Genomic DNA, 61506 nt, shown 5'->3' on the forward strand with positions numbered 1-61506 from the left:
CCTGTCCCCTCACCTCTTTCATTTCATTTCTCCATTCTGCCTGCTATCCTTTATTTCCGCTGCCCCAGCTCAGGTGCTTCGGTATCGATGGCAGGTGCCGGGCTAGCAAAAATCTTTGCCTTCCTTTTTATTGTTATTTTAATAAATCCATTTACTACTATTGCTACTACTACTACTACTACTACTACTACTACTACTACTACTACTAGTAGTAGTAGTAGTAGTAGTCAGAACACGCGCGAAGCTCCAGACGCACTAATTTACGTTTTGACAAAGTGCGCCGTCTCACGTTCGCCAGCTTACCGCACGCACCGGAGACAAAAACACAATATCAACGCGGAAAACTAGCCCCCCCCCCCCCCCCCCCCCCCCCCCCCCCCCCACACACCTCCTCGACATAATCCGAACACGATCGATCTTCCCGTACAGAAACGACGCGTGCCTGCCACAGCCGGCAGCTATGGTTCTCTTCGCGGGTCTTAGTGCAGAAAACGCTGTCAGCTTTGTCAGAGAGTGCGTCGCGGCGCGACATCTAGTGCCATTACTGCGCCGCAAGCCTCCTACAGGCACCGCCCCTCTCCACGTGGGCAGCCATCGCGCCTAATCATCGTCTACCGACGGCCTCACTAACGAACTTCCCTCGCGCCCAGGAAAAGTACGAAGCCGAACTTCGGAAGGGATTAGTCCGTCCCGCTTATTAACGGTTGCACGAGGCGGCTCGACTGCACGCGCAAACACTTGACGGGTATACCGCCCACGTTACGCCGTGCAACAATATATTTCATTGCAGCGGAGATCTCGTGTAATAAATGAAGCGAGTTTGTGGCCCTTGCGTCGGTGACCAGGCGGGAGCAGTGCAGATCATGAGGATAAAAAGGAAAATGCGCTTTGTTTGCCATTAAATAGTGCTATAAACACAATAACTCTGGCATTACCGGTCATTAAGTAAGAGTGAAGAAGGCTGACTCACCAAGTAAAGCGCGTTAATTATGTTTTGTGTAGCGATCTATACTGCAAGATCATATTGCGCTCTTACAATATATAACCAACACTCAACATTTGTTGCCTACAAAGTATAGAACCTCCAAGAAAAGGCGCCTCGATCATCCGGCCGGGTTTCCTTTATAAATCGCAGTTTAGTGTCAAAACGTAACGAGAGTGACAAAACCTCATCATTTGCCCACTACGCTTGCAAGGGAACGGTTCCGCACTGCCACCGCCGCCAAAAATTTGCGCCGCGAGTAATGCTGGACGGCGCCATTGTACAGGATTTGCTCGCTTTGTTCGCCGAGGCCATTGTTGCCATGAGCGATTGCTCCAAATAGGCGACAAGCCGAAGAACAATGCGCCGGTCCCCATTGTGCCCTTTGTTACTTCCTCGCCTTGCCTTCGCCTCTCGTTTCTGCCTTGTACACATAGTTACATTCCTTTTATATATATATACACTGAGCCGCTCTGCACTCAACTCGACACACGTCACAGTATTAGTAAATCCTTCTCTATTGCTTCACCGAAACATTAACAGGGAGCTTTTGCACAGCGAGGCGCCCGTAGCAACTGCATGGTTATCGTTGCCCACCTGCTGCCCCGAGGGGTGAGCACCTGCCACTGCGCATGTGCACTGGGTGTGCGGTTGGTAGGTGTTGATAAGTCTCAGCTATGTTCAAACTTGTGCTACGCTCACGAGCCGCTGTCAACACACGAACACAAAAGAAATACTGTCCTGCGCGTCACCATCTGCAGTGACTAGCCAAGTGCAAATGACAGAAGCGGGAATTGTTCGCGGACACTGGGCACGTATCACAATTCGATTCCGTACCATATGGCATATGTTAGCGGGTCAGGTATCGTTAAAGTTCACATTTTTCAAGCCCATGGTTCACGCGTGTGCTGTTCTGTTTTCTGCGAATGCAGCGAACTCAGTCTCGCAGACACTACGCAGAAAGGAAAGTGATCCAAAGCGGCAATCGGCGTTTTCCTCCTCCTCTGCCCCCCCCCCCCCCCCCCCCCCCCCCCCCCCCCCCCCACCCCCCCCCCCCCCCCCCGGAGACCTTATTCGGGCTGCACACTCTAACCGCGAATAACCCTTTCTGGGAGTGAAAATGGAGTAAGCAGTTCGTCAGGCGTACTGCCTTCTAGGGGCGAAGTATGCTGACAAATTCCCGAAGCAGGTTTAGATGACTAAGTATGCGGAATGCTTACTGTTTATTTATTTATTTATTTAAATACCCTAAAGGCCCAAGTGGGCATTACATAGGGGGGGAGGGCATGAAAACAACACAATACAGATTATTGGCACACAGTACTTAACAAATACAAAGAATAACTATATATACAAATTGCAAGTACACATCACTGCAGTCGCTGAAAGATACATAGGTTGAGCGTATGAGACTTAATGCTTCAACAATACTGAAAATATCACGGTGAATTTTCTAGGCCAAGGTGCGATGAAAGTTTTATTTGAAAATGTGATAACTCAGTTTCAGAAACTATGTCAGCCGGTAACGAGTTCCACTCTGCCATAGATAATAGTAAGGGTGATGTTTGATATTTCAGTGTTCGTGCGAAGATGGGTTGCACTTTGTGGGAATGATCAGACCGGGATGAAACATGATGGGCAGGGGCGATGCGATCAGCTGTGAACGGGGAGCCATCGTAGTACAAGGAATGAAAAAACGATAAACGAGAGAACTTGCGTCGAGTGATAAGGTCGGGAATACTGATAGTTTGCTTCAATAATGACACGCTTTCATACGGTGAGTATGAAGAAAGGATGAACCTCACAGCTTTATTTTGCACAGACTCAAGACGGTTAATTAATGAAACACTACTTGGACTCCATATTAAAGATGCATATTCTAAGGCTGACCTTATGAGTGTAGTATACGCGCGAAGCTTTGTCTCGGGGTTGGCAAGATATAGACGACGTTTGATGAGTCCCAGTTTCTTAAATGCTTTGTTTGTGATGTGATTTATGTGGGTGTTCCAGCTTAAATCTGCACTGAGATAAACACCTAAGTACTTAAAACAATCCGTTCTTTCCACTGTATTCTCATTAATTGTGTAGACATTAAAAGGTATATTAGTGCGCGTGGAAAAGGTCATCAACATTGTTTTTTTGATATTAATTTCCATCTGCCATAGCTGGCACCATTCATTTAGGCGCACTAAGTCGGTCTGTAGAATAACTGCATCAAGGGGGGTGACTATCCTTCTATAGACTACGCAGTCGTCAGCGAACAGTCGCACGTTAGATGATATGTTAGATGCTATGTCATTAATGTAAGTTAAAAATAGTAATGGCCCTAAAACGGATCCCTGTGGGACTCCCGATATGACTCGTGAACTGCTCGATGAATACTCTTTAATTTTGACGCTTTGGGAGCGATTACTTAGGAATTCTCCGATCCAACGGGTGATATCGCGGTGCAGTTGTAGGTTGTTAATTTTCTTCATTAGTCTTATGTGGGGAACGCGAATGGCAACAGAGGCACATTCCCACTGCAAAGCATAGCAACTGGATGCAGTTACCAATGAGAGGAGACTTTCAAACGCGGCGCCGAAGCTCTCCAGGGTGGCAAATAGAGGAGATTGAAACCTTGGTGAAATCTTCGTAACTGCTATAACTTCGCACGTTTTGAAGAGGGAATTCGTCTCCGTTGCCAACAGCAAATATTCCGTACTTTCAGTGATGGAAATCTACAACAGGGCTTGGGCGGCATATCCTGCTAATGAATAGAGTTGCTCGCGGAAAGCTTAGTCCCCTTTCACTCATGTCATGTTTAGTGCGTGTGTTTCTACGCCACTCTGGTGCGATGACGCCTGGGGGAAAAAAAAATATTACAACAGACTCCTTTACCGTACCGGAGACGTATTGCGCATACAGCGGTGCCTCGTTAATGTGGACACTTTGGTTCCCGAGCAAAAGTGTCTATAAAAGAGACGTCCGTAATAACGAATTACGAATAAAAACAAAAAAAATATTTCGAAAAATGATTACAGACTCCTAAGCACAGTGGCGGGCATGCAGTGAAGTGGAAACTGGGCAATCTTAGCAGCTCAGGTGCATTATTCTGGTCGCCATTATTTTGAAAATCAAACGGTTTAGGTTGAAGCACGTTTGAAGCGCCTAGTGTTCCATGAGACGGATGATAGTGCCTGTTGATGTGAAGTACCTCCTACCGCGACTGTTCACATCCCAAGAACTCTGTACTCACCCAGCAGACAACTGCTGAATGTGGTTTTGAACGAAGCATACAGATACTTCTTTTTCGCAAACAGTCACCCAATGCGGCAAACGGTAAGGTGCGTGGACATGGCACCTTACCACTGTAAAGCATGAAACCAAGCACACACAGAAAGGAAACTCGTAAGGCATTTGCACCCGCCGCGGTGGCTCAGTGGTTAGGGCGCTCGACTACTGATCCGGAGTTCCCGGGTTCGAACCCGACCGCGGCGGCTGCGTTTTTATGGAGGAAAAACGCTAAGGCGCCCGTGTGCTGTGCGATGTCAGTGCACGTTAAAGATACCCAGGTGGTCGAAATTATTCCGGAGCCCTCCACTACGGCACCTATTCTTCCTTTCTTCTTTCACTCCCTCCTTTATCCCTTCCCTTACGGCGCGGTTCAGGTGTCCAACGATATATGAGACAGATACTGAGCCATTTCCTTTCCCCAAAAACCAATTATTATCATTATTAAGGCATTTGCATTATATTCGCCTGCCTTTCGCTGGTGTTCTGTACTCAAAATACTACAGGCGGAACATCTGGTAGAGGCACTCGAGATTTTGTTCTCATCGCTTTCCTTATTAACGGGACAAAAATACACGGGTCACAATGAGCTCCGTGCATTTTCACCCTGTCGATTGTCCGGACAGCGAGTTTCCATATTAATGAGGAATAGACTGAAAAAGTTCGGTCCCCAGAAAAACTTTCCATAATTCGAGTCGTCCATATTAACGGGGGTCGTATTAACGGGGCACGAGTGCACCGCTTTACCGGGCGCCTCCTGCGCAGCGCGGTGGCATATGGGTGGGGCCAGGCGGCTGCACTGCGCATGCTCAGTTCCCGTGCGTAAAACCGTTATGCGTCTCCGCTAGTACATCTCCGGTGTGCTAAAAACGTCTAACACTGCACCTGCGCATAAAATTAGTCAATGAGAAGGGAATAGAGAACAATAACGACTGAGGGGCAAAACCTTGCTGCATAAAAGTCTCGCCTAAACTCCGCTCTATAAGTTCCTCTGCAGCCGCAAAGCGTTGCTAACAAAAAGTTCGTTTATTCCTTTATTTGTTAAAAAAAACACACCATTACAAATCAAGAACAAGCTTTAGAAGCAAAAAAAGTAGCGGGGGGGGGGGGGGGGGTATTGCCATCAAATGCGCAAGTTTAACAGGCATCGAGGCAGCCAACTGCAGAACAGCTGCGGTTTCATCGCGTGCGCCCCAGCGCTTCCTGCGACACGGAAGCACGGCCCTGACGGCCGGGGGACAGGAGACGACACTGCTCACCTTCAGCGTCCGTGAAACAGAGCTGACAACGCGTGCGGGTCGCCGCGCAAACACACCGAGTGTGCAGGTGCGTCGACGGCTCGGCACAGGCGAGCCGGAGAAAATGACACGCGCCGAGGACGACGCGCAGCTGGGACAACAGCGCGGCTCGATAAACCAATTTGAACATTGACTCACTGTGCTACACTTTTTACGGCCGCACGCCGCTCTCGGAAGGCTTTATGGGCTCTTTTTAAACGCCGCCGTCGCGCAGTGTACGAGTGGCGCTCGGATATAGCGGAAAGAGAGGAAGGCCGTAATACTTCAGCATGACAGTATGCATGGTATCACGCGACACTACGTTGAGCCTCCTGTCTTGCAAACCATTCTGTGCACTCCCATTTCATTTACTGCTTTTCAATTTTAACTCAATTTATTCAATCCTTACGCAGGCCCGAGCAGGGCTGTTGAAGAGCAGAACACAGACAAGATAAAGTGACGTTAATATTGGTAGGTGGCCCTGAGCTCAATTGTTCCAGCTTGTAACTGTGAGCGGAAAATAACGATTTCCAGTGTCTCCGTGCAAGACATGGTGCAGTGAACAAGGGTGATGGTGGCGGGTATATCTCGACGTTACAGCCCAGACGTGTAGATTAAAAGATAAATTGCTAGACGGAGATAATTATTAAGTAAGAAAAGCCTTAGAGTAATTTCTTCTTCTTCGTTAACGGAGTAAAATTGAATACCACTAGTCTTAGTTTTTTCAGAGGAGTGAATTACGGCAAGGAGACATCGCATAGGCGGCGAAAAAAGGATAGCTTTTCATCAAATCAATTCCGAAGGCAGTAGCTCAGTCCTCCACACACACGCGACGCAAGCACAAACGCTGTTTCGAGCGTGCTGAGGCGGGGCAGGGAGTCGCCCAACACGCATGAGTAAAAGACCAAAGCAAGACGGCAAAGACACGCACACCTTAGAACCGAAGAGCGCTTGAGCTTTCCGACACACTGCGTACGCTGTTGTTCACTATACTTTCCCACACAAACTGCTCGGTGGTGTGCACGTCGCTACAAACTGTTCCGCTTATTCAGTAAAGTATTATCGAGTAAGCAAGGTCAGCGCTCCGTACTCAAGCAATAGTGAGTTTTTTTCTCTAAAACACGGAATGCTTTTCAGCTCCCTTTCTCGGTAAATTAAAGCGAACATCGTCCGAACCCGAAGCTAAACATGGTAAATAACCTGACGGCGAACACGAGGGCGAACTTATACGGAATTATCCGAAACTTTCCGTTCAAATGGTGCGCAGCTAAAACCCTTCAGCCCCGAGCGCGATTAGCTCCGCTTCCCGTTGCCCCTTAGACCACTCGGCCATCGCCGCAGTTCGTCGTGCTGCGGGAATAACTAGGGCTGGATCCACGAGACGGGCTGTGCTTTGATTAGACGTATTTAGCATACCGGAGACGTACTATAGCGTAGACGTATACCGGTTAACCGTCCGCATGCGCACAAGTAGTGGTCCCGCCTGGCCGCACCCATGGCACTGCGCGCGCGCAGGAGGGGTCCGGTAAACCGGTATACGTCTACGCTATAGTATGTCTCCGGTATGCTAAATACGTCTAATATCGCCGTTTGTTCTGCACAGCGAATGTTTGCGAAGGCCGCTAAGAAAAAAAAAATGGTTTTGAGCAAAGGAAAGGCTCAGTCGGGCGGGTCACCTTGCACCTAAAACAGTGAAGGTTGCAAGCGGAAAGAAAAATGGTCGTTGGTTTAGTTTCGTTTATGGGGTTTAACGTCCCAAAGCGAGTTCAGGCTACGAGGAACGCTGTAGTGTAGGGCTCCGGATAATTTCGACCACCCGGGGTTCTTTAACGTGCGCCGACACCGCACAGTACACGTGGGCCTCTAGCATTTCGCCTCCATCGAAATGCGACCACCGCGACAGGGGTCGAACCGCGTCTTTCGAGTCAGCCGCCACCGCAGCGGCCGCTAGAAAGAAACGTGTCTGAATACGGAGGCTCCAAGACTCGAGTGCGGCTACCATCATCTATGAGCTGACCTACAAAGCACTACGCCTTTCTGCAATGCATTTCATGCTTACCGCTACTCAAGACGACAGACTGGATTCTTAAAATAGAAGAAACCTAACAAGTGCAATACGTACAGCGGACGCGTGATTAGAGCTGAAACTCTCGTCTGCAGGTTTGGTCATTGGGGGCAATCCGCGGACGAACCGTTCACTTCCTCCCAGCCAAACCCCACACTTCCGGAAGATGTCTGGCCATGTCCCCCTTCCGCGCATCGAGGCGCAGCAGCCAGGGAGAGAGAGAGAGAGAGAGGTCTGCCTGTCGCGTGCTGCCGGCGTGGCCTCCGCTATTACGTGCAGCCCCAAAGAGCGACGGACGGCGTTCTTTAACGTGGAAGGTCAGTAGCCTTGGGGCCACGACGACGGTGACGCCGAAGGCAGGTGGATGGGAAGGGGGGGGGGGCAAGGAGAGAGTGCCCGCTCGCTGCACAAAGGCCACGTTCTCCCGCTCCTTCCTTTCGTCCTAGCGAGCAGCGGCAGACGGGGAAAGGCTGGCCAGCCGCCTGGCTACTTTCTCTCCGAACCGGATTCCCGGCCGCCGCCGAGGCTGACCTGAGGAACGACGTGCAGCCCGACCAACAACGCAAGCGCCGGGGGCTTCATCACGGACGGCGAGGGCCGCGCCAGACGCAGGCGAGAAAGCGAAGAAGACCAAAGAAAAGGCCGCAAAGGAAACGCCGTGAGCGTCGGGATGCGCCGCTGAGCAAACTTTCACTTTTCCTTCGCTTTTTGCCTTTGCTCGCGAGCTCCTCGGACGTTAAAACCCGCGGCAAATTCGAAGAAATTTGAATACGTCATTGACTTTATACCCCCCCCCCCCCCCCCCTTGTTGTCCCGACGCGATAAGGACAAGGTGAAAAGACCGCGAAATGTCAACAGCGAGGCCGCCCTCGGATAACTCAGGCCGCATCTTTCGGAAACAGGGCGAGCACTCGTCGCGCCTGTTTCTCCGAGCTTCGAAGTGCCGACGCCGCCGCACCTGCCGGGTGAAAAATGCGAGGCCCATTCTTCGGCTGACAAGGCGTGCATTCGACTTGAAAATGAAAAGTGGTTTTTGGGGGAAAGGAAATGGCGCAGTACCTTGTCTCGCATCTCGGCGGACACCTGAACCGCGCCGTAAGGAAAGGGATAGAGGAGGGACTGAGAGGAAGAAGGGAAGAAAGAGGTGCCGTAGTGGAAGGCTCCGGTATAATTTCGATCACCTGGGGATCTTTATCGCGGCGCAGCACACGGGCGCCTTTGTATCTCGCCTCCATCGAAGCGCGCGCCACCGCAGTCGGGTTCGAACCCGGGTGCTGTTCCCGTTTTCCTGAGAAAGGCAGCACTGCAGCCTTCCACGCAGGAGAAGAGCATTAAAATAAAGTGAAAAAAAAAAATGACGAGAGCAAGCGCAACGACTCTTCACTTTAGTGCGACCTACTTCAGTGAATGCTGTAAGAAAGTCATCGATGTCCGGGTCAGAAGGCGCATATTCTGAAAGCAACCTACACGGTCTATAATTATTCAGAACGGAAGACAACACGATTATGGACGTAATTAACGCATGGGAACACTGGCAACTTTTAACTCCTGCCAGGGGCAACAGCACTACAAACAACTGAACGAGTTGAAGCTCACGGGAAAGTAAGGAACACTGAAATGGTGAGAATACCCTCTCTCCCGAGCAATGACGCGAAATCAAAGCGCTATCCATTCTTAATACGAAGCACCAAAATTGCACTGGCCGCAATGCGATGACAAATGCACTGACCACTCAAGTGAGAGGAGCACTATACTATATGAGACCAGAAAGTGTCTTCCAGAACGGATGTCCGTTTTGGACAGCAATACACACCGCAGTTCAGTGCTTCCTGTAAGCCAACGAAACGTTAGGGTATGTGACTACAAATAGGTTTGAAGGCCCGATGAAGGTCAACAAATTAATGCGGACGTTCTCTGAAGGGAATGAAAGAGAAAAAAAGTAATTATAAGACCTAACCAATTTCAAGAAATCCCATTTTTCAGCGAAGGGCACTCGTTCCATCTGCTCGTAACGTTCCAGATCACGCATCAAGCAGTCACTCGGACTTTCGGATTCTGTTCAAACTTTCAGAATATTTATAGCCTCTGAGTGCATCTACCATCCACGCGTACTTAGGCAATTGTAGCATGAGAAGATGGCTAAAAGAAGGAAATATCATTTTGCCGGTTCGCTGCCAGGGCATGAAAGCATGTGTTACTGTATAATGGCGCTGCAGTCGAGGTATATCATACATGCGGTCGATGCAATTACAAGAAAAATTAAGAAAGAAACAGTATTTCACCTCTTTCCAGTTTCCACTCAAGCCACCGTCAGCATGTCAACGAAGCGTTCTCGCTCCAAGACACCGGATGTTAAGTTTCTTCGCTTATTTTTTACCTCTGGATAATGCCGCCAAGAAAAAAAAAACTTTTCAGAATGAACAAGTGGCAAAAAATACAACAAAATAAACTATAAAAGATATTTTAAAGAATTTTAAGACCACAATAATGAAGTCGTTGACACGGTTCTTGGTCAGCCCTTTCCGCTTTCAATCACTTCCCTACACGCACGCAAATAACGTCCCGGGACGTCCAATGTTTTCCCACGGCGGCCAATTGAGTGCACCACCGAGAAAACACTAAATAAGAATCACAGCCGGCACCTTTCAACGCGCTGCTAATTGGTATTCCATGACGAAACAACGCGAAGCACTACGTCTAAGAAACGATAACAGCGAGATTAACCTTTGGTCTGCGGTAGTCTCTTCTGCCATGTAGTGTCGCAACGCGACACCGGTCTTCCAGCAAGGGGAGACAGGAAGGGTTTACGTGGCCAGTGGAATTCCCGCAGAGACACCCACTGCTTTCCAGTAGAGGCTCTATTCACAGCCTCTCGCTATGTTGTCACAAAGCGCTGTGGGTGACAGTTCGACCTTTTATAAACAAAAAAGCAAGACTCCGGGTGTCCTCCGTCGTATGCAAGCCCCTCTCGCTTACATGGATGTCTTACTACTTTGTTATTCGTAACATGGTCTAACTATAAAAGAATGACACTCGAGAATAACATTGAGGTCTGAGGTAGAGGTCTGAGGTTGAAGTCTGAGGTAGAAGTCTGAGGTAGAAGTCTGAGGTAGAAGTCTGAGGTAGAAGTCTGAGGTAGAAGTCTGAGGTAGAAGTTTGAGCTAGAAGTTTGAGCTAGAAGTTTGAGCTAGAAGTCTGAGCTAGAAGTCTGAGGTAGAAGTCTGAGGTAGAAGTCTGAGGTAGAGGTCTGAGGTAGAGGTCTGAGGTAGAGGTCTAAGGTTGAAGTCTCAGGTTGAAGTCTCAGGTTGAAGTCTCAGGTTGAAGTCTCAGGTGAACAGGTAAGCACGGGTAAACTATTTCAGCAAACGCTACAAAAACGCATAACGTTCAGCGTTCGCATGAATGAAAAGCGAAAGCGAAAGATACCGAATGCACAGCGCTGAACGTGTCTTGTTCGTTGCCTTTCTGCATCCCACGAAGTAGAGACTGCCTTGCCAAGTGACTTCTGGATAGCAGCAAGAATTATCAGGGCGGCGACGCAGCGCTCAGCTGAGAAAACGCTGCCACAGGCTACCACACGATAGCGTTTAACCCCAAGGAAGGCACTGAAGGGTTGCCGACCTTCTCTCCACCCGACTCGCCCACTACCACCCCGCCTTCTCCCGAAGAGCTGCGACGACCATCTAAGTAGCCACTGCAGTACGTAGTCATTATGTCGACGTCAGTTCACCGTTCCCAGAGATGACGCCCCTTTTCTGAGGTTCAAGGCTGAGCGCGGAGCACAGCCGATGTTTCTCGTCGAACAGGATACGTCAAGCAAGCCGATTCATGTTAAATATACGTGGAGTTTCGTGCCACGTTCGAGGCCGAGCCTTATGACGTCGACACTGCCGCTGGCAATTCTAGCGGAGAGAGAATTCAACAAGGACATAAAGCAGTAATCATTCAGAGATAGCGCCGTTGGCGGTGTCGATAAGCGTCGCGCTAACGCGCCGGCAAACGCTGCCGCAACACAATCGGGCTCGCAGCACAGACAGCAAGATAGAAAAAAAGTGGCATGATCGCTAAATGAGGGGAAACGACTCCGTTAATTGCGCAGGCGTTAAAAGGGCAGGAAGAACGGTAGCACAATGCGGAGCGTGCTGACAAAAGCCGACGCTTTTGCCAGCTTCCTTTCACCGCGGGCTCTATCGGAAGCACATGACGGCTGCTCCAACACACGACGCTGCCAGGCGGCTTTTGAGAGATTCTGAAGCGCTAAAGTGCAGCGGGAATTTGCTTACCTTTAAACAAAGTATCCCAGGCGCACCTCCTGGCGGCCGCAGTCGCAGGAGCGCGTAATCACAGGGTTTCACGAGCGCGAGCTGTTCACAATCCACCTGTTCCGGAGCTCACAGACGTCGAACACGGCCACCGGCGGCCATCGCGAACCGCGAGTGGCCTGGCGGGGTTTCCGGGAGCTGAACGTCATTTCCTTCGAAAAGAGCTCCTTTGTGAGCTGCCGCCATCTAGGGGTTGTCCACCGCACTGCGTCGAATTGTTGGCGCTGCAGATGCTGCTTTGTGACGATCCCATTTGGGCGCGAAGCCTCGCTTATTTAAATCTGGTCTGAAGAGGCCGTGTGTACTAAGACTAATTGCGAACATCAAGGCAAATAATTTTAACATCCAAATAAAACCATGACCCGCTTGATGCTACGAAGCTAAATAAAACAGAAATAAAATAGTATGTTACAAATGGGCTGACAGATTAACAACAGAAATGAAAACATGTCACTCGCTGAGAGAGAGAGAGAGGGATTATTGATAGGAAAAGGCAGAGAGGTTGGCCTGAAAAATAAATATCTGGCCTGCTACTCTGCTCTGGGGGACGGGAAGAGGAGATAAAAGAAGGTCACGATGGGGGACGATGATGATGGGAGGAGGCAGATGAAAAACTACTTGAAAAAAAAAAAAAACAAGGCACACTTTCTGACATCACAAACGCGAGACAAGGTCCGTGTCGCTCAAAAAGCGTGAGAGCGCTCGCGTTGCCTTTACAGTTCTAAAACTATCTGGCCAAGCGCCGAGGATCAAATCCTCAGAGAGGAGCGATGTGTCCATAGGCTTCAGAGCAGATGTGAGTATGAGTTTTTCAATTGCATACGCTGGACACGCCACTAAAACATGTTCTATAGTCTCTAGCACGCCACATGTGGTACATTCCGGGGAGTCCGCTTGTCCTATTAAGTGCAAGTATTTACGCGTGAATGCCACGTTTAAACGTAGTCTACGGATAACGCATGCAATATGGCGAGGTATTCCGCGAGGAACTGAAAAGGTCATCGTCGGATCTAGCCGTTTAAGGCGGATGTGGCGGGTGTCTGGCAGGGCCCAGTACCTAGCCGTCGCCCTCCTCATCAATTCCGAAAGGAGACAAGTTGTGTCCACTATAGAGAACGGTACAGCTGTACGCAGGCCACTGCTGAAGGCGCTCCTTGCTTCAGCGTCGGTGGTCTCATTTCCATCGAGTCCGCAGTGTCCGGGGATCCACTGAAACACTATACGGTGGCCGTTTCCCTGAGCAAGTGACACGAGACTAATGATATCAAGAGCCAGAGCTTGGTAGGCTGTGTGGCGTAGGAAGCATCCTAAAATGTGTAGCGCAGGTTTACAGTCGGTGAAAATGCACCACTCCTGAGGCGGTTCTCCGCAGATGTGGCGAATCGATTCCCGAAGGCCCACAAGCTCTGCAGCGGTTGAAATAGACTTGTGTCTCAAAATGAATCTGCGGGTCGTCTGTTGTGCAGGGATTGCGAAAGCTGCTGTTGATGCATTTGGAGACGCAGATCCATCCGTGTAGACGTGCACACATTTGTGGTATTCTGACCAGATGTAGGCAAGTGCGAGTTGCTTCAGTCCGCTAACCGGCATCGCAGACTTCTTGATTATGCCAGGGACATGCAGGCAGACTGAAGGCTGAGCCATTACCCTTGGGGGCTGCAAGGAATGATGCGGCAGGGCATAGTCTAATGGCAATTCGGAGCGATGGTAGCGCAGTGCGCGTGCAAAACTGCTGTCCGGTCGCTCATCAAAAATCCTCGTCAGCGGGTGACAGCGGTGCCGTGTAAGCGCACGTAAATATACACGAAGTGGTTCGTGTGACAGGTAGACCGATATTGGGCACGCACGAGATTCCTCAATCGTGCCTTTGTTCGAGGCACAACGTGGTAATCCGAGGCATATCTTGAGCGCCTGTGCTTGGACACTCTCTAATGTTCGCAAGCAGGAAATACTCATGTTAGAGAGTACAGGAAGGCTGTAACGAATGTAGCCAATAAAGAGGGTATAGTAAAGTCGAAGCAAGGAGTGCTTCGTTGGGCCCCATTTAATGCCTGCCACAAAGCGAAGCACATGGCAAAAAAGAGTGAGTCTTTTCTTTAGCATGTTTATATGCCTCGACCATGACAGATCGCGGTCAATGATAACGCCCAAAAATCTGTGGTGGGAGGCGTATGGTATTGCAACCGCTTTAAGAGTTACCGGGTAGTGGCAGACAGACTTGCGCGTGAATGCGACCACAGCACATTTTTCAGCTGCCAAGTGCAAACCCTGACGCCTAGGTACCTTGAAGTATAGATGACACGGCACGTTGTAATCTTGCACGCATTTGCGGACGTGTCGAACCCGACGCCCAGATGCAGATGTCATCAGCATAGGCACTGATGTGAATGTTAGTGGGAAGTTCATTCAACAGTCCAATCAATGCCACGTTAAATAGGGTTGGGCTAAGAACTCCTCCCTGAGGAACTCCACGGCAAACCTGATGACGGGTAGTCTCCCCATCAGGCGTAGACATGTAAACAGACCGGCCATTGAGGTAGCTCCCAATCCACGAATACATCCGGCCGCCAACGCCAATGTCGTCAAGGGCATCAAGGATGGCGTCACTCGCTGAGTTAACGTGATTTGTACTCTTGGTATTTATCAATATAATACAGCAAGCTCAGGCAAAAAAACCCGGAAACATTTACGTGCACCTATTTCCTTTAATTTTACAAACCTCATTAAGACTGAAGTGATTATCGGTCGTCGTACGACAAACATAACACTTTTGATCTCTACTCTAGATTGTTTTTGTCTGGAATGACGTGCGCCAGCCAGCTGGCAGTTTGACAGTGCTGATGAACGAGTTATTACTTCGATGTCGCAGTGCATTCTCATATTTTAAGACACATCATATATTAAGTCATGCTACGATTATTATGATGTAATACATTGTTATGAAGTACGTTACTCTTAACAAGTGTTCCTTCCGTTTTCCTGCTATTTTTTTCACATGATGCCGTTAATCGTACCCAGCAATTCCGGACAAAAGAATTTTTGAGCGGGAAACCGTTTATGAACGTAATATTTTCATGTAATGTAAGGTTTCGATATAACAATCAGTATATCTACAGATCACCCGACGGCACTGTTGAATTTTTTTTCTATTAATGTTTGCTATCGTCAAAAGCGTTCCCAATTGGTTTTCTATGGGAGTCTTAATTGATCGATGCGACCGATGGAAATATTTTAAAAGAAAGATTTCGCTACATATCAGACGAATGGGCCATTACCTTCAATATTACCGGAAAAGTATCTTACAATTTTGCAATTTTCAAAATTTTTGTCCGAAATTGCGTGACTTGCTCGTGCACTATGCCGAGCTTTCTGCGCACAAACCGCATGCTGCATGACCTGGTTTTCGGGCCATCATACAATAATATCCCTTTGGGCATTTAGCTGAGCTGCTAGGCTAACGTAAGTATCCTATTAAAACAACGAAGCAAAACTATCAAAGTACTTATTACTGAGTAGACAACGCAAACGTGAGCACCTGCCATTTTGATTCACTGCCTCTTCACCTTTTATCATAAAGTGACGTAATCTGTTTTGTGCATGGTATCGGTGAAGACAAAATCACTTTTACGGGCCAATGGTCCAGATTCCAAAATAATGCACGAGCAGAGACTTCTTGTCCATTCTAAGGTCATGACACCGTTTGTCCCAGCGAATGTTATTGCTTTCTGTTAGTCATGCATTCAAATCTATTTGCTTCCATGCAGAATGAGAATTCAGGGAGTGCAGCGCCATTGAGGAGAGAAGAGGTGAGATTTTTTTTTTAGTAATAAATACGCATTACTTAAATGGTGTTCGAAGGCAGTATTTTTCTAAAACCACTGTCAGCGAAATGAAACAGTTTATAACTGAGTCCTTGCTTTGCCGCTGTTGATGAGTAAATGTTATGTCGTGTTGTGATACTATAAATGTACGAGCGGGTTGAGTAAGTGATGCGTCATGCATGAGCGGACTCGGTATTTAATGTGCTCAGTAAAAGGGACATCTGCATACACGTATCACTACGTCAGAAAAAAAAAGAGTTATTAATATCAGCGTTCATTAAAGGGCCGCAGAAAGGGGTGTTTGAGCTTGACCTTAAAATTCTTGCAATATGTTGAGTACATTAACACCTCTTTTTGGGCTAGTTGGTGCATACTTGAATTAGAGAAAAACTAGCGTCAAACCATGCACACCACAAGAAAAGAATGGAGACGAGACACAAGCGCTAACTTAAAACTGAAATTTATTGAAGCCAAGAAGCACCTTATATAAGGTGAAGGTTCAATGGGAAAGAAGAGGAAAGAAGGGCCTCCGAGTTAAAATTTTTAGATTCAGCTATCAAGTAACTGTTCTTTTTCTTTTGTGATTTTTGGCTGCCTGCCTGTTTCTGCGGTCCCAGACGTTGCCTTTGTTCACCTTCTCCTCCGTGTCACCCTTCTTTCTCTTTGAAACTTCACCTTATGTAAGGTGCTTCCTGTCTTCAATAAAATTCAGTTGTGCCTCGTCTTCGGTTCTTTTCTTGTGGTATGCATGATTTGGTGCTAGATTTTTTCTAATTCAAATGTTGAGTACAGGCCACCGAGCGTTCATGCCGCGTACGAGACCTCAAAAGCGAGCAGGAAATTTACAATACATTTCTAAAAAATGGCTGTAGTTTAGCTCTGGTTAAACCTGGAGTGACACGATAGCTACAGCTGGCCGAGTGGAGCTCGCTCAGTCGAATTGCAGGCCGCTGCGTTTCTCTGGGCGTTTCTTCTTCGTCCCTGGACGTGGATTCACTCTCTCCCCCTCTCCACTCCTCCCCCACTCGGTTTCGCCGCCAGCTGCCATAGTGGCCACGGCGCCGCCACGCTGAAGACTCGAAATGCTAGCCTAATGTAGGCGCGCGGCGCGCACACCAGCTGCGTGCTCTAACGCCACTCCGCGCATGCGCACAACTGACGAGGCGGGCGGCGTCTGCTCCGCCGTCGGCGCAGCGGCGCGCACACTAGCTGCGGGCTATAACGTCACCGTGCATGCGCACAGCCGGCGGAGCGGTGGTGCCACGGCCTAGCGCGCAGCCACGCTGACCTCGCGAAGTGGCTGGCGTAGTGTAGCTATCGCTACAAAAGAGTAAGGAAAGGTCTCCTAATACTGCAGCCCTCCTGCTTACGACCTTTTCTGCATCTCCGTGTGCCGGTTATTCATAATCAGAAGGAAAAAGGCCGCTAGGGGGCCAGATGAAGAGAACGTCCTTCGCAAGTGCTCCTGCCTCGAAGCCTCCTTACACCCGGCAAACATCAACGCAGTAGAAAATGGAGTACTCCATCGCTTTCTACTGATCAAGCGGAATCCGTGGATACCCGCTTTACATCCGTGAGTCCAGATTTCGCCATTTTCTGCCCGTCGGAAAATCCAAGGCAGAGAACGCCGCGCTAAGCCTATATAGGCGGCGTCGGGCCGTCGGCCCGAAGGAACACTGCTACAGCTCACGCCGCACCCGTGAGGATGGCGGACGCTGACGCGGCGGCGTCGGCTGGAGCCACGACACCGCTCGAAGAGAATCTTCACAGCGACGACAACGCTACCAACAACGCTACCGACAACGCTACGGACCTCTCGCAGAAGAGAACAATCGACAACGGGGGATGGTTCACTGCCAAATACCAGAACTCGAGACTGATTGCCGTTCCAGAGGCCGGGACAGACGCGGCGGACAATTCAGCGCTGAGCCAACCCAAACTCAAGTGGAATCCCGTTCGGCGAGAGAAGCTACCTCCTTTGCCAAAAAACGACTTCAAAGTCATCCTTAGACCGAAGAATGGACTCAACATCAGCGAACTGAGCACGCATCAGATGGCCCGGGCTATAACCAAAGCATGCGGAAAACCAGACATCTGCAATGAAGGCAGCTTCCTTATACGGCTGCACAACGGATCTAACATCGCTATACTCAGCACGCCAAGCATGGAGACTGCCAGTGCTGTGCAGTGTATTTCAAGTCTACGCTTTGCTGCAAAGAACTACGCAGTGACAGCTTACGTGGCCGCGCCGGACAATTCGTGCAAAGGTGTCATTCATGGAGTGGACGCCGGGACCACGCCAACTGAACTACTACCGCATCTCCGGGTACGTACCCAAGGAGTCAAAATACTTTATGCAAGAATGCTTGGCAAATCCCAAAGCGCGGTCATTACCTTCGAGGGAAAGATCGTTCCGCGCTACGTCTATTACTACGGCGGCGAGATACGTTGCTACCACTATCGATCATCGCGGCAAGTGTGTTATACATGCTTAAAGGCCGGACATAGGGCGGACGTATGCCCGACACCTGACGTTGTCGTCTGCTCTAAATGCACCGAGCCAGTGATCGAGGACGGACACTCCTGCGAGCCCAGGTGTGTGCTATGCACGGAAGCGCATCCTACGGGGGCAAAGGAGTGCAAGGAACGCCTCAGGAAACCGAGACCACGGATGAGAAAAAAAGAGGAACCAGGCGGCGGAGACAACGGCGGACGCGGCCGGGCCCGGAAACGCTGGTTCAGCGAGGACTCCAGTTCGAGATCCAAGTCCAGATCGGCATCGAGATCAGGATCAAAGTCGAGATCGGCGTCCAGGACCCGGGAGGATCCAGAAACCTAAAAGAAGCAGGAGCAGAAGAAGACCGCACCAAAAAAGGAGGAAGCAGCCAGGGTGAGCTGGAAAGAGCATCTTTTCCCCACCTCTCCCACTGCTCCAAAAAAACACAAACACACAAAAAACAGTGGTAGGTAACAACGCTAATGGGGAAGCTAACGAGGACGTTCAAGAGCTAAGACAAATAATTCAGACGCTCAGGGCAGAAAACGCCGAGCTGTGACAGAAACTAAACGATCTGATAGACGAACTAAAGGCCCAAAGAACAAGGCAGAACAGCACTAACCCGCAAACAGACGAAGCTCAGGCGACAACTATAGGGCGCCAGGAATTTACAACTGCCATGGTTGCTGTTAACAATGCACTGGCAAATCTTAGCAACCTCATCTCCAACATCCAAGACGAGACGCGCAGGGATAGAGAGCGTCTAGTACAATTCACAGCCATGAAATTCAGAGGAAAACCCTATAACAGGCCATCCCAGTATGGCGAGCAACCGTAAACGCTCGGTCAAGTTGGAAACCCTTGAAATATGGCAGTGGAACTGCCGTGGGATCCGCCGAAAGCAGTGTCTTCTTAAACAACACATCACAAATTGCACCTCTCCGCCAGACATAATCGCCCTACAGGAAACCGGCTGCTCACTCACTCTCGCGGGGTACTCCGTCTACGAGGGGCAGGGGCAAAGCAAGGTCGCCACGCTGGTTGCAAAAGCAGTCACCGCAATCAGACACGACATCGACGGAACGGACATTGACCACGTCCTTATAGAAATCATTACCCAAAAGAGAAGCCAAGAAAGCACCTTCCTACTTAACGTGTACAGCCCGCCAAGCCAGAGGAAAGCCAATTTCAGCTACCTGCTAGGCAAAGCAGAAGAAGCAGCAGGCAAGAACGGTATCGTTATTCTGGGGGACTTTAATGCCTGGCATAAAAGTTGGGGCTACGTTCGGGAAACCCCGAAAGGCAGGGATCTAGCCAGGGAAGCTGATCGTAGAAGGCTCACCCTCATCACTGACCACACCCAACCCACGCGAGTGGGGAACAGCATCAACCGAGATTCGTTCCCAGACTTATCATTTGTCAAAGGGGTAAGGCACGCAAGATGGGAAAACGATGGCGAAACTCTAGGCAGTGACCACTGCATCCTGCGCATCCATATAGAAACCCTCCCGATCAGGCGACAACATGGCCAGGCTAGACTGACAAACTGGGAAGCCTATAGGAAATCCAGGGCACAGCATGAAGACGCTGAGATCACCGACATAGAAGGCAGGGTCGCAAGAATCAAGACAGACTGGCGAAAACTAACCCGAAAGGTCGCCCTCACTGCTAACACACCCGAGGTGGACAAACATCTCTTACACCTTTGGGACGCCAGCCGGGGCCTACTAAAAAGGTGGAAAAGGCAAAAGCATAATAGGCGGCTCAAGCGTAAGATCGCTGAGGTCACCAGACAAGCTGAAGAATATGCGACGGAGCTCTCGAGGCGCGACTGGAACCAAAAGTGCAACGAACTTCAGGGGACTCTAGGTTGGGCCAAGACATGGGCCTTGCTAAGGGCTCTCATAGACTCAACCACCACAAAATCCGAAACCCGTAAGACGACCCAAAGGATCGCGCACCAGTTCCAAGGCACTGACGAGGAAATGCTACAGAACATCAAGCAGCGTTACATCGGCAATGCAACATACGCCGACAGCAGCTTGGCATACACGGGCGAAACGAATCCGCTTTACCATAGAAGAAGTCAGACACGCTGTGATGTCCGCAACAAAGAACACAACACCAGGGAGGGATGGCATCACCAATGCCATGATAAGGAATCTGGATGACATTTCAATCAAAAGATTCACGGAGTTCATCAATAAACACTGGGAACAGGGGACCCTCCCGGACGACTGGAGACATGCGGAAATAGTAATGATTCCGAAGTCCGGAAAGACTCCAAACCTGGACAATCTTAGACCCATTTCCTTAACATCATGCTTGGGAAAAGTGTACGAGAGAGTTGTGCATCACAGGTTGCAGACCCACCTTGAGGACAACGAACTCATGCCGCACACTATGTTTGGATTTCGAAAATACCTATCGACACAGGACGTTCTCCTGCAGATCAAGGAGGAGGTGCTTACTTCCGTTCCAAAATATGAAGAAAACATCTTGCTCGCTCTCGATCTTCAAGCGGCCTTCGACAACGTCAGTCACAAGGCTGTGCTGGAGGGGCTCAGCAAACTGGGTTGTGGGCAGAGAATATTCAGCTATGTGAAAGCCTTCCTGACTAACCGAACCGCTACCATTGGAATAGGAGGCATCAGGACTGACACCTTCAACACCCCAGAAAAAGGAACATCACAAGGCTCTGTGCTATCACCTATGCTTTTTAATATTGCAATGATTGGTTTAGCAAGGGCGCTCGAAGAAATTGAAGGAATCAGGCATGCCATCTACGCAGATGATATCACAATCTGGGTGACAAGGGGATCCTTAGGCGAAAAACAAGAGCTTCTTCAGCGAGCGGCAGACACGGTCAACGCATACGCCCGACACTCTGGACTTGCATGCTCCCCTGAAAAATCCGAGGTGCTCAGAGTCTACAGACAAGGGTATGATCTGCAAAACTCCATAGATATCTACATAGGGGAAACGAAGGTTCCAGAAGTATCGAAAGTTAGGATCCTCGGCATGTGGGTCCAAAGCAACCGTCGTATTGATCACACGATCAGACAGCTAGCAAATACCACAGCACAGATCACCAGGATGATTGCAAGAATTTCCAACAGAAGAAGAGGTATGAAGGAGGAAGACACATGTAGGCTAGTACAGGCCCTCGTGGTCAGTAGGATCTTATACGGCGTCCCCTACCAAACACCGCTCGAGCAAGAAAAGGAGCAGTTGGAGGCAATTAGAAAAGCATACAAATGCGCTCTCGGACTGCCGGTCAGCACTTCGACGGAGAAATTCCTTAAACTGGGCATAAACAACACAGTACAAGAACATATCGAGGCCCACCTTATCGCGCAGAAAACAAGACTGATGCTGTCCGCAACAGGCAGAAACACGCTGCGGTTGCTGGGCATGAGGGACGCTTTGAAAGAAATCAATAGCACAGCGAGCGTTCCAAATGAAATCAGGAGGATCATTGAGATCAGTCCGATTCCAAAAAAACATGCATCCAGATATACATAAGGCGAGAAGAAAGGCAAGATCTGAATTCCATGAAAGAAGCTTCGCCGGGGCAAAAGACGTATTATATGTTGACGCAACAACATACAGACACCGATATGGCTCGGTAGCCAGCGTGGTAGATCACCAGCTCAGGGAAATCAACTGCGCTTCGATAAAAACCAACAACACACTCAAGGCTGAGGAAGCAGCAATTGCACTCGCCATCACCCAGCAGAGTGACGAGCCCCATGCACACATCATTACAGACTCGCAAGAGGCGTGCAGAAGATACAGCAGTGGACGCATATCCACTGCAGCCATTCACATACTCAAGGCGAGGACAATCACTTTTACGAGATGCTTCATCACGTGGACACCAGGCCATGAGGCTGTCAAAGGGAACCAATGTGCGGACGCCAATGCCCGAGCATACGCCAACCGGGAGGCGCGCACCGAAGGGGAACTGGACGCAGTCACTAGACGGTATGGAGCCATCTTAGAACACCAACGAGCCCTCCGGAGGACCTACCCGCCTCCCCACAAAGACCTTAGTAAACAGCAGTCGGTTGCCTGGAGACAGCTACAGACTAATACATACCCCAATCTGAGTTTACTCACCAAAATCTATCCATCCACTTATGAAAACAAATGCCCGCTATGCGGTGAACACGCAACGCTTTACCACGTTACATGGGCCTGTCAGAAAATGCAGGCAGCGCCGATAAACAACACACCTACACCGGAGCAGTGGGAGGCTGCGCTGTCCAGCTCGAAGCCTGAAGAGCAGCTCAAGCTGATCGACAGGGCTCGCAAGACTGCAAAGGCCGCTGGGGCCCTGGACTGAGGGCTCCACCTACGCTGCGAGAAATAACCCTTATACAATAAAGTTTTTCATTCAATCATAATCAGAATAATTTTCATCGGTGATCCAAGTGAAGCGGTTAGAAAAAGAAAGTAAGATACAAAAGGAAACTCGTTAGATGTATGAAAAAAAAAGAGAACTATAAGGCTTATGGCCGCCCTGTGAAAATGATATGGATGAGCGGTAGACGAGCGCCTGTCCAGCCGAAGAAGAAGCGCACCGTGTTTCTGGGCTGTATAACAACTCGCATCTTTTCTGCGTTTTTTACATGGCGCCAGCTGACATAATCGTTGGATTTAAATGCTTATTTTTATTTGGGTACTTATCGACGTAACGCTGAGCGAGTTTTACGCTGAGTTTTCTCTACCAGTTATCGATCATTAAGATTTCTTCGTCGCGCTGCAGCAGCAGTTGCAGACAGACCCAGGAGGCAACTGCAACTAATGGCTTTGCCTGGATTGACGACGCACGAAAGGTAAACTTCTCGAATATGTAAACTTCTTGAACCGATTCATCTGGAGTTGTTTACTCTACGGATGTGTGTAGTGGTTCCACTAAGTATTAAAATTTCTGCCACGTTATGGGGCACATATTAAGGTTTCCGTGGTAGTGTGCTGGCTAACAAAAGAGAGATTCCTGCTCGCGCATGTTCGACGATGATCATGTATGTGCGAATTTAGCACTGCATTCCCCTCACTCGAACATTGTAGGAGGCGCTGCTTATGCAGGGATGCGGCTTACCTGGGAAATTTTCCTAGAAAACGGCAGCTAATGAGTGGATGCGGCTAATACAATGGAATGACTTATTGTTCGGAAAATACGGTTATTTACTCTTGGCAACTGACACTGAGCTTGGGTGAGTAGACTGAAGTTCTACCCCAAAGGGCTCCGGAACAGGAAAGGGGGGGGAGGAGGGAGGTCATCCCCCCATGGCGTTATTAGCAGAATTCGCAAATTAGCACAATTAAAACAGTCTATGCGGAAGCTATTTTAATGTATTTGATCGCTCCTTGCGTGCATGTGCAGTCAGCGTCAAATAAAATGTGAATAAGACAATGCAAACGTAACCAGCAAACAAGAACATTTTAGCTGAAGAAGTATTGATGCTAGTGCACACAATGTACAGTATGGGATGATGCGAAGACCTTAGCGTGGAAATCTCAGTCAACGCAGCCTGTGTTCCTTCTGCAGAACCTAATATAGGCACTTAATTAAAAAAAATTAATATTGAAAATATTTTTTTGAGCAAGAACAGAGGCTAAAGGCTATGGCGCCTGACGAAGACCTCTGTCCCACTGCAGTCGACGAAAGCGCAATTTCCTTTCCCCAATTCCCTTTCTCCATTTCCTTTCCCCAAAAACCAATTTTCCAGTTTTTCAAATTGTTCGAAACGAATCGAATCCTTGCTTAATTTTTTTAAAGAGTTTGCAAATAACTGACACGAAATTCAAATAGGGCGCGCCGCAATTTCTTTCGACAGCTCTTTCACAGACAGGGCCCACTCCGACATATATCACAGCATGCTTCGGCAATCGGTGTACGTGGAAAGGAGTGTTCAGTGCCGCGACGCGGTCCATTTGCGTGGCGGCATTCATAATTCTCGTAATAGCATTCAAGATTTGGCGACACGGCATGGTTCAGGCAGGATTAGCAAATGCTGCCTTCATGCTAAATAGCGGAGGCTACGGCTCAAACTCTCGTTCTTCTCGTCAACTGTGATTTGGCGCTATAGTCGGATACAACTCAAGAACGAAGAGGCTTTTCCCTGTCAAAGGATTTCCTTCCGGCCAATGACGCCAGTTGATTCTCTTGAACCTGTTAGCGTCACAAGGCAGGGACCAGCATGATACTGCAGGGAGTGAACTATCCCCGACCATGGAAGAAAGGGACTATCCCCTTTCACCTGCCACTGCCCTTTCACCTGCCACTGCATTGTCACGCTAGCAGGCTCATGAGAACCGGACGACGCCATTGGCTGGAAAAGGGGTGTTTTGGCGGGTAAAAGCCGCTTTGTTCTTGATTTGTATCCGGCTATAGTTCCTTCTCTGTGGTCATCAGTAGGAAAATGTAATTCTTCTATGCATATGGCATGACGGTCACAGAGTTAATATAACGACTGCGTGCTGGGTGTTCCGTAGTGTAGATAAGGTGTGTCTTTCGACAGCTACAGCTTTAACTCCATGACTCATAGCGCCCGTTCCAGCGCTCCGCTGTTCCGCACGAATGTTCGCTGTCTACGAATGTTTGCTTAAGTAATGAATAACTACACAAGTATTCGATTCGGTACTTTCACTGGATTCGAATCGGTTTTAAATGCGAGCTTCTCAAGTGATTCGGTAGCGAAATTAGCCTATTCGTAATCGATTCGGTTTCGGAAAAGTGCTATTCGCATACCCATACATTTAATCCTTCTGCACTTCCCCTTCTATAACAGCAATCCGAACATTACAATCACCCCGCGTTGGATATCTGGTCATACTGGGATTGAAGGAAATGAGTTGGTTCATCAACGGGCCCGCGAAATCAACATCCGGGCGCCTTCAATCCCCTGGCCAAATCCAACGTCAGTGGAAGGCGCCGCAACATACGAAGAGAAAATAGCTGAATATTATACGATAACACCAGGGAAACCGCACAATTTTACGCAAACCTCACCTGTCACTCAACAGGAAACCAGCACATGTCCTTCGCAAAGTTGAAACACTCTCCTCATCCCACTAAGGCTCTACAACTTCGGATGGCGTGACACAGCTCGCTGTCCCAGCAGTTCAGAGATCAAGGCAGACACTGAACACATTCTCTACTCACGTAACTCTGCCATTACCTCTCCTTATTTCCTATAACCTCCCCCTCTTTTCTGGAGTGCTTGACCTCACTCGGGCTCGGCAGATTATCACCGGGCCTTGGGGGAGCAAGCGCTCTTCTTAACTGGGTCTTAGTGCTGGTCTCAATTAATTTTTTTTATCCTCCTCCCCTTCTTAAGTATACCATCTCTCGAATATCCGCTGCGGTGACCACGTAGAAAGCGAAATAAAGCGACAAAGAACGACATGTAAAACAAGTTCGCGTGCAGTGTGATGGCAGTGCACGTTAAAATACCCCAGGGAGCATAAATTAATCCGAAGTTCCCAACTGCGGCGTCTTTCATTGCTCTCCCCAGTACCATTTCGCCTTTCTCCTTTCCCTTCATCTGTGGCTTCAATATCAGCCTCTCGTTCAAGCTCGGCGTGACATTTGAAATATATTCGAGTGCGATGCTTGCTCGTCCTCGTGGCAGAAGGCGCTATTTTCTCTGCTCAAAGTGCGCTAATTAGTACGCCCTAAACAGAAAGGAGTAAACAAGGAGTAAACTGTTTTCTAGCGTACTCCCTTTAATAAAAGGGAGTGCCTGTTCATGCTCAGGGGGACGGGATTTGAAGGCGCAGGCTCCTTTCCTAAGCCATCCACCCTGGAAAGCCGAGCACCAGTCCTTGTACTCATTTGAAGGTAACCGGTGGGTAGCCGGCTGGAAGTGGGAGTCGAACCAGCTTCCTCCCGAAGCCGAGGCGGGCGCTTTACCCTCAGGCTACGGCTTACTCTCTTTTTACTCCCATGTAAGCGTGTTTGTGTTTAGAGTGTACCTGCAGTAAGACCAAGCTAAAGGACTTGCCATGCAGCTACCCTCGGCAATGGAGACTGCGTGTGGTTGGAACCGAATGCTGAAGTACCACTGTGCTCCAGTTTCGCAACATTAAGAAGGTACGAGAAGGCGTGTGAGAAAAATCTACTCTGCCACTCTCTGTGACACGTATTTTTTTTTTCATACTTAGTTTGCTATGGGAAGCGAAATGAATCATAGAGCGAGAAATATTTTAGGTGCCTTAATTCAACGAGAGGTTAGCACAGCAGTGACAACTCAATGCACGCTATACCTGGGACTAAAATTTATTTTAGGGAAAGCAATATTGTGAGCATATTTGTATCCTTACAAATTAGAACAAAGCAACTATCAGCTGCCGCTCAAGCGGAAAATGGAGAGCCCGAAGCGTAACTAATAACCCCGGCCTTAAGTTATAACTAATCGGTGCGGAAATTGCGCCTTTGTGCGACCGTGAAGAAGTGGCGGAACGATGGGCTCTGGGAAGGCGCTCAAGATAGCTAGCGATTAATCAACGAGGTCATCGTATTGTTCGAGTTCATATAGGACTCAGCACTGCGAACTTTGAAAGACGGCTCTGAAAGTTTGACTACGTGTCCAATTTGAGCATCTACGCTATCAGCTGGTCCTAACTACATTCGTTTTCCGTACAGAGACCAGCGGGAAACAAAAGAGCATAGGCTGTAAAAACACTTCTAGATTAGACTCAACGCAAATCCCCCACAGAACCCACGAGAGTGATTTAGTGAGCAATAAACTGCGGTTTCCAACAACAGCAGAAGCGGAAAAATGATTGTGCTCAGTGAATCGATTTGACACCTAATAAATTCACTAATAACACCGAGACTGATTGCTTCAACTTGACCATGTCTAGCACCTCCGTTACTGTACCCACTGCAAAGAGACGCGTCACACTGATGCTGATTGGTTTGCTTTTATGGGATTTAACGTCCCAAAGTGAATCAGGTTATGAAGGACCATGCATGCTCTGACTATATCCACATCATGCAGTCATATCTATACCTATATCTACATTTATATTCATATATAGCTATATTATGTTATAGCATGAGTACCTGAGCGACGCGTAGACAGCCTTAAGCAGTATGACTGCTTTATTGCTGAGGATGACGTGTCTATTTGTTGTTGGAACGATGTAATGGAGGTGCTAGACATATACAGTCCAGTTACGATAATCAGTATCAGTGTTTTCAGTGAATATATTAGGCGTTAAGTCGATGTACTGAGCGCAATTTTGATTTCGCTGCTGTCGTTGAATACCGCAGTTTATTGCCCTATGTATATATTATTTTTACAAAATAAGGTAGGAGAATTGTGGCATATTCATGTTATGCATGATTCGACCACGCACGGCAGTTTGTTTCCCTCGGAGTTTTGTACGCGTAGGAGTTTTTGTTCTTCTTAGCAAGCTAAGGGAGAATGCGTTCGGCTTGATCACCGACATTATTTTTCTTCTTGCGTATACAAGCAGTAAACAATTATTTGTTTTGTGCAAATTATCTGTTTCTTCAGGGCCGTCATTACAATCGAAAAGCAGAAACTTACGAACACGGATACATCGAAAGGCAAGCTTTCAGAATTCAGACGCAACATGGCGTATTCACATGTTCTTTTGCCGATGTTCATCGTTTATTCCTATAGATAGATACTTTCCAAGACCACTAGAAGCCTTTAGTCGCGGGAGAGAAATGAGATCTTGTCGTCGCTTCGCCGTTAAGTGTCGCGCGATGTCCCTAGGTATGCTTATCCCGGCTCCGTCACGAAGTTTGCGTTAATGTGCTTCCATAGGGAACCTCTCCATAAAACAGGTGTGCTATATGGAACTTCCGACCGCATGATTTTATGAGTGCAGTTCACTCACATATTCCAACCAAGAGAGTTTTGCGTGAGTGCGCTTCACATAATTTGCGTGATCTTCATCTATATACAGAGAAGTCTGTCAGGTATAACCCGGCAAACATGTTCCTAATTTTCAACAGCGTCCCAGGTCACAAATATCTGTGTGCTAAATACTAGTAATAAATAAAGCAAAATATTGGAGATAACAAACTATTCTCATAATCGAAGGTCGGGTATATTCGCACGATGGCGCTGGTAAACTTTGAACATTTCGCCAAAAATAAAAACAAGCAGAGTGAATACTGTCATGTCACTGGTAGACATATTTTTCTTTCTTTTTTCGTCAGTTGTACGTTGAAAACTTCACTGGGCGTCTAGACACGGGTGGTTTTGCAAACCAGTCGGTACACTACGTATTGCAGTGGAACCTGCTGGATGCAAGGAAGGGGTGAAAATTTGTCGTGACCTGATGCCTTACGGTGCCTGATAGCAACTCTACGAATGATTTCTTTGGTCGTGAAGTATACGAATGAAGCTCAGAATCGTGCTATATTCGGTCCCATCGCAACCAGTAGCCATGAAGAATTTAATTCTCACACGCTATACGTATATGGCCGGCATCAAATTTCTAACCCACAGACAAGCCCGTTCAACCATCTCGCAAAACGACCCATAAAAGTAAGGACAATAAACAAACAGGGCATATTGGAATTATCAAGTGCTTGTTCAGAGGAGCCACATGATTCGCCCAGCCGATGTGCTTGGAGGAAGCTGCGCACAATGGTGGCGCAGTCGAAGCGAGAGCGAGTGTAGGGCCGACCGGCAGATGAGTGGCAATGTAGGCTGGTTTGAGGCGGTCAGCAGCCACGAAGTCTTCACGGCCGTTGACGTCTAACGTGAGGGTCTTCTGCGCACGGTGTAGGAAATCTAAAACGAAGCTTTAATAAGATAAAAAATTAAAAGCGAACTACATGTGTCGCCCTCACCGGCCTATCTCTCAAGTAAAATCCTTGCTTTGACACCGAACATCGCGGATCTCGGAGGCTACGCTCTCACTGTAATTCATGTAAAAAACTCTGGCAACCGGTCCTCTTCGGTATAGATGTGATGCGTTTGAATAGACTGGCGGGAAAATCATTAGACCCAAGAGAAAAATTATCCGGGTTAGTTGGTTCATGCCGCAAAAATTAGCAGCGCAACAGACGGGACAAGAAGAGAGACAAAGACACGAACGCTGTGTCTGTCTTCTTGTCTCAACTGTTGCACTGCTAATTTTTGTGTCAATAGATCCAATTTTCTCGCCGATAACTGCGCCTTCTGCTACCGTAAAAACGTTAGTACAGCTAAAAAGAGTCAGACAATCAAGTTTTACGGGGATCAATAACTGGACCGAGTCGTCCTCAACGTTCCTTTGACATGTTACAAGACACTGTTCCAATTCGAACGTTTTCTTCTTGAACTTAATTGTGTGCGGGTCAAAATTTATTAGTTATTTGCCACTTTCCAGTTAATAAAGTTAAAGGAACACATGTCGCGCTAGTACAGCCCTGTGCCCGTTGTCTGGGTGACCGGAGCGTTGTGAAGTTGCTCTCACGAAACTTTTTCTCCGGCTCTCTGTTTTCACCCTACATGTCTTCCTGGCGAAAATAATATATGCAGGAGGTGCACTGGTTGATTTCGAATGTCACGCAGATTCCACTCCAGCGCTGGTCTTCCTAACGGTTTGGCCCGCCGAGATATTCAGCTCCGAAGAGTAGTGGAGAGCGGCGCATCTCTGCCCTCTCCCCCCCCAGCGGCAGCCCGCGCGACACGAACCAACGCACAAGACAAAAAGGAACGGACCTGGTCGGACGAGTTCTGGCCGCCGCGCCTCCCAGTTGGGCAACTCCGCGTGGGTACGATGGGTGTGTGGCGAGCGGGCTTCCGGTGACCGAGACCGTGCCGTGCTGCTAGCGGTGGTGGTGGCTGCAACAGGTGATTCGACCAGGACGCCGCCATGCTGCGAAAGGTGAGTAGTGCCTGCGACAACCGCAGTTACAGCGTTCACTTCCACTCGTGCTTCCCTGCAACGCTGTTGCAAACGCTTTACCTACGTGATCGCGGACTTGGGCAAGGTTGCCCCTCTTACGGCCCTTGTCTCCGTACTCCTGTCGCTGCCTAGAAAGGCGTCGTCGCATAACGTCCCCGCTTCACCAAGGAATTAGACTTGCACTTTTCAGTATTCAATCGCTAATGTTAGTGCGAAACTACAGATGTGAGAGTAAGTTTTTTGCGGGTTTGCACCGCGCAGGGAGCATTAGACGAGCGCTGCAGACGTCACTGTGCTGCCACGATGAATATCTCGTCGCGGTTTTCGGATCAGGTCTGGTCGGTCCTTGACTTATGCATGCATCACGAAGTAGGAACTTCGGGTGCGTACGTGACGCCCTGAAGGAAAAAAGTCCGTTTCGTGCCAGCCTTTCTATACTTTGATCTCGGGCCGCATTTATTTTAAAGCTGGATGCATGCAGCGGTGTATGTATGGGTCATGCTACTTCGGTGCGAGAAACACCGCGTCTTCCATGGAAATAATTCGCTTGGAAACAAGCGTACGTATTTTTATTTGTTTTTCATTTCAACAGCATGCTGCGCTGTGGCTTTGCGTCGTCTGTATTCCCTAACAAAAAATTTTCTATACAGTCTATAGACTGTCCATAGACTTCTGTCTATAAAGCCTATAGACTCTTTATAGCCAAACCCTAGAGAATAGTCTAGAGGCTATACAAATCCTATAGACAGTCTATAGACAATCTTTAGATTTATGGCCATACACTTTTAGTAGACGTTTCTCTATAGACAGTCTATAGACTGTGAACAGACAAAAATAAATATCTATAGGAAGCCAACAGAGTCTGTATGAAGTCTATAGACTGTCTATAGACCATTTTTGTAAGGGTTACCACCTGTTATTTGCTTCCCGTGTCTGCCATGCGTATTTTGTAGCGTTTCTTTTTTTAAAATTTTACTCATCTGTCATTGGTGCCCTTCCGCCACGTTCTGCGCCAGCCGAAAGCGGCCACCAATTCTAGAGAGCCAAAAGAAAGGGAAAGGAAAACGCGGTGAAATACGGCCCCTTGCTTCAGGCAGTTTTGGCTGCTCGGTACCTATAGGAGTCAGTCAGTAATGCTGAACGGTCTCTGACATTTGTGCTTGATGCTGCTGCATCCTTCTGCTACCTGAAGAAAAAAAAAGAGGGTGTTATCGCCATTATATATCGCTAGAGTAAAAAAAAAAAACTGTCATACGCTACGGCATTGCACGCGCTACTATAGTGTACGTGCGTTGTGACACTCACTTTTTAGCGCATTGTCATTTTTCTTATGTCGATGCTGATTAGGGCGTCCTTGGCTCAAAACCACGGTCGACCGTGCGGGTGAGAGGCAGCTGTACCGACAGTTCATTACATATAACTGCAAAAAATATGGCTCTCCGTGCTATCGCCGAAGCTCAAGTTGGTATTTTTTCACGAGTGGCTATAAAGTCTAGGTGCGTTTGGTCCGTTAGTCGTGACGTCCTGAAACATGAAAGAAAAAATGTTGCTGCAAAATTTGCTCGCCTGCATGGAAGAGGCTACAATGTGCTGGACGTACGAGCCTGTTGTGGTTCGCGGTAGTGGTAGTTAAAGCAGTAAAGTCATTGTATCTGGCATTCGTACAACATTGGCGAAAATGTAATTCGCAAGTATCTGCACTTTTAAGTGGGGATTTTTTTTTTCGAAACTTGAAATACTTTTTTTTCCGCAGTGTGCCAAGTTTCAGCAATAAAACAAGAAAAACTTCATCGTTGGTCGAGCCGGAAATCAAATCATTTTGACATTCGATTCCGGGACCGGCGCACTGCATGTTCGTACAACGACGCGCCCCTCTTTTTTTTTTTTTACTCGGTGATATTTATTACAGCTACAAAGAGGAATGTGTGGGTGAGCCACGGAGCAAGAAGTTTTTTTTTATCTCCGTGAGGATAGAATAGAGGGCGGTAGACTATATGCGTACGTTTCTACCAGCATAAAAGCACACGGCTGGTATAGTGTAGACAAGCACGATGTGATGCAAACAGTTCATTTGCGTGCGACCTGGAATATAGCGTCTCCATAATTTATAAAAGTGGGGGAGAGCAGGAATAAAGAAGTGGTCAATGATGGCAACTAGTCTGGCGGAAAGTCTCGATCGTTCCTCACAAATCTGTAGAACCATCCAGAACTATCAGTCTGCAGATTCGGGTGAACAATTGGTTCAGCATCCGCACAAGCTCGACGGACATTATGGTGCGGGCACAGGGCACGGTGCATGTCGGAATACAATGAAATCGCTTGGCGTATTGCAGTCGGAGGGACCAAGACGACGGTTTTGATACGAAGGCAGGGGATGGGCGCCAGCTTTGTCGTGTGTTTCATTATGCGTATTAGCATCTGGGCTCGCTCCTGTGTTCACCTGAGACGATTGTTCATGCACTGTTTCCCATCTAGTGTACCGACAATGACCTTGGTTGCAGCTGCGCCCAGCCTACTTCAATCCTGTTCACAATGAATGAATGAATGAATGAATGAATGAATGAATGAATGAATGAATGAATGAATGAATGAATTCCTTTTTATTTATTTTTTGCTCGGATATTTTTTTGGTATCCGTACCGGTCGCGCAATGCTGAAGTAAGACTTTTGTGAGGGCTAGTTAGTCTATGACTAAAAAACATTTGCACTCAAGTGATGACGGCAGAGGAGTGGACACAAACGACAAGGCAGGGGTGCAACTTCCAACTTTAATGAAGAAATTTCGAGCCAGCCGAGCTTATACACTGCAGAGCGAACAAATAGTGGGCGTGCGATGAAACCTCACTCAGTTTTCCCATGCGTTCCTTGCGTGTTCTGTGTGCATAAGCCTGACATTATGCTTCTTCATTTAAGTTGCAAGTTGTGCCCCTGTCCTGTAATTTGTCATCTCTCCTCTGCCGTCGTCAACTGAAGTGACACTGATGGCAAGTGAAGCTGGCCTGCATCGATAGGTGGCCGCATTATAATCACAAGGAGAGATCACTCGCCGAAAAGAAAACTTTTTAAGCTAGAAAAGATCACAAACAACTGGTGTCGCCATCAGCGGCCGAGTTTGCAAGTAAAATCCAAGCGTCGACACTGCTTTTTCGTTGCGGATCCCAGAGGATGCTACGCCACCATTATTCCCTCAAAACGATGGTAACCCGTTCTTTTCGGTAAGAACGTCGCGGATCTCGATCGACTGGCGGGAAGATTCCTTTTAAATCCAATTTCCTCGGCGATAAACGCGCCTGTTGCTGCCGAAAAAGTGGCAACGTGTCTACAAATAGCCAAAGAACCAATTTTTACTGAGCACAGTGATTGGATGGAGTTTTCTCTCAGTGTCCCTTTAAGCGCAAGTCTTTACTAGCGGCTGTCGTGCAACACTGTGAGTCAAGTGAAGTTGGCAGGATTGAGCACCTCAATAACTGCCCCTCGACTCTGTCGCCACAGAGAAAAGCTGCATTAGCTGCATGAAGCGGCTTTTTCCGGGAAAGGAGCCACTGAAACAAATAAATACACGAAAAAAAAGGGGAAGCAGCGTCGTAGCGACCAGGTAAATAAAAGGAAACTGCGCCGGAAAAGATGAAACATGGATTCTTGCAGTCGGCGCAGTAAAATTTCTTTTCCTGTACGCCAGTGAAAGTATTGCGTCGATGTCTCGCTTGTATGTGGCAAAAATAGCTTCCACATATGTGCTTCATGATTTGATATCCGAGGTTTTGGAGCATTGCCGCTATAAAATTCGCCACTCTCTAGAAACTGAATTCCGCATGTGATAGCTTCAGCTAGCTTGCTTCGAGCTGGTTTTTGTTTGTGTGTGTATTTGTGTTTGCTTGCTTGTTTGTGTGTGTGTGTTTGCTCGTGCGCTCTTCTTTTCGTGTGTCCGTTCTTTCGTGTGATCGTTCGTTCGTTTGTTAGTTCGTTCGATCATAGGTTGTCTCCTCTCCAACCATTTCAACAAAGCACCTTTTACAGCTGCAGGCGCTTAGGCTGCAGCCTGCAGCTATAGCAGTCAAGCGGGGCTCACCTTGTAATACAGCTCTGACAGCTTACTGAGCACACGACCTTCCCGATTTTACAGCTTTGTGATTTTGTGGGCAGTATAATGGTTCACCAGGGACTGTGTGTTGAGAATATAATGCACTATATTTGTAGAGCATTCAACCGCTACAGCTCATCAAGGCAGCTCATGGACATTTGGAATTCAATTCAGTTCTACAGCTACTAACGCAAGTGTTAAAACAATTGTACACAGTTGCGTAAAATGCCATAATCGATGCCAAGCAGGACTCTTCTTCGGCATCCACATCTGGAAGCTGGAAAACACGCAGTCGCTTACTCAATATGAAAACGAATGTGGCAGAGAAACCAGTAGTGTAATCAGTATTAATGCAGGAATGCAGTCAACGGTACATTTTCGTCTGCTGATTTTTGTCCGTCCTTTGTTCCTTTCACAGCAAGGGAAAATCTCCAACTGGGGCCATATCACTATACCGTGTGCAGACAGAAGAGAGTTGATAAAAATAGATATAAAAAATAGTGGTAAGGTTTTAACCTAGCTGAACCGAGTAGACGTGCGAAAGAAAGGAGCACGAAAGCAAGGGACCTTAAGGGTGCCAAGGTCACCCTCCCGTTGGCTGCAGCTTGCGCGACGCTCCTTCGAACTAAGCCGAGCTTACCCGAGTTGCTCTGAGGCTTCACACAAGATTTTTCGTTGGAACCATGTTAAGTAGCGCTCTCACAATAAAAAATTACTGAGGACACTTAAGACTGCTCAAGGAAGAGTACATAGTACTAATGTCAGAAATGCATTTAGGGTTAAGGCCTTTGCGGTAAAAGCCTTTAGGTCGAAGGCATTTGGGTGAAGGCCTTTATGTCAAAGGCGTTTGCCCTAAACGTCTTCACACTAAAGGCCTTCACCCACTTGACCTTTGACCTAAAGGCCATCGGGCGTCTTTTATACATTGGGTCCTCTGTTGACTCTCTTTTGGTTGCTATGGCAGCTGTGCTGATGACGTCACTGGAGTTTTCGGACCGTGTCATCTGGACAACGCTGGGTTTCGTAGGCGATAAGCCATAGAATGCTTTCGCATTAATAAGTGCGGCAATAACAACAGCGTTGCTAAAAACTGACACTAGTTCCGTAAGGTTGGTTTTATGCTTATTGAATTTAGCGCACCAAAGCGACTCATCATGTGAGGGACACCGCAGTGAAGGGCTCCGGATAATTTCGACAACCTGGGGTTCTTTGACGTGAACTGATATCGCACAGAACACGGACCTCTAGCATTTCGCCTACATCAAAATGCGACCGTCGCGGAAATCGAATCCATGTCTTTTGGGTCAGCAGCCAATTGCTCCATACATCCACTGAGCCACCGCGGCGGCTAATTTCCTAAGGAGCGAAGCACTAAGAGAAAAGAAAGAAATGTAGATACACCGTGCGAGAGATCAGTTTTATCCTCTTACGAATGCACAATATCTTCACGATGTGACCACACAAAGACTCCTTGAAATTACAGCTTTTAATTTTGCAACGCGCAGAATTTGTTCCTATGTGGTGCGTTCTCCATTGCGCCCGAGAAGTGCGTAGCCTCCCTCGCACCTGCTTTTGTCCGCGCTTGGACGTGCTTGTAGTGTTCGCGTTTCTCTCTTCAAGTGCGGTGGTCTTGGTGCGTCTCTTTATATCGTCGCGTGTATAACAGGTCTATAAATACGCTCCAACATTGGCTAGCACTTACGCATTCCTGCAGCGGCGCAACCCAGGCGTAGCACGGATTAGGCGGCTAATTTCGCACATTATGTGGTCAATAAATTGAAGACAAACAAGAGGGAATTTTTGTCCTCATCGAAAGCTTGCTTGGGGTTCATAGAGCTGACGGGAGTGTCTTAGCGAGGAGCACGAACAACGTCGCACTCACATCGTGACATATATTGTTTACTTTCATATAAGTACTGTCAGTTCGAGATTAGAACACACCCACAACCGTGGAATGCTAAGAGGACTTCAATGAGCTTAACGATGTGATAAGAAGAGAGTGCGAGCAGTGTCCAGTTCGGGTAGCATCGGACACGAGCGAGAGATAGTAGAAACCATTCGCGACAGTTTCCACGGGCACAAACTTCCCCCCTGTCGGTCCACATCAAAGGAAACCTTTATTGTGCACCCGGACAGCAGAGACAATAACCGATGGAGGCTGGGCCTAAAGCGGCTGGCAAGGATCGTGGTTAAGTTAGTTAAACATAGTAAAACGCCCATGATCGCGAAAAGAAAGAAAGGGTGGCCGACCAGTGCTGACCTCGCACGTCAGCTTAGTCGCACGAAGAATAACGCTCCCTTTTGTGCCGCACTCGGCGTATTAAAAATAAGGTATTCAATTCAGATCCGTCGACCCACTTGCGTTCACCGCGGCCTCGGCAGTAAAGGCAAGGCCGTCACAAAAGCAAAGCGTTCGCCTAACGCTATCCGCGCCGTATGGTCATCCAGGAGAGGTGTGTCATTAGAGGCAACGTGCTTCTCTCGCCTGATGGCGATAGTGGGTGTGCGCTTCAAAGCGCCGTTGATGACTCCTCCCCCCCCCCCTTTTTTTTTTACGAGCGCGACGTCTGACGGTTTAATTCAAGCGCCATGGCAAACGTAGCACGGCGCATTGGCTTCCTCGCCCTGGGCGCTACACACATGCACAGGCAGGCTGCGGCGCAGCAAACGTGCCCCCGAACACGGATGGCTGGTCAGTGAACTGCGTGCGCCGGGCATATGGGAAGCACTGTTCCGTGCACTGCGCATCACCCCCCCTCCTCCTCCCCACGTATTACAAAAGCGACGAAGTGGCGAAACCCACAACAATGGCGGCGTCGCTTATCTGCGCGCCGCCAAGCGTGACCCTCCCGAAGCGCAGTGCATCTGAAAGCCCCGTCGCCGGCCTCACGGGCTGCATTGTGTGGGAAGAGCGACTCGGCAGACCCAATGGGGGTCGCCACCGCTAAGTGTTCCGTCTTTTGAACGGCGATTTCTCCGTGGAAGCCGCTGACTGTCCGTTGTTTTAAAACAAGCGAAAATGCTTCACGCTGCTGCTGATGAGTCGATACGACGGGAACTTTGTGCGGCGAAGCGGCGTTAATGACGAAGGACACTTTGACGAAGCGCGAACTTTGTTGTTTCCCTTTGTGCCAAAGAGCGGCAGGCCAGGGCGGTGCTAAAAGCGGTGAAGGGGGAATGGTAAACTTGGAGAGTGATTAATCACTCGAGTTGATCACGCACGACCGAACTAAATGAATCACTCAGCTATTCTGATGTTATAATAACATGAACGTTGCAAAGAAATTGGAACAAAAATAACATTACATGAATATAGGTGCTACAGGACCTTCTTCAGCACTCTTTTCAAGCTAACAATAGTAAACACAAGCGAAAACAGTAGGGCACCTTGTTGCAATAAGGAGGGCGAGGAGATTAAGGTGGACATGATATGCAATTTCTCTCAAATGTCGTTGTCTAGCGTGTATAAGTGTAATCGAAACGTAAGTAGAAGGCTGAAACGCTTTAAATAAAAAAATCTATCCATGTGACAAGAGGCTTTAAGATATAACTGGTGCCTTTGAAGCCATGCAATGGCTAGCCGATAACTGCGCAGTGCACTACGGGAAAGTGGCTCAAATAAACTTCGAGCAATTGCCCGGTACGCTCATAAGACTTTTATTTTCGCCAAGGTACAAGATACAACCTAGAAAGGACATGGGGGCTGGCTGCGCGTGTGCAGACAGACGTTTTTTTGTTTTTTTTTTAGCAATCAGCCTGTTTCTCAGGCGTTAGCAGTCGTCTAGAAATACATGCTATGCATATTCTTGCTTTTAGAAGTAGCAGTAGGGACGAGTGCACTTAATGCAACTGAGGATCGATAAAAATTGCTCGGAGCGCAGTGGGTGTCCTACAGGGTGCTCACGCGAAGCATGCCTTGGCAGACGACTCTCGTATTGAGCAGAGTTTAACTGCTGCAAACATATCAACAGACCCGGATGCTGTCCAAATGGTTGCAAAGGAGCGCTACATACACAACTACTTGGGCTATTGGGTATTGGGCTACCCGGGCTGCACTGCAGACGCCGTTCTTAGACTTGCAAGGCTATCCCGTAAATCTGAAAGGCTATCTACATCCAAATGTTGTCCGCGTTCTACAGGAGCCAAAAGTCAAAAAGAAAGAACAGTTCAGGAAAAAGGCGGTGAGCCAGTGAAACACGTTCATATATCGACACACTAGAATGTACACTAGCGTTTACGTTTATGGATAATCCGCTCCACTAACGTGGCACGCGAATGACCACCAAACGTGCTGTGAGCTGTGAATACTAAGAAAATCACCTTCTTATGACGTTTAAGACGTATGTTCGTAACACCACCCATTGTTTAGAGCCGTTTAGGCCCGCAACCTTGTCTATATTCCCACCGGATAAGGGGCCTTGCTGATGAATATGAGCTGGCGGGTCCTCTTACCGTGGTAGACGCGTTCTTAAAAAAAAAAGCGAGTTTCATGGACTGCCGTGAGTCCTGATGCTTCTCTGTAACTTACAGTACACAGGCAGTGGTTGAAGTTAACTGGACATAGTTGTCCAACAGTCCGTCAGGTTTCTTTCGTATTTTCCTCTGATAATGTTCATTAGCTAATGTTTCTACTACAGGGTAATTATTTACGTTTAAGCTTCCTATTTTTTCCCTTCCTCTCTCATTACTTGAACTGAATCTCTTTTCATACCCATTCCTCCTGTAATGGCCCTCCCACGATCGAGGACCTTTAAAAATAAAACGTACAAACTATGTCATTGCTTTCTCCGGAATGGAAAGCGGGCCGCCATAGTTCGAATCCGTTTTCCGCGTTCCAGACAACGCTCGCCGCGGTGGCTCAGTGGTTAAGGCACTCGACTACTGATCCGGAGTTCCCGGGTTCGAACCCGACCACGGCGGCTGCTTTTTTATGGAGGAAAAACGCTAAGGCGCCCGTGTGCTGTGCGATGTCAGTGCACGTTAAAGATCCCCAGGTGGTCGAAATTATTCCGGAGCCCTCCACTACGGCACCTCTCTCTTCCTTTCATCTTTCACTCCCTCCTTTATCCCTTCCCATACGGCGCGGTTCAGGTGTCAGACGATATATGAGACAGATACTGCGCCATTTCCTTTCTCCCCCAAAAAACAATTATTATTGTTCCAGACAGGGGCTAGAGACGGAAGATGACGGCGACGAGTCGGCCCCGTCGAGAGCTGCTTCCTGAACAGGGGGAGTCCGTGGGCGGACGCTGACGAGGCTCTCGTCGATGCGGCCCCCCTGTGGCCGGCGACTCCGGCGCTGTCCTGCGCTGCTGGCCGCCGCGCTCACGTCGGTGGCGCTGCTTCTGGTTGCGTCCCGGCACGGCGTCCTGTGGAGCGGCGGCGAGGAAGAGCAGGACCCGGATGTGCGCCAGTGGATCCGCAGGGACGCACGCCAGAAGGAGTACATCAACAGGCGGGGCATCCACGTAATAGTGGGACACTACATGGGCAAGGGACTGCCCTGGGAGGCCACGCCAAACCTCACGGATGGTATGCATAAATGACATGTGTACCACCACACTTTAATAATAATAATAATAATAATAATAATAATAATAATAATAATAATAATAATAATAATAATAATAATTGGTTTTTTGGGGAAAGGAAATGGCGCAGTATCTGTCTCATATATCTTTGGACACCTGAACCGCGCCGTAAGGGAAGGAATAAAGGAGGGAGTGAAAGAAGAAAGGAAGAATAGGTGCCGTAGTGGAGGGCTCCGGAATAATTTCGACCACCTGGGGATCTTTAACGTGCACTGACATCGCACAGCACATGGGCGCCTTAGCGTTTTTCCTCCATAAAAACGCAGCCGCCGCGGTCGGGTTCGAACCCGGGAACTCCGGATCAGTAGCCGAGCGCCCTAACCACTGAGCCACCGCGGCGGGGCCCACCACACTTTCCCCGAATTCAATCGCGTGTGCAGTTGTGCTCAAACTTTCGCGTGGTGGAGTTGTGCTCAAACTTAGCGAAGACGCGATGATGACACGCGGAGGTCTAGGTTCGGGAGAGCTGCAGTCTGGATCAGTTGGTACGTAGTCATGAAAAAAAATAAACTAGTCAAAATACGAAGTACAAAGAAGAGACGAAGCATACACAGCGACTCGCCGCCGCGCTCACATCGCTGTGTGTGCCTCGTCTCTTCTCTGTCCATCGTCTTTTGTCTGGTTTATTTACTGAAGCCTAGGCGCGATCTGTAGCAAAACAGCTGGCTGCTATACGCAGCAACTGACAAAGAAGAACTTCTTACCGCTCGAATGCACCACCCGCTAAACCGACTGCGTACTTCCGTTCGTATTTGCGAGTTTATTGATATCTGTCGGAAAAATTTTCAAGGTCAGCTTACTGGTGGCGAGAGCAAGATGAGGCACATGCTCCCTGCTCCTCGCGTAGATCTAGCGACAGCGATATCGAGATTCTTGCTGAACATCGTAAGTCCAGGTATAGCAGTTCAACAGTGAAAATGTGCAGCTTCGTAAACCAGCTGCTCTTAAACATCGCACATCAATATGCGGCGTAACAATGTGCAGGACACTCGACTAAATCCCGGCGAGCAAGGCACGCAAACCGTTGTTCATAAACGTGAGACGAGGTTTATTATACCACAGAAAAAAAATGAGATCGAAATGCTTCAACGCGGCTTTATAACTGAGGCCGCGATGAAAAGCCACTTATAATAATGATAATAATAATTGGTTTTTGGGGAAAGGAAATGGCGCAGTATCTGTCTCATATATCTTTGAATAACGCAGTATCGATTTTCTGTAACATTAATGTTTGCACGAGGAACCTGCATTTAGGCGTGCCATAAAATGATGTCCCCACTGGACATGCGAGGTAACGACGACGTCAGCGCTTCGGCTCTGTATTGATGCGAAAGAAGTCATACGCTCAACAACACCGACCAAGAATTTTGTCATGTTTGGGCCTTGCGTCGTTGCCTATCAACAGCGGCGCCACGTTAGGTCATAAACGAAATCAATGTCAATGCCTAGCAGCCCAACCAGCGGCGGCGCGAACAGATAATCTTCGCAGGCCACTGCGCGAGAGCACTATGCCATCGCCGCAGCCGAATACGCCTCGTGTTAAGCTGCAACCGCCTCGCGCGCTGTGCTTTGCAATGGCCGCTCAGTGGTGCGTCAACATTGAGCACTGAGCAACGGTGGCATTGCGCACCGTCTTATTCCATACACTTCCATTGCCCGTGCTTTCGCACTGCCAAGTTAAAACCACGGCACCATTCTTGTGCTATTTACAGGGACAGATTTATAGGTCGCTCTTGGAGGGAATGGTTAGGGAGGGGTAGTCCCATTTCAACCATATATTTATTTGACTTTTTTGGTCGAAAAAATTGGGTTCAGCATGTTTCATAATATTTTGCGCTTGGGATGAAAGGGGGAGGGGTGACCCCCCACACCTCTTGAAGTCTACTCCTGGCTGTTCATCACTCATGGCCAAACTTGGGCAATCGTGCTAGTCCGTCTCATGATACCAAACTCGTGCCGGCCAATCATGCACCATTTCGAGTTGCGAACGGCGTCCAGAATTCGTTGGGCGATTTTCCACAGCAGCTGTATAGCTTCTATATTGAACGCCAACGAATTGTCAGGCAGGAAGTAGCTGCACCTGCTACGTCGCAGGGCACCTTCTCAGCCGCACGGGACGACACCCCTTTGCCCTGCGCAGAGATACTCAACGCCAACGACTTCGCCCCCGAGAAGAACGCCGGCGCCGAGGGGCAGGCCGTGGTGGTGCTGCCTCACGAGCAGGCGCGCAGCAAGATGCTCTTCCACGTGAACAAGTTCAACCTTCTAGTCAGCGACAGGATTCCCCTCAACAGGTCTCTGCCGGACGCCAGGAAAGAGAGGTACGCCGCTAATGCACCACGTTCGATAAATATTGCGCCTGAGACAGAGAGACCCGGTCACGGGAAACTAAGGTACAGCGCGACATGCCCAGTATCGAACACTAGGAGCTGTGTGAAAGTTAACGAGTGTTGAATAATTAAGCGACTTTGTACATTGAATAAAGAAGAAGGTCGCAATGGCACGTTCGAATCACAGTTGATTTTACTCCTCCATGCGCATTTTGTGCATTTTATATTTTTCCATTATTCATCGCGTATTTACGTTAAAATAGACTTCAGTAATCAGTATACTCATTACCTTTCGTTATAAAAGACTGTCAACGTTTATCATCCGTTTTCAACTGGTGCCATTACTGCTATATCAGTATGTGGTCTGAATGGAAGCCACACGCACAAGCTTCTATCGTGTGTGTGGATTTATTACATTTGTTCACAAGCCACCCCTGATGCAAACAGTAGACCGCTTTTGATACCTCACTTTCCTGCGTAAAAAAAAAAAAATTCTTGCCAAAATACTTTACACGGGAAAAAAATCTGAGTGTGCATTGCCAATGGGACTGCCATGTACTGTTGGTGATCTATTAACTCTGATCTTTCAGTCAGGCCACTGACTACCATGTACAGAAACGATCCCACTCCGTCAAGTTTGGGTTAGGGAAGTGGTAAAGTCCTTCGAGATGCACTTAATCGTGTATTTAGGATAAAACGCTAGCCTAGCTTTCGACCATTCCACCGCATTACGAGTGCCGGCTTTACAAGTGCCGGTACGAGTTCCGGTACATCTTTGTCAGCAAAACACAGGAGTTCTCTTCCGAGTTCGTCCATCACTCGGAGCGTTGCCAGAGCTTTTCTGAGCCTCGACATCTCCCATGGAATGCGCAGCTGCAAGAAACTGTCGTACAACGTGAGCGCGCTGCCGGACACGTCCATCATCATCGTGTTCCACAACGAGGCCTGGTCGACGCTGCTCAGGACGGTGCATTCGGCCATCGACCGCTCCCCGCGCAGGCTGCTGCGCGAGGTGCTGCTCGTCGACGACGCCAGCGAGAGAAGTGAGTAGACAGTGGCGATCCGTTCCGCACCTGTTCGCTAGAGTGAATAATAGGGAAAGGGGTGGCTGGGAGATTGAACAGGCTCGGGTTTAGTTTTCCACCTTACATGGGGAAAGGAAAAAGGGACAAAATAAAAGAAAGGCGAGCAGGAAGGAAGCGATAAGAAAAAAGGATAGATCACGCTCAGAAAAAGGTGTATGCCCACCCCGACACAGATTACAAGCAGTTTCTTAAACCCATAGAAACTTCATGAACTGCGGCAGGGTCCTTGGATTGTTCCCGGATACTTGGTAGAGAGAGAAAAACTTTATTGAGGACTCTTAAGAGATTGGTGGTTCGGTCTTCGTCTTCATCGCTGTCGACGCTTGACCTCTTTCAGCAAGGTTGGACCCCTATTCCAGGGCTCCACTGAGCCTAGCTGCTTCGCTTGCGTGCTGCACTAGTGCCCTCTGGGCAGTGAGCTCGCAGCTGGTGAGCCGGCTCTCCCATTGCTCCGCACTTGGGGTTTTGAGTTTATGGAATGCGCAGTTGCGTTCGCACTCCCAGGTGATATGGTATAGCGTGGGGGTTGTCCCGCACCACGGCCATGTGTCCCTGAATTGTGTAGGATACATTTTGTGTAGGATGTGTAAGTTAAAGGAAGTTCCCGTTTGCAGCCTCCGCCAACTAGCTGCTTCTTACTGTGTTAGAGACTTATGCGGAGAGTATCTAATCCTCCTTCCTCTGTGAAAATTCAATATCTCCGAATATCCGATCTCAACGGTATAGTGGTGACCCAGGTTTTGTGGCTGCTCAGCTCGGTACTTGTTAGAAACGACGAATGATCCAACCGGCCGAATAGGGGTACGCAGGCCCTTATATCCGAACGAGCATGCGGGAGCTTATATAACATTCAATTTACACCAAGGAGAAATTGCATGGGGTACCTTGTCGAACGGGCTAATACCCTGGACGTACGCCGCTGATGACGAGCCCTGCCACGGCGCACAGCGTTCCTGAAGGAGCCCCTGGAGCGGTACGTGTCTCGGCTGCCGGTGCCCACGCGCGTCCTGCGTTCCGTGAACCGGACGGGGCTCATCAGGGCTCGGCTGCTGGGTGCCGCCCACGCCGAGGGACAGGTGCTCACCTTCCTGGATGCCCACTGCGAGTGCACCAAGGGCTGGCTCGAGCCGCTGCTGGCCAGGATCGCCGAGGACAGGTATACGCTTGCAATGCATGCATCATCTCCTCTGTTCGGCAGTGCCTGCTGTGGTCACTAGACTTTGCTGTGGGCCGGATCGAGTACAGCAGGTGCTACCTGCTTGAGGCAGCTCGGTTGCAGCGCCGTGCAGCCGGAACTGATATGGAGGTGAACACTTCAGAGCTATTGGATGAAGTGCTCCACCATAGAATTCATATTTGAAAGAAGACCGAACAAAATGCAATGGAATAGCTGGATCCTCTGTCCTTGCGTCCTTCGCGTCCACTTTTTTCGAAGAAAGAGGGACTGTCATTCGAGAAAAAAAAAATTACAGGTTTAAACGGCCTGCAAAAAGGCGATCGCCTTCATTTTGATGGTGCCTACATTTTTCTGACCTCTCGTTTTTTTTTTTCTCACTTGTCTTCTATTCTCGCTCGAGATACTGACAGTGGCCCCGTTGGAGCCAGTCGATAGGACCGTGCTTATTAATTCACGCACGCACGCACGCAAAGTATGGTGAGTATGGTGTGTGCGCGCACACAATACCTTGTGAGGGGTCAGCTTTTACGTCATCGGTATTGTATATAGCAGAATCAGAATGCGAATGCCCCGTTATGAGAAGAATGGAAAGGCGCAGTAGCAATCTCTTTTGGCACCAGTGCCGCGTAGTGAGTGTGGAGATAAATGAGGGATTGAACTTGAAACTCCCTTTCGGAAGGTGCGCAGTGGCACTACCATTCTGTGCACAGTTCAGCGGTCGCGCTTGCCCAGAACTTCCGACTGAATCGTCAGTATTGCGTGCGTTTAACCCATTTCAGGGACAATAAATCCTGAAACGGCGGTGTTCAGAGCCTCCTCGCCCTGCATTATACGACAGCGAATACTCACGATAAAAGCTCTTTGTCGTGAAGCATACGGTGCGACGCGTTTTTACCCGCTAGCGAAGACTTGTGCTTATAGAGCGCGAGACACTTTGGTCGTATTCATGCCAAAAACTATTTGCTCTCCCTCGCACCTACGAAAAAGGCATTACCTCGGATGAACATTGTTAACCACTGTCAATGACCTGCCTAGAAAGAGATGTTTGTTTGCAAATACAGGCGTAGAGGTCGGCCCTATAGCTATTATGTTCTGACCGGCAGTTCTGCACTAAGGGGAGGGACAAAAAGCTATCGTGGTCACCGACCTTAAATACTTACAACCGTCTAATGGTTTTCACGGTTATTACGTTTATAATAGGGTGTGTCTATCGCTCAGGGGCATAGAGGAATAGCCGGGCGTCAGTTCCCACGCCCAAGACAGGACGCCCCTCCGGTTATTGTACTGGCGTCCCGCTGTTCCCCTATGCTCCTAACCATCGCCCTAACCGATAGGGTCACCCTATTCTAAATGTGTCCATTATTTCAGCAGCAGCTGGCTCGCTCCGTCGGTCATCAATGGAGTTAGCCAGACGGTACGACGGCTCACTTAGGACGCGTAAATGACCGCTTGAATGGGGAGCACTCCATTATTCAGTATGAAGCAGGGATTAGTTGAGATGCTCAAAGCGTTCAAGCCGAGCGGAGCGTCATACGAGGTGGTAACAGCTTGAGGTGGAGAGCGATGAGGAGGAGAACGAGGAGGCGCTGTTTAATGAAAAACTATGGCGACGCTTAAGTCACTTCAGGAGCGGAATGTTGCGACAGCATTAGATTTCACATGTGTCGCAGCATCTGTTGCAACTTCCCTGTATGCTTGCGTTAGTTTCTTGCTCAATTATCGGTTCATCAACCGCCATATTAGAACTGCTTCATTAGCAGTAATGCGCTATGAGGTGACAGCGCCGACATCGCATATATCACTTTTTTCTTTCATTTTTTATTTCGTTTGTTTTTACATTATTTGTTGAACTCGAACACTTCATTCATCTGCTTCTATTTTTTAGAGTAGCCTTATTCTGTATCTCGTGCATTACCTATGGCGAAATTCCTTCCATTGGTTGCTCACAACGCGGTGGGCAGACGACTTCGCAAGTTCACGTGGCCTCTCTCGCCCACTTATCAATATAATTGGTACCTGCCACAGTGGGCAGGTTGGTCACAAACCGGTGGCCAGGTTGTGATGTCGTCACAAGTTCCTGTGACCTATCCCGACCAATAAGGAAATTTCGTGACATCGGACGGCGGAGTTTGCTCCTGACATGACCTCTAAAATGATTAAAAGTGGAGTAATTAGCCTGATATAGTACGCGTCACGCTCCTCCATATGAAGGTGATAATGATGAAGCGAAATATTCATATGATACTTCGCCTACACACACAAGCGCACACGCACAGGATTTTGACAGACTAAGTCCACTGTCCTGAAACTGTTAAACGACCTTCGTCGCTCGAAGCAGCGAGGCGACATCATTCTACGGTCCGAGCTCGAGATGGAGTTTCTCGCTTGAGTCAGCAGCATTGGCAGGCCAGCCAGCTTCATTGTCTTTTTTCATTAGCGTTAGTTTCTTCGTCTTCCTTAAAACTGCAACATACGTTGCGTCGCGAACAACGCGTGCAATGTCAAAAGATCTCATGCTACATAGCGCACAAGTGGAACAGCTGTGGAGACCAGATGTGAGTGCCCTGTGTCTAACTTGGCGCTATGGACGGCTCCATGGGATGCAAGGGCAGTGTTCGCTGCTCAAGTTATTCGGAGCGCTCAGAATGGAACAGGAGCCTCAAAGCTTGGCTCTACGGCTGATTCGCTTACCCGCCAAGTAGTACAGAGGAGCTTGGAAATCACTGTACGTACGCATTTGCCGGGTGCAACTGAATCATTTCGCACATTTAAAGGGGCTGTGAAGGGGGCTCTAATAAAGTTGCGGCATGCCTGGGGTATTGAAGCACGCCGCTTCATGAAGAGTGTCCAGCAAAGATTTTTTAAATGCGCTTTGTAGAAGCTGAGTTATCTGTAGTTAAAATTTGAATTTCAGCGTCTTCGCTGCTTTTCCTCTCGTCACTTTTTGCACGCTGGAAGGTAGGCGCTCCTTCGCCGACCCCCCTCTGGGAGCAGAGCTTCCCGACCCGCCGGAGATAAGCGGCTTATTGGCCGCGGCCACGGCAGCTGCCTGACGTCTGAAAGAATCTAACCAATGGCCACCTCTCACCTTATCTACGCAGATGCGAGGGACGGAGGAGGGTGCGAGCATGAAAAAGTCGCAGGGAAGAGTTCGCCAATTTTGACGCGTTATTGTGGGCCGTCTGCTGCGTGTAGAAGAGTATTATTTGGCTCTGGTTTTCATGGCAACACAATGCAGGGATTAAGTGAGTTAATGTGCTCTCCTCGGAAGGCGTTTCAGAGCCCCTTTAAAATAGGGTGACCCTATCGGTCAGGGGCGTATATGGGAATAGCGGGGCGCCATGTGCGCATGCGCAGGACAATACCCGGAGGGGCGTTAAGTGATACGAGAGTTAAGTTATACGAATGTCGCGCGCTTTTCTCTGCGCAGGAAGCGCGTGGTGTGTCCGGTAATCGACATCATCAACGACGACAGTTTCGCGTACGTGCGTAGCTTCGAGATGCACTGGGGAGCGTTCAACTGGGAGATGCATTTCCGATGGTTCCCCGTCGGCAAGAGAGAGCTCAAGCGAAGGAAAGGGAACTCGACGATGCCTTTCAGGTAAGCCTTTACGACAACAACGTTCCTTTGGCAGTCGGAGTAATAAAATAAACGCTCTCGAAAAGTAAACTTGACCGTCTATATACCCAAGCTCTTGTTTCCACCTGGGGCGCGTAAGAAGGACGCGGTAAAAATTTTAATTTCAAGTACGCCGCGTACCCGCCGCGGTGGCTCAGTGGTTAGGACGCTCGACTTCTGATCCGGAGTTCCTGGGTTCATTCCTGACCGCGGCTGCTGCGTTTTTATGGAGGAAAAACGCTAAGGCGCCCGTGTGCTGTGCGATGTCAGTGCACGTTAAAGATCCCCAGGTGGTCGAAAATATCCCGGAGCCCTCCACTACGGCACCTCTTTGTTCCTTTCTTCTTTCACTCCCTCCTTTATCCCTTCCCTTACGGTGCGGTTCAGGTGTCCAACGATATATGAGACAGATACTGCGCCATTTCCTTCCCCCTAAAACCAATTATTATTATTACGCCGCCTTCGGCAGACCCCGCGAGGCAACTGGCACACCTGCATAATTAATCTTGCCTTTGAATTGGAGCTACGCATTCGTGATTTTGTCAAGGCTTGGGGTTTTAGCAAATAACCGGACAGGTTTATATATCTTCAACCTCGCGGATTCACAACCACGTCGATGTCTAATACAGCCCCTCGGAAAACGAACTCTGCGTAGACTCAACACTCGTGCTCGTCCTGTACGCCTGATCATGCCTTTTTGTTCTCAGCATATCATGAGCCAGTTAAGCAAAGCGTGCAATTCGGAATAAGAACCCCGACTTTCTTCTCCGTTTCATTTTAGTCTCCTTTACATAACGCTCAGAGAGAATTCTTTATCGGATTCACTCGTGTGCTCTTTGCATATTCAAGCAGACCTGCCGGATTCTCACACATGCGACAAAACATTTATTCTTTGTAAAGCATTGCTTTCATAAGCAGTCTATAGCAGAACCATAAAAAAATAATCAGCCATAAAGGTAGAAGCTTCAATGGTGCATATAAATTGAGAGAAAGTTATGGAGCGAAAGACAGTTCTTATATAACCTAATAATTGATGACATCGTGATGCACGTGTACCGTCTTTGTCGACAGTAGCAGGGCCGCATAGCTGGCTTATCAATCGTATCTTAGAGCCCATATGGCTGCCATAAAGATCTTGGAAGGTTTCTCCTTACCGTGCTGAAATTTAGAGCTTTATGAGAAGTAAATAATAATTGGTTTTTGGGGGAAAGGAAATGGCGCAGTATCTGTCTTATATATCGTTGTACACATGAACCGCGCCGTAAGGGAAGGGATAAAGGAGGGAGTGAAAGAAGAAAGGAAGAAAGAGGTACCGTAGTGGAGGGCTCCGGAATAATTTCGACCACCTGGGGATCTTTAACGTGCACTGACATCGCACAGCACACGGGCGCCTTAGCGTTTCGCCGCCATAAAAACGCAGCCGCCGCGGTCGTGTTCGAACCCGGGAACTCCGGATCAGTAGCCGAGCGCCCTAACCACTGAGTCACCGCGGCGGGTGGAGAGAGAAGTAAACTCCTTTTTACTTTTGGCAAAAACTTTTCTTCCTAACAACTATACGCTTGGTGAGTGTTCGTCGCTTACAGATGCGAGCAGAGGGACTCACATTCATGTGGTGTATGTATGCTGGCGTTCCAGGACTCCCGTGATGGCGGGCGGCTTGTTCTCCATCGAGCGAGACTACTTCTACGAAATGGGCGCGTACGACGACCAGATGGACATTTGGGGCGGCGAGAACATGGAGATCTCCTTCCGGGTACGTGATATGGCTAATAATAATAATAATTGGTTTTGGGGGGGGGGGGGAAGGAAATGGCGCAGTATCTGTCTCATATATCGTTGGACACCTGAACCGCGCCGTTAGGGAAGAGATAAAGGAGGGAGTGAAAGAAGAAAGGAAGAGAGAGGTGCCGTAGTGGAGGGCTCCGGAATAATTTCGACCACCTGGGGATCTTTAACGTGCACTGACATCGCACAGCACACGGGCGCCTTAGCGTTTTTCCTCCATAAAAACGCAGCCGCCGTGGTCGGGTTCGAACCCGGGAACTCCGGATCAGTAGTCGAGCGCCCTAACCACTGAGCCACCGCGGCGGCTACATTTCTTTATTCTGTGTTCACGCCGCGAAATGTCGACATAATTCGAGAGAAAGAGAAAGAGACAATACAAGGCAAAATGCAATAAAGAACAACTGTCAGGCGGGCCCTTTCCTTAGTCCTAGAGGAGATTCGAAGCGCTCTGCCCCGGGCGCAGGGGTTTTTCGGGGCTGCACCTTAATGTCACCGAGCCTTGCCGTTTTTTTTCTAAAGCGCCGTGCTTGACACCAGACAAAACAAAATACGCACAAGGCGCCACTGACTGAAACTAGGATAGGCAAGTACCATGAGAGGGCGGGTAGGAGAGAAGGCGCCAAACTAATTTAAAGAGTGGGTCTAGAGCCTGTTATCTAGCAGAGGCGGCAGGCACACTAGACAGGCTTTTTCAAGCAAAGGTATACCTTGTGCTAAGCATTTGCATGGAAAGCGACGGCATTGACGTGAAAAATCGCCCTTCTGTCTGAAAAACAAAAGCCATTTGTCGCTTGAAACTTTATGCGAGGGTAAGAATGGGCAAATCGATGGCGAATACAACAGTTTAGAACACGATATCGCGTCGAGGGATTAGCGACGAAGCTGTTATCGCTGTGAGGCGGCGGACAGGGCGCCGCCATGTTTGTCAACGCTACGTACGCAAGCAACGCAAAGACCGCAACGTAAAAATCCGAATCTCACGTACGTACGTGAGACTCGAGCATACCCTTTGCGTCCTGCGCATGCGCACTGGTCAGCCGTAAGAGCTCTACGTACGTGAAGCCTCTACGTACGTGAAACTAAAACTCTCTAATATGTTCTCCAGGGCGTCTAAATTCAGCAGATGCGTTCAACGAAGCCTTAATACTATGCCCATAGCAACTGAATTGGTCCGAAGCTCGCACGGAATCTGCTGTCAGCGTCGAATGGAATGAGAACCAAGCATTTGAAACATTAACTGCAAAATGAGATCCTTAAGCAGGGAAAGCTCAGTGCTACGGAAAATTAATTTCACATCGAAAGCGTGATGATTGCGCTTTAGAAGCGTTAATCAACCGCGACTGTATTTTATCTCCAGAAGCTATAGATATATAGGTGTTTTTATGGCATTTCAGCTCTCTTGTTCGCGTTTCATCTGACGCTGGTGGTGCATTGTGAACGGAGACTAGAAGTGTTACGTAACTTGCTTATGACAGGACTGTTCCTGGCAGTCAGTGCCATAGGTTATAACACAGGGGAAGTGTTATTGGTGATTGGGTTTAGAGCTATGCAGATCTGTCAGATCTCAGGTATGTGCCCAATTTCTGGACCTTATTTAGCATTTAAGTGCCGCTACAGTGGAGCGATTGCCGGCAGAATCCGCAAAGCTAGCCCACCAGTAGCTTGCAACAACCTCTACCTCAACCTCTAGCAGATATAGTTGTGGTGCGTATTACGTAATCGCAATGGGAAGTGAGTGCTACAAACAGCGCATGCCGTTTACTTGACCTATATAGTCATTGAGGGGTCCGTGCTTGCATCTCCTGCGCGCGCATGCGCAGATCTGGCAATGCGGCGGCTCCGTGGAGGTGGTGCCCTGTTCACACGTGGGCCACCTGTTCCGGCGCACGTCACCCTACACGTTCCCGAAGCCGGGTGGCGTGGGCAAGGTGCTCTTCGCCAACCTCGCAAGGGTCGCCGCCGTATGGATGGACGAGTGGGCGAACTTCTACTTCAACATCAACCGCGGTGAGCGTCCACCCGCCTTGACACTTATTTACCTAGTGACCTAGCCTGTTGAGGACGATGCCGGCACTAGCGGTACCATTTTTATGAAAGCGGAATGCAGAGGCGCCCTTGTGTTGAGGTTTTGACACGTGCCGAATAGCCTCAGGCAGCCAGTATTAACTTAATAAGTGCAATTTTCGCTACGATATATAGCTTAACATTGAAAGCGCTGCTCTAGAAAGCGGCCGAAATGTGAAAGTTTAGCTGCAGCAGCTCGTGTTTCGCACATTCCGCGCCAGGCCCCTACTGGAAGCTTGCATGCATAGCGTGCCCAAATTAGCACCGTCGCAATTGCTACAATAGCGGGCGAGCGTACGCAGTGCCGAGAGCCTTCGGGGAAAAATTGTTCACATTAAAGCTGTCTTTCCGTAAAAGGCAACTTCTTCGGTTTTATTCGACGCTCTATACAACTTCCTGTAGCTGGACCTCTGCGCGTTTTACCAACAGTATTAAGGCTAGACCACCAGTGTTGACCAAATGATTATATTAATGTGAACTAAACATTCTTCAAGGCAACCAATTTCGGCCGAAATCCGTTGCTAGGTCCCTGAGAACAATACTGCTGTAGGTTTATTCAGGAAATATTACGTGGATAAGAATTACTTGTAGCTGGGCGTGTTGGTGCATATTCAGGAAATACGCAGGAGCGCGAAAATAAGAATTCGGACGTAGTGACGGAACGGGGCGAGCGCTGTACTTTCAACAAGCTTATTTACAATAGCAGCTTATTTACCCATGCGCCAAGGCGTGGACCGCAAACATTCACGTGTTTAAATATACTCATAAAGAAAAACCATTTCACTCCCCCGAGGAACCACTGACGTATCACTAATGCAATCAACTCCCCGTTTCTTGATATAAAAGGCTTGTACAAGTTCACGTTCAGTTTTGTCACGACTCTTGATTAACACTCTACAATCCGACAGGCTAGGCTCGCAGGCGACCCGATTCTCCTCCGAGCAGGCTTGGCAGTGATCTCGAAATGCAAAGCGATTAGGATTGAAGCGTATAAGGTTCCTATACTTATTAACAAGTAGCGCGGAGGATACTGTACGAGGGATTAGAATCCTTCAGTTAGCCTTGGTTATAAAATGTGCAGGTGAGCAACTTTTGAAATAAGACGTGATGTTGGGCTAGTCGGTGCATAAGGTGAATACCAAAAAAACTGCGCGAAAACGACGGGACAATAAGAAGCTTTGTATGTGCGTCTTTGTGCCTCTTCTTGTCTTGTCGTCTTCGCGCAGTTTTTTTTTTAAGTGTAAGCTTTACTGGCCGCGAACTTGCATTTCGCCGTGGCGGTGCACCAAGGAGGCACATGACGTCACAACGCGCGCCTCGCCGCGGATATTTCTCTCTCTCTCTCGCCCCCTAGTCACTACTTGCACATGCGGCTCTAGCAGCACCGAGCCACGTACATCTACATCTCGCTTTCTTGTACGTGGCGTTGGTGTCCAACTGCATAAGCCTGCTTTGATTGCGTTCCGCACACTGGGTAGGCAGCGCGCCCTCCCTGCCATTCTGGGAGTCGGCATAATAATGATAATAATTGGTTTTTGGAGGGAAAGGAAATGGCGCAGTATCTGTCTTATATATCGTTGGACACCTGAACCGCGCCGTAAGGGAGTTGGCATGCAGTTAATGGCTGATGGCGAGAGATTGATCACCAAATGAACGCAGCGGCCTATAGCTATTGCTGCAATGCCACATGTCAGCCACAATGCTGTCAGCGCTAATACATTCCAGCCACATCTCTCTCTCTCTTTCACCACCGCCACATGTATCAAAGCACGAATGAAGCGTCCGCATATCCAGGGAGCCAGTTATGCGCCCTTCCTTTCCTTAAAGTCATCGCCGTCTAGAACAGTCAACGCCAACGGCAACGCCAATGAACACAGTGAACGCCGACATCTTTCGCTTTGTATATCCTGGATAATTTTTTTTTTGGCATTCACCTTTTGAACATCGCGTCAGACAAAAAAAAAGTTCCCTCTATTTTTCGCAGAGATGAAGAAGAGCTACACTCCGCAGGACGTGGCAGAGCGTAAGAAACTCCGGGAGAGGCTGCAATGCAAGAGTTTCCAGTGGTACCTCGAAAAAGTATGGCCAGAAAACTTTCTGCCAAGCGACAACAGGTTTTTCGGAAAGGTGAGGATATGGCGAAGTTTCGCTTTAAAAACGCAGAGAGGTAGGCGATTTCACTGTAGCGACTAACTTGCGCAAGCTAGAATCCTCACTCAGCTTGGGTATCCTCTCTCAGAAGCCTTTCTTCACTGTGCACCGCTCTTCCGACAGGGGAGCCAGGCATTAGAAGGGTCCTTGGTTTTGTAAGTCCCCGCCAAAGCTGAGCACAGTTACCCAAATATTTAGCACGACTTCTGCAGGACGCGAACAAGCAGCACCGTCCCTTCGCTCTCACTCCTCTTCCTCCCTCCCTCCTGTCATGCAGCACTAGTATAATATGGCTGAATTCAAACAGTTAAAGGGACGCTACTTTCACAGAAAAAAAAAGATTTAAAAAAATTGAATACACGTGAATCCACCAGCCGTGACGCCAAAGAAGTTTGTTGAAAGATCCTTGAGGCCGGACAGCAGCGCCATCAACCCTCAGACGATAATAACGGAGCACCTTTCGAACTCAACGTCACGAGATTGAACCGAGGGGCGGGAAATTTTAAAACCCGACTTTCTCAAGAATAAATGTCTTTTTAAGTCGCACAAAAAACATGCCCAGAAAGAGCCATAGAATAGTCTTTTTTAATGACAATTAAAATTAGACGGAGTTGTGTGAAGCGTCCCTTCAAGAGGGGCATACGTTTCGATATGTCTTATAATCAATACTCAGGTGCTGTTACGTATTCGTCGTACTGTAACTGTACCCTATACGCAGCACTCGCCAATCAGGTTACTGAGGAGTGGAAATTACGGGCTTCATCAAATGTTGAGTTGGTGCTTTCGATTGAAACACCTCTCGTCTCCATTCAGGTGAGGAACAAGAAGACCGGGAAATGCTTCGTGCGACCAAGCTCGAAGAGCTACCACCAGCCGGTTGGGAAAGTCGTGCTCGAAGAATGCTCGCTGACTCATTACCCCATGCAGGTACTGATCGCCTTCACCCTTCACAAATCAACAGCGGTGAATCTGTGTTCAGTAAAGCACGACGGTTGAATTATAAGCAGAGACAAATGGGCTTCAGGGATAAATTTAAATCGTGCCTTGAAAACAGAGATATGTGAAACCGGAACATTTAATGTGTTCCCAAGGTACTACTCGTCAAGTTCTGTACCTCTGATTTTTATTCTTCCACAACCTAAGGCTGCGTGTGTGCACTTCTTGATCATTTTTCAGTACTTCGTGTTCTCTGAAGAAGGCTTTATCATGACGGACGAAGCCATCTGCCTCGACTCCCCGGAGTCCCAGGCTAACACCAATGTGGTCATGATAGCCTGCAACAACCTGTCCAGGCAGAAGTGGCGCTACGATCCCAAGGTGAGCATCGATGCGCATTTAAACTGCCCGACACATGTAGATTGTGGACCTTCTGTGATAAGGCCACAGCATTGTATACCGCTGAGACTATGGAAACGTAAGGTTGTGCATATCACCTTCCACATGATTCTCTATTTATCAAAGATGAGCACCTGCCATTTCGTAGCAAAGGCGAGGACTTAAAAAAATTGGAAGGGATATATAAGCTCCGGCTTCAGTGTATGACGCGATAGCGTAATGGCTTCATTCTCATATATGCAGGATGCCACTCTCTGCTTTACACTCATGAAGTCCCTGGGAGTCCTCATAGCCCTCCTGGACCATTGGTGCAGCGGTTAAGCAATGTTTCGTTATAGCCGCTGGTGCCTATGATCGTAGCTCCACCATTCAGACTTCGCGAAGACAACTCAGTTAGCCTAGAGTATGTCGCCGATTTGTGTGGTTGGAGCGTTCAACACGCACGCCGAACGCCCCCGGCGCGGCCCAACATACCAGGTGTTTTACCTAGGATGGTCTGCAATTTTTAAAAATAGGCTTTTTGAGCCAGAAGAGCGCTTTGTTCGTCACAGCATTGTCAACGGCTTATCGCATGTGAATAAGCTATTAAGCGCTAACTAGTTGGCTTGTTAACTGATATTGAACAGCTACTTTCAGAGCGCAGCTCTTAGGCGCCCGTTCAGTGCGTTCCGTGTCACAGTCGTCGTATAGTCGTTGGCGCCGCCGGCGTAACTGGTTGTCCAGGTAGCAGAGCGATAGGCCACCTGGAAGGTGGCTGCCAAGGGAAGGTCCCAGAGGATGACTAGCAGCGTAACACTTCACCTGCCAGCGCTGACAGGTGGCGTGTGAAGAGCTGCGCTCGTCTGTCAATTGTTAACTACTACTACTATTGGTCTCCTTATTTACTGAGAAGCGTGTTGACCACCGTTAATAATACCCATATCAGTTTTTAGAATTACGAAAACGCAGTTACCCTCGGCGCTGTGGCCCAACACATTCTGCCAGTATCGCGCCAAAATAAACGCGGTTTCGAGAAGCTTGCAGGCAAAGCAACCCCTCAAGTTCATGTAAATCGTCGACATAATCAAAATTTGTTGGGCTATAGCGCCGAGGGCAACTGCGCATTCAGAATTGTAGTAGCTGATATGAAATTATTTGGTGTAGGCTACACGCCTCTCAGTAAATGAGGAGATTAACGGTAATAGTTAAAAAGTTAGCTCCTCAATATTAGTTAACAAGTTAACTAGTTAGCACGTCTTAGCCCTAGTCTGATGAACTACACCGTTGACAATGCAGTGCCGCAAAAAAAAAACACGCTTCTAACTCAATAATCCTGTCTTTAAAAATTGCAGAACATCTTAGGTGAACGCTCGGTATTGGGACAAGAACCGGATATGTCAGCCTCGCCAACGCGCACCCGCTTTTCCCGCCGTCCGTATGGGCTTCAGAATGTATAATTTTTCTTGGGTGAATAATGTTCTAACTACTGCTAGTAACATATTCAGAATATTTACGCCTGTTTGCGAGGCACTGAAGCCTGTATGGGCTGCTGTGACAAACGACAAGTGGCGGCGATTTAAGCGCAGTGCCCGTTACGGTTGGCTTCCCCGCATGACTCATGAGCACCTTGACCACACCGCTTCAGTGCATTACGGAACTGTCTAGCGGAGAGTTGGCACGCGTACGCCAGACCTAGACCGAAGGCTCAAGAAAAACCAGTTGAAAAGTGTTCTCAAATGCTTGAAAAATATACCGGGTGTTTCAGCGAACTTTCAAAAATTTTCAAAAATAGGCATTTTGGGGTAAAAACATGGCTTTTGCGGCACAGTATTACCAGTGCTGGCGGACACCGGAAAGCTGGTGAATTGCCTTCAGTAAGCCGGTTAACTAATTTCTGATAACTAACTTTTTAGCTGTTACAGACAGGCAACTGGTTGCAATTAGAGACTTGTATTCGGTCATTAGTAATAGCCATTCAGTTTTTAGAATTTCGAAAACGCGATTAGCCTCGCCGCTGTGGCTCAACAAAGTTTGGCTGAATCCTGCCAAAACACATGCGCTCTCGAAAGCATGCAGGCAAAGCGACCCTTCCAGTTCGCGTAACTAGTCCAAAAAGCCAAATTTTTTCGAGCCACAGCGACAAGGGTAATCGAGTTTTCGAAGTTCTAAAAACTGATATGGCTATTACTAACAACCGGCTAGAAATCACGAATCGCAGCTAGGCGCCTAACTCTGCTAGTTAAAAAGTTAGTTATTATAAATGAGTCAAACAGCTTACTACTTAAAATGATTCACCGGTTTTCTCGTGTCCGCCAACACTGGTAATACTATGCCGCAAAACCCATATTTTTGCCCCGTAGCTACGTATGATCTTGTGCCGTTGCCTAGCGACCCGAGTTAGTACCCGAGCTTATCCGGGTTACTCGGGTAAGTTCGGAGCAGCGAAGCGCGTGCTGCGCGAGAGGTTGTTCGGGAAAAGAAACATAGATCGCACAATTCCTGCGGGTGGCTGTGACAGAAACAGACACCTGCCAGTGCAGTGCCGCATCGCTTAACCGCTGCACTGGTAGTGGTATGCGGACTCGCCGCCATCTATGAATGTAATGCAGAGACTGACCAATTCTGCATATATGTTCGTTAGCCCACTAAATATATCGCGTCACACCCTGCAAGCAGAGTTTAAGTCTCCCCTCCAATTGAAGAGTGAACACCTGATTTCGCAGGTTTACTCGGTTTAACTGCGGAACACCTGCCACTTTTTTGTCTAGCTCATTTAGCATCGACGATATTGTAAACAGCTTGTTCAGGGTCATTCGGTATTTGACATTTCTTCACACCTGATGCACTACTTTGATTATGGCTGCCTTCTGGTCAAGGGAAGTTGTCTCGCGGTTTCATTCTGTACCGCTGTCACTAATCGTGGCATTGTGAAACCAGCTGAGTGTCGGTATCGTCAAGCACATCAAACACGCTGTCAAACGGTCAAACCACGCGACCACGCCGCAAGAATAAAAACTATACTGTCTACGGCACCCGAGAAGCACAGCGCACTCGCAGCGGCGCGCGAGCAGTGAGGACATTGGAGAACTAGAGAAATCCAATGACCTTACCTTGGTAAGTTGGCTAGAACCATTCTTGCCACCCTAGCATTGGCACTCCCGAGGCGCAGCATAGCACAGCTAAAATGACTGTATTAATCCATACACTGTTTACTTCCGGAGGTCAAAACAAGAAAATGCAGCGATAATCACTCACAATGCGCGTAGTGCTTGTTTGTCACCTGCATTAAGCTCTTTTATGCAGTTAGAATCACAGGCAGTGAGTAGAAGGCATGGAGCGAATTGTAATGTTCTCAATACTGAACTCCTCATATGTGGCTCCATAAACCTACACTAGTCTACCTAAGCAGAGCGCTATAGCCCCAAGGGCTCAAGGGCTCATCTTTTTTATGCTAGTTTTTCCCACAGCTTAACTGAAACGGGCGTACGACACAACGTGCCGCTGAGGTGGCTTAGTGGTTATGGCGTTCGGCTGCTGACCCAAAAGACGCGGATGCGATCCTGGCAGTGGCGGTCGCATTTCGATGGAGGCGAAATGATAGAGGCCCGTGTACTGTGCGATGTCAGTGCGCGTTAAAGAAACCCTGGTGACCGGAATTTTCCGCAGCCCTCCACTACGGCGTCCCTCATAGCCTGAGTCGCTTTGGGACGCTAAGCCCTATAAACCAAACCAAACCAAACCACGTAGGACAAAACCTTCCTTCCTTGCTGTAGTCTAACACTGACAACGTGTGTTTTGCGTTTCCACAGACGGAGCAAATCGTCCACAAAATAAGCAAGCTGTGCCTGGACCTGCCGTCTCGACGCGGCCCTCAGGGCGTCCGCCTGCAAGAATGCCACGGAGGACGCAGCCAGAAGTGGATCATGGAATCTGTTGACTGGAAGACACTAACCATTTAGGCTGTAGCCTTCCGAACCCTGTCCACGAAGTTAACGCAAGCGTGGAGATGTCTGCTTTGAGGACGCTTTTTGTTTTCGTTTTTTTTCGGGAAAGCAGTCTTTTGACTTATAATTTAACATTTCTACCAGGGAATCATCCTCACGCGACCAACATTGTACATAGCACAATAGCTACTAATTCCGCGGCTTAACACTTTTTTTTTCAGGATATTCAGCGTTTACAGACATCTCAGTGCCATGTACATACACATCTGGTGGTGCACAAGAAAAGATATCACTCGTCAACATGCAGGGTTGTTAACTTAAGTTCGTATTTATATGTATGTAAATAAAATTATTATTGTTACCGGCACTTGTTTCTTTTTTCTAAGGTAGATTGATCGTGAACCATAATTCGTAAGCAGAACAGAAAGTGCTGCGGTATAAGACCACGACGGATTGAATTTGGAGACGAAGACAAACAAGGGCTGGTAATGAACGTTCTTGTTGGGATATAGCTGTTCGGATCAATGCCGCGCCATTACAGTGCTTTGTCTAATTGGCATATGTGACGCTTCCAGCACAATGGAATTGGCAAAATGGTCACAACCATGTGGTGAGTTCATCAGAGTAAGTGTGCCACTTTTGTGTTCGCGTGTTTACTACCGATAAAGTGTACATGTATCGTAACTCCACAGCTATAAACGATGTGTGTGAAGTCACAATTCCTTAAAGGTGAGGGGAGGATGCAGAGAAGGAGGCAGTATATAAATAATTTTCGTTTCTGTGCTTCAGGCTGGCTTGATTTCATCATATAGGTATATGCTTGTCATTGTCGCAAGGTTACTGCCCTTTGTTGGTTGTCGAAAGAAATGCACGAGGCCGAAGGAGTGGGCTATTCCTAAAATGCACTTTCCCTCGTCAGCCCGAGCCGTTATCAGGCCTGTGACCGCTCCAAGGCGTTCACTGCAGTCCAAGACTACAGGTTGTTGGAGAAGAGGGGTCCTTGAGTGAGCTGACTCTTTCAGCGCCGCAGGTCCCTTCTCCGAATGACGTTGTCGGACTTGGTTATGAAGGAAACTGTACAGGGGGTTTATTTTACATTATTTACAAGATTTAGGAACCCATTGGAGGGTGATGGGGGAAGGTCGGAGGATCTGAGAAGATCTGAGGATGATCGAGGATTCCTTCTCATGGCACTCGTCGTCCGGTTTAAAAAGGGTCCGGTCCCTAGGATTCCCCAGGTTCGAGGGGGTCTTCGCCAGGTTGGGCGTGGCCTAACTTGCGCTGTCGTACACACACACACCACTTTACATAGGGACACGCCCCCGTCGCATGCCCCGCCGGAGAGAGAGAGGGTGCCGCTGGACAATCGCCCCCACCAGAGAGAGCGTTGTCTTCGCGTCCGAACGACAGTTCTCACGCTGTCAAGCCGGACACGTCTTCCGGGAAGTCCGAATGGGCGAGGCGCCGGCGAGCAGGCACAGTTGAAGGGGTGAGCCACCCCTGCTCGGTTTTGGCGGTCGCTAACTGCCTCCGTACCGCACGGTCGATCTTCCGGGAACAATGTTGTTTACAAACGGCAGCAGAGTCCTCCGTCTCGAATCCAATAAACCAAGCGGGGACCGGCCGTGGGAACCAAGATGCCTATCGCCGTGCAGTGACCCCGGCTGCAGGCGTCCCGGGCCGACTACGCAGCTGAACCAGACGGGCTGTAGCCAGAAACCTTACAAGGTGCAGTGCGTGGGATGAAATTGCCGTTTCGTAAAAGGTGCACATGTGGGACATAACTACTGACTGTGGGTGCGAGTGGGTGTTTCTTGTGTATCGGTGGTTTCCGCGCTGCAGTTATGTCTCAAAAGAGTAAAAAAAACTTGCCCAAAAGCTCATGTGGGCGAAAACGTCGTAGTATTTGTTATCGTGCTGGCGTTTACGACATTGAGCTGAGCCTCTCCTTTCCGAACTTTCGCTTCATTACATTACAGTAGTTTCGCCACAATGCTTGAAGTCTGCGTGTTTTTTTAAGTAAACTTTTCCGGCCAGCCTCCATCTGAATTCGTCCAAATGCAAATTCGGTAGCCGCCAGCTTAGAATTATCGCACACCTGGTCGATGCTCTTGGTGACCGCCCGGACCGTGCTAAAGTTCAACCGTATTCCCCAGTCATCTACGGATGTGCGCAGCTTTGTCAGCATGTGCTCGTATTTTCGCCGTTTCATCAAAAATTTTGCCAGTATCGCTCG

General features: G+C 48.5%; 1 protein-coding gene and 1 long non-coding RNA gene across 3 annotated transcripts in view; one reads left to right on the top strand and one right to left on the bottom strand.

The window, feature by feature from the left end:
* Positions 1-12019, bottom strand: part of LOC144124913 (uncharacterized) — a 198477-nt gene extending 186458 nt beyond the window's left edge. Inside the window, exon 1 of the long non-coding RNA XR_013313315.1 lies at positions 11881-12019. This is a non-coding gene — a long non-coding RNA (uncharacterized LOC144124913). The remainder of the gene's footprint in view (positions 1-11880) is intronic.
* A 17961-nt stretch (positions 12020-29980) lies between these two features.
* On the top strand, positions 29981-59637 carry LOC144124914 (polypeptide N-acetylgalactosaminyltransferase 5-like). 2 transcript variants are annotated; one of them, XM_077657860.1, is made up of 12 exons: positions 29983-30108; positions 39375-39742; positions 41942-42122; positions 43005-43174; positions 44165-44372; positions 47824-47994; positions 49648-49765; positions 51618-51804; positions 53846-53988; positions 54826-54939; positions 55189-55329; positions 59136-59637. In XM_077657860.1, exons 2-12 carry the CDS (start codon positions 39478-39480, stop codon positions 59283-59285), a joined length of 1848 nt encoding a protein of 615 aa, XP_077513986.1. In that variant the 5' UTR covers positions 29983-30108; positions 39375-39477; the 3' UTR covers positions 59286-59637. The 2 variants fall into 2 exon arrangements, with proteins under 2 accessions (XP_077513987.1, XP_077513986.1); XM_077657861.1 differs by lacking the exon at positions 39375-39742 and having other exon boundaries at positions 29981-30108; positions 59136-59423.
* Positions 59638-61506: the final 1869 nt, after the last annotated feature.

This window comes from Amblyomma americanum, chromosome 3 (assembly GCF_052857255.1).
Source record: "Amblyomma americanum isolate KBUSLIRL-KWMA chromosome 3, ASM5285725v1, whole genome shotgun sequence".
Taxonomy (NCBI): domain Eukaryota; kingdom Metazoa; phylum Arthropoda; class Arachnida; order Ixodida; family Ixodidae; genus Amblyomma; species Amblyomma americanum.

Coding starts and splice junctions, on each gene's coding strand:
- LOC144124914 (XM_077657860.1), top strand. CDS start 39,478: ATGCGGCCCCCCTGTGGCCGGCGACTCCGGCGCTGTCCTGCGCTGCTG. Junction 39,743..41,941: donor CACGCCAAACCTCACGGATG/GTATGCATAAAT, acceptor TGCCCTGCGCAG/AGATACTCAACGCCAACGAC. Junction 49,766..51,617: donor ACATGGAGATCTCCTTCCGG/GTACGTGATATG, acceptor GCGCATGCGCAG/ATCTGGCAATGCGGCGGCTC.